We start from the raw sequence: 51,798 nt of genomic DNA on the forward strand, positions 1-51,798 counted from the left end.
CCAGTGAACATCAGAGGGACTCAGTCACACATATGCATATATCCATTCTCCCCCAAACTTCCCTCCCATTCAGGCTACCACATAACATTGAACAGAGTTCCATTGGCTATATAGCAGGTCCTTGTTGGTTATCAATTTTAAATATAGCAGTGTGCACATGTCCATCCCAAATGCTCTAACTGTTCCTTAGCCCCATCCTTCCCCTCAGCCAACCATAAGTTCATTCTAAGTCTGTGAGTCTCCTTCTGTTTTGTAAATTATTTCATTTGTATCATTTCTTTTTTAGATTCCACATTTAAGGGATGTCATATGATATTTCTCCTCCTCTGTCTGACTTATTTCACTCAGTATGACAATCTCTAGATCCATCTCTGTTACTACAAACGGTATTATTTCATTCTTTTTAATGGTTCAGTATCATTCTGTTGTATATATGTATCATATCTTCTATATTTATTCTTCTGTCAATAGATGTTTAGGAAGGTTCCATGTCTTGGCTATTGCAAACAGTGCTGCAATGAACATTGAGGTGCATGTATCCTTTCAAATCATGTTTTTCTCCAGATATATGCCCAGGAGTGGGATTACAGGGTCATATGTCAGAACTCAGAGCACATTCTTAATCACTGAATTCCAGGAGGTCACCAAATTCTACTGCCACTCAATAACGTGGTCCCTAAATATGGTAGATACCAAATACAACAGTCACTAAATATTGTGGACACTAAATGCCACGGGCACTAAATACTATAGGCACTAATACTATAGTAACTAGATCCCACACATCAGACTAGAAATTTTTCGTATTATTTTCCCAGTAAACTAGGCCTAAGGAAGACCAATGATGTTTGTTTAAAGAGTATTGTCTTGGGGCTTCTGAATTCATTTGTGAGCCCACTGTTTGGGAAGCCAGGGTAGAATGACAACAGCCTGGTGGCAGGTCAGGACTGGAGGGAGGGGAAAGGTGGAAAGGTATTCATTCATTTGCACATGAGTCCAGAAGCTGCTGGAGAAGGAAATGGTAACCCACTCCAGTACTCTTGCCTGGAAAATCCCATGGACAGAGGAGCCTGGTAGGCTACGGTCCATGGGATCATGAAGAGTTGGACACAACTGAGCAACTTCACTTTCACTTTTCCCTTTCATGCATTGGAGAAGGAAATGGCAACCCACTCCAGTATTCTTGCCTGGAGAATCCCAGAGACAGAGGAGCCTGGTGGGCTGCCATCTATGGGGTCGCATAGAGTCGGACACGACTGAAATGACTTAGCAGCAGCAGCAGCCAGCAGCTGCTCTCTCTTTCCTGGGGGCAAGTGAAATTTCTTTGCCATTTGGTTGCCCCTTTGGTGCAGAAAGGGCTTCCCTGGTGGCTCGGAGGTTAAAGCGTCTGCCCGCAATGCAGGAGACCTGCGTTCGATCCCTGGGTTGGAAGATCCCCTGGAGAAGGAAATGGCAACCCACTCCAGTATTCTTGGCTGGAGAATCCCATGGACGGAGGAGCCTGGTGGGCTACGGTCCATGGGGTCGCAAAGAGTCGAACACGACTGAGTGACTTCACGTCACTTTGGTGCAGAAAACCATTTCTACTCTTACTCATCTGAGACTGGGAACCAGGTAACTCTAAAGTTGCCCGTGGGGACTTCCCTGGTGGTCCAGTGGCTAAGACTCCACACTCCCAGTGCAGGGGTCCAGGTTAAATCCCTGGTCAGGGAACTAGATCCCACATGCCACAACTAAAAAAAAAAAGATCCCGCATATCACATATCACAACTAAAAAGAATCTGCGTGCTACAACGAACACTGAAGATCCCCATGTGCCTGTGGGCAACTAAGACCCAGCACAGCCAAATAAATAATCAATCAAATGAATATTTTTTAAAAATATGGGCTTCCCTGATAGCTCAACTGGTAAAGAATCCGCCTGCAATACAGGAGACCTGGGTTCGATCCCTTGGTTGGGAAGATCCCCTGGAGAAGGGAACGGCTACCCACTCCAGTATTCTGGCCTGGAGAATTCCATGAACTTTATAGTCATGGGGTCACAAAGAGTCGGACGCGACTGAGTGACTTTCCCTTTCATTTAAAAAAAAAGAAGAAATTATTCCATGGTGAATTAAAAATAAAGTTGTCCATGGATCATTTTTTGACAAGGTCGGCATTTGTCACCAAGAAGTGTTTGGTTTTTAATTGTGTTTGGGAATTTAGAAAGGAGAGGGTCTGGGGTTCTATCTGATTTAGATTTTAATCTGTGGCCTTTCTTCTGCGGCCTATGGTTCTCCCTGGCAGCTCTGCATCAGAGAGACGTAGGGAGGCAGAGGAAGTCCAGGTCTTGGTGTGGCGGCTGCAGGAACTCACCACAGACAAGGGCCTCCCCTGCCGCACAGGTTCCCCCACAGAGTCAGCATCCTCCCTGCACACACACATACACTCACACATGCACACACACACACACCATCTCCATGCCTCTCTCTGCTTCTCCCCCAGCTTGCACAGGAGCACAGGATGGAGCTGTGTCCCAGGTGTGTTCACAGAGTTGACCCGGCAGTTCGTGGCATCCCCCTCAGCTGTGTGAAGGGAGGTGGTGCAGAGGGAGCCGAGTCCCAGGCCTCCTGTGACTGCCCTTCCGTCCTGTGGTGGGTCACAGTAGGGGGAACCCTATAGGAGTCCCCAGCACCCCAGTCTGGTCCTGCAGCAGCTTGATTCTCCCGTTTGAGGGGGCTGCTCCACACAGAGGAGTGGGCTGCGGCTGATGGCCCAGCTGAGGGTCACCCAGGTGGTCATGGCTGGAGGCTCCCTGATGCCCCCTTACACTGACTTTTCTGGGGACCAAAGAGATGCCAGCACTGTCCAAGCCCTCAGAGTTTGCTTTCTGAAATCTTTTCCTTATCACGATACATGGTTATTGTAGAAAAGATGAAAAATTCAAAAAAATACAAAGACAAAAAACGATTGTGGAGTGTCCCTTACCTGGAAGTGACCACTAGTAAAACTTCAGCATATTGTCTTCCAAGCTTCTCGGTTGCTTCTTTTCCTTCACACGGTTGAGCTCATACTGTAGTCTTACTTTTGTGCCCTGCTTATTTCTCTTAACAGTAGATGATAAGACATTCTCTATGGTATTGAGCATTTCATAATGTTATTTTAAAGGCTGTGTGTGATGGTTAATTTACTTTCATGTGTCGGCTTGACTGGCCATGGGTGCCCAGATTAAACATTATGTCTGGATGTGTCCGTGAGGTGGTTTCTGGATGAGGTTAGCATTTGAATCAGTGGACTCAGTAAAGGACCTGAATAGAAAAAAAAGGGGAAGGAAGAAAGAGAAATTTGATGCTTTTTTTCTGCCTTACTACTGGAGCTGGAACATCTCATTTCATCTTCTCTTGCCCTCAGACTGGCTTTATCCCACTGGCTCCCCTGCTTCCTAGGCCTTTAGACTTGAACTAAATTGCACCACCGTCTTTCCTGGGTCTCCACCTTGCAGATTACAGACTGTGAGACTTCTCAGCCTCCATAATCACATGAGCCAATTATCCATAATACATCTTGGTGATCGATAGATCTCCGTCTCCAGTCTGAAGAACTCTGACTAATACAAAAGCTGTCACTGAGCCATCTCATATAGAAGAAATGAAAATACTTCCCACCCCTCAGTAGATGGAGCAGCAAAGAATTTGCAGCCTTCTTTTTTTTTTAATCCTTTTTTTTTTTTTACTGCACTGGGTCTTTGTTTCAGAGAGGAGGGTTTCTCTGCTTGTGGTCTGCAGGCTTCTCACTGTGGTCGTTTCTCTTGCTGCAAAGCACAGGCTCCAGAGCATGGGCTCAGTGGTTGTGGTGCAGGGGCTTAGTTGCCTGTAGCATGTGGGGTCTTACTGAATCAGGGATGGAACCCATGTCCCCTGCCTCAGCTACAGTGCACCACTGAGAAACAGAACCAACAGGAGATGTAGACACAGATATAGATATGAATACAGTCATAGTATCTATCTCATTTATAATTACTGTAAGAAATTGGTTCATGCAACTATGGAAGCTGAGAAGTCCAAGATCTGCATTTAACAAGCTAGAGACCAGTCAGTGGTGTAAGTTCCAGACCTGGACTGAATCTGAAGGCTGAAGACTGATACCCCAGCTCAAAGAAAAGTGGAGAAAGAATCCCTTACCACCCAGTCTTCTATTTTATTCCAACTTTCAACAGATTGGATGAGGCCCACCCACCCTGGGGAGGGAAATCTGCTTTACTTGGTCTCATTGTTGTCGTCACTCAGTCGTGTCCGACTCTTTGTGACCCCATGAACTGAAGCACGCCAGGCTTCCCTGTCTTTCACTATCTCCTGGAGCTTGCTCAAACTCATGTCCATTGAGTCATGAAGCCCTCAAACCATCTCATCCTCTGTAGGCCCCTTCTCCTTCTGCCCTCAATCTCCCCCAGCATCAGGGTCTTTTCCAATGATGTTAATTGGAAGTTAACATCCAATGATGTTTCTCATCCATAAACACCCTCACAGACACACCCAGAATAATACTTACCAAATAAATTTCTGGGCACCCTGTGACTGAGTCAAGTTGACTCATAAAATGAAGCATCCCAGCCATCCAGCGCCCTTCCAGATGAAGGCATTTGTTTCCCAGCTGGCAGAGTGACTGCTCACAGCTGGGTGTCTTTCCAGGAGCTGTCCTCCCCCAAAGATCCCCCCCCACTCAAGGCACAGCCCCCTCCCAATGACTGGTGCACGTGGGGGATGCCAGAGCCCCCTTCCCTCTACTTGGAACAACTCTGAAGGGCCCTCCCAGCTTTAGGTCTCCCCACGGGATTAGCTGGTGACTCTGTTGTAACTATATCACAGTTCAAGTCGCCTCCTGCCCCCTCCTCTTCCCTCACTCCCTGGCAGATGCTGCTCTCAAAGTCTCCCCAATAATCAGACACAGATCTCTGTCTCGAGAGTTTCCCACCAGCCTGACCTAGCCGGAGGAGGGAGAGGCTGAGTTCTGAGCGGGAACTGAACTCTGAGCAGGGCAAGTATCCCGGTAGACAGACTCTGAAATACAATCAGAGCTTTCTGTGGGATTGAAGAAGCTGCAGCTGAGCAAGAGGTGGAGTGGGTAGAATAAGAGGATTAGGAGACAGGTGGAAACAAAGTAAGCATTGACCTAACCAACCTGCAAATGTTAATCATTTAGTTGCCTCCCTGCTCACTGTGATAAATAAAAAACATTGCAATGCATGTCTTGATTCCTAAATTCTTTTTTTGATTCCTAAATTCTTTCGTTCATAGTTCTGATAACTTTAGGACAGATCTTGAGCAGTGAAATTATGAATGAAAGAATGTAAGTTTTCTAGAGACTACCAGAACTTTCTAAGACCCCTATTCCACTGAATTTAAACAGCATTCTCTTTCAGTCAAATTCCTAAATTTATAAGAGACCCAATTTAGGGAAGGTCATTGATTCAGCTACAGAGTTAATTATTCATCTGAATTGGTTTGTGCAAAAGACTCCAGAGAGCCTACAAGAATAAATGGAAAAGCTATTAGAACTAACAGGCGAATTTAATAAAGTGGCTGCATGCAAAATTCAATAGCTTCCTCATCAACTAGCCACAACCAATTAGAAAATACAATGAGGGTGGATGGATAGAGGGAGCAGAGAAATCAGTTGAAAAACAATAACAGTAATGAAAACACCCAAGATTGACCTTACCAACAAGTATGGGAAACAGGAAAACTAGATCTTAAAAATATATAACCTTTTCTAACACATATGAAATAGTTAGAAAAGGCATGACATGCTCCTAAGTGAGAAGAGTGACTGTACCGAAAACTTAACCTATAAATTAAACACAATCCAATTAAAAGTCCAAGGAGGTTTGTCATTTTCTTGTTAAACATGCCAGACTCATCCTAAAGTTTACTCAGAAGAAACACATGGGCAAGAATAGTTAAGAAAAAAATGTATAGAGGAATGAAAAGGAATTTCGTCCCACCAGCTAGTAAATACATAATGAAGCTAAAATAATGCAAGAATTGGCAGACAGGTCAAGGGGACTGCAATCCTGTCAGAAGAGGCAGCATCATTTGATAAACAGTATGGAGACAGCTGGTTAACTAACTATTCGGGAGGAAAAATTATACCTTCTTTCACACCACTCATCCAAATAAGTAAATTCCAGATGATGAAAGAATTCAATGTTATGGGTTGAACATATATATACCCTAACCCCCAGGTCTTGGAATGTGACCTTGTCTGAAAATAGGGTCATTGCATATGTAATTAATTAATATAAGGTCTATACTGGCGTAGGACGGGTCCCTAATTCAGTAGGACTGGTATCCTTACAAGAAGGTGGCATGTGAAGACAGAAGCAGAGATGGGAGTTATGCAAAGCTGCAAACCAAGAAACATCTGGGGCTACCAGAAGCAGGAAGAGGCAAGGAAGGACTCTTCCCTAGAGGTTTCAGAGGGTGTGTGGCCCAACCATCACCGGACTTCTAGCCTCCAAAACTGTGAAAGAGTTCTTGACACTTCCCTGGAGTCCAGTGGTTAAGACTCCGAGCTCCCAATGCAGGCGACATAGGTTCAATCCCTGGTTGGGGAACTAAGATCCTGCATGGTTCATGGCACCACGAACACCAAAAGATCAAACAAAAATAAACCACCTACTTCATGGTACTTAGTTACAGCAGCCCAAGGAAACTAACATCGTGTATAAACTAGAACTGTTTAAATTTTTAGAGGAAATACAGGTGAAAAATGCATGTGCTTCCAAAAGCAATAAGGACTTAATAAGCATAAAAGTGATGGAAAAAAATCCACAGAGAAAATCAATACTTGTTATACATTAAAAAAACTTACATAAAAAATAGCTCTACCAAAAACTAAAAGGTAAATCACAAACTAGGAGAAGATATAATTGCTACAACATGATAAGTGACCATTCTTTTTTTTTTAATTTTTATTGGAGTATAGTTGCTTTACAACGCTGCGTTCGTTTCTACCGTACAGCAAAGTGAATCAGTTTATGTACACGTATATCCCCTCCTTTTTAGATTTCCTTTCCATTTAAGTCACCACAGAGCATTGATTGGAATTCCCTGTGCTATGCAGTAGGTTCTCTTTAGTGATCTATTTTACGCACAGTAGTGTATACATGTCAATCTCCCAGTTTATCTCACCCACCCCTCTTCCCCACTTGGTATCATGTTTGTTCTCTACATCTGTGTCTCTATTTCTGCTTTGCAAATAAGTTCATCACTACCAATTTTCTTCCTTGTGGATCAGGCAATGAAGAATCTGCCCACAATGCAGGAGTCCTGGATTCAATCCTTAGGTTGGGAAGATCCCCTGGAGAAGGGAATTCCACTCCAGTATTCTTGCCTGGAGAATTCCATGGATAGAGAACCTGGCGGGCTACAGTCTGTGGGGTCACAAGGAGTCAGACATGACTGAGTGACAAACATTTTCACCACATATACCACATATAAGCAATATTATACTATATATGTTTTTCTCTTTCTGGCTAACTTCCCTCTATGACAATCTCTAGGTTTATCCATGTTGCTGCAAATGGCACTATTTTGTTCCTTTTTATGGCTGAGTAACATTCCACTGTACATATGTACCACATCTTCTTTGTTCCTCTGTTGATGGACATTTAAGTTGATTACATGTCCCAGATATTGTAAATAATGCTGCAATGAACATTGGGATGCAGGTTTATTTTTAAATTATGGTTTTCTCTGGGTATATGCCCGGTAGTGGGATTATTGGGTCATTGTAGCCCTATTTTTCATTTTTTGAGGAACCTCTATACTGTTCTACATAGTGACAGTACCAATTTACCTTGCCACCAGCATTGTAGGAGGGTTCCCTTTTCTCTTTATCCTCTACAGAATTTATTGTTTGTAGATTTTTTTTGATGATGGCCATTCTGATCAGTGTGAGGTTATACTTCACTGTAGTTTTGATTTATATTTCTCTAATAATTAGTGATGTTGATCATCTTTATGTGTTTTTTGGCCATCTGTGTCTCTTCTTTGGAGAAATGTCTAGTTAGATCTTCCACCCATTTCTTTCATTGTGCTGTTTGTTTTTTTTATATTGAGCTGCATGAGCTGTTTGTATATTTTGGAGATTAATCCCTTGTCAGTTGTTTCATATGCAAATATTTTCCCATTCTGAAGGTTGTCTTTTCGGTTTGTAAGTGGACATTATTCTTAATATATAAGAACTCTAAAACCCAGGAGAAAATCAGGTGAACACAAACAGAAAATTCACAGAATGCAAATGACTGTAAACATTAAAAATATTTAAACCTATTAGTAATCAAATTCATATAAATTAAAAGATGGCAAATTTTGCCTTTCAAATTAACCATGTGATACTACTTAATACAGATAAGGGTACAGTAAACTTGTATGCCCCCAATAATACTGTTCAAAGTTTAAATTACATTTTTAAGAATGCATTCTGGGGCTAGGTATAAATAGATATTTAAAATTCATACCCTTGATAAAGAAATTCTTCTAAAAGTCTAGCTTAAGGAAACAAATCAAATTTAGGCAAATATTTACCTATGAAGATGTTCATTCCTGCATAATTTATAATAATGACAAATTAGAAATATCCAACTCTTTGCGACCCTATGGACTGTAGCCTGCCAGGCTCCTCTGTCCATGGAATTTCCCAGGCAAGAATACTGGAGTGGGTTGCCATTTCCTACTCCAGGGGATCTTCCCTAACCCAGGGATCAAAGCCGGTGTATCTTGTATCTCCTACATTGGCAGGCAGATTCCTTACCACTGCACCACCACTGTCCAAAAACGGGAATCCTGCACAACTACGTAATGTTAAATTACGCAATCACTAAATGTGGTGATTTCAATTTAATTAATGAAATAGTCACAATAAAAATCTAAGACCAAAAAGCTCACTATTATATGTATATTATAAACTAATCTTTATAAAACACAGAACTGCAGGGGAAAAAATGGATTAAAATAAGCCAGAATATTTATCTTCTCTTCTGGGCAGCATGATTTATGGATGTTTTAATTTTTTATTGTGGCAAAATATATATTTAGCATAACATTTACCATGTAATCATCTTTAGGTGAATAACTTAGTGGCATTAAGTACATTCACAATGCTGTGTGATCATCACCACTATTTCCAGAATTTATACAGAGATTCATATCTTTTAAACAATAACTCCTTATGCTTCCATGCTCCCTTCTGCATAGTCCTTGGTAACCCCTATTCTATTTTCCGTCTCTATGAGTTTGCCTCTTCTAGGTACTTTATTATATACATGGAGTCAAACAGTATTTTCCTTTTGTGGCTTATTTTACTTAGTGCAGTGAATTGAATGTTTATATCCCTCCAAAATTCGTATATTGAAATATTAACGCTTGATGTTTAGAGATGGGAACTTTGGGAGGTGACTAGGTCATAAGGGTGGAGCACTCATGAAGGAGATTAGTGCACTTATACGAGACCCCAGAGAGCTCCCTCGCCCCTTCAGTCATGTGAAGTTACTGTGAGAAGGGGGCCATCAGTAGGAAATTGGACTCTCACTCAGGGTGTGTTAGTGGTACAGAATCCACCTGCCAATGCAGGAAAATCAGGAGACTTGTGTTTGATCCCTGGATTGGGAAGATTATCTGGAGGAGGGCATGGAAATCCACTCCAGGATTCTTGCCTGGAGAACCCTATGAATGGAGGAGCCTGGTGGGCTAGAGTCCATAAGGTTGCAAAGAGTTGGACGTGACTGAAGCAACTTAGCCTGCAGACACAGGATCTGCAGGTGCCATGATTTTGGACTTCCAGCCTCCAGGTCTGTAAGAAATAATTTTCTGTTGTTTATAAGCCACCCATTCAATGGTATTTTGTTTTAGCAGCCTGAATGGACTAAGACACTTGGCACAATGTTTTTAAGATTCATTCCTGTTATAGCATGCATCAGAATATCTTTCCTTTTTATAGCTGATATTCCATTATGTGTAACTTACATACAACATTTTGTTTAGCCATCTATCCTTTGGTGGACTTTTGAATTGCTTTCCCCTTTGGCTGTTATGAATAATGCTACTGTTAACATTAGTGTACAAGTATCTAAGTCTCTGGTTTCAATTTTTGGGGGGCATATACCTAGGAATAGAGTTGCTGGATTATGTGATAATTACATGTTTAACTTTTTGACGAATGGTTGGTTTTAATTTTTTAAGTTTTCTTCTGCATTTTTCAGATTTTTTCTACTGAGCATGTATTATTTTAGCATTAAAAAACATTTATTTTCAAATGCCTCTTCTTGCTTTTTTTTTTTCCTTTTCTCTATGCATAAGCACTCCTTCCTTGGAGTCAAACAAGTTGTTAGTTCCCCAGCCATGTCTGACTCTTTGCAAGCCCATGGACTGTAGCCCACCTCTGGGCAGGCTCCTCTGTCCATGGGGATTCTCCAGGCAAGAATACTGGAGTGGGTTGCCATTAAAGAATTGCTCAAATTTTCCCTTTAACTGACAGCAAGGGCTGCACATGCACAAAATGACTGTTTTTAAATGAACTTGGGATTTATTTTAATCAGACATGGTGAGATGATAGACATGGAGACAATTGCTTTTTTTCTTCTTCCAGTTTTAGTGAAATATGATTGACATGCAACATTGTATAAGCTTAAGGTATACAACATGATGATTTGATATATGTCTATATTGTGAAATGATTAACACACAATAAGGTTAGTTAACACATCCATCACTTCACGCATTTACCATGACAACTGTTTTTTTAAGAGACGAGTTTGTTACTTAACAATTCTCAAGGGGAGGCAGCATGCATGCTATGCCAGGTAGGGTCATGCAGAAAGCTCCAGGGTCAGTTAGAAGACAAGAATGAGGAGAAAGAATGGGCACAAGCTTTTTTTTTTTTTTTTTTTTTTTGGCACAAGCTTTTATTATGGTTTCCATGAGAAAGACAAGGCAAGCCAGAGCAGATAGATTTACGATTGGCTAGTCTGAATAATTTCTGCAGGTTCTAGGCTAAAAGGGTGGCCCCTAGTTATTAGGTACCTGGTCCTGGGTACCAGGGGCAGGGGGAATATTGACTTAGTGTGTGAGCTAGGCCAAGGAGGTGGTTGGCTTGGATTGACTGGTTTACATATGAAAGGCATGCTCTCCGTTGAGTTGTTCACTGTCTTTAGGAATCAGCTAACCCTGAAAAGGTCTGACACAACTGGGCGACTAAACAACAACAACCCTGAAAGGGGCAGGATGATCATGCCACATGTCAAGCCCCACGTCAAGCCAGATGATCAAGCCCTGCATGTCAAAGTGTCATGAAATTGAACCCAGGTCTCCCGCGTTGCGGGCAGATTCTTTACCAGCTGAGCCACAAGGGAAGCCCAAGAATACTGTAGCGGGCAGCTTATCCCTTCTCCAGTGGATCTTCCCAACTCAGAAATCAAACTGGGCTCTCCTGCATTACGGGTGGATTCTTTACCAACTGAGCTATCAGGGAAGCCCAGAGAAAATTAAAAACCTTATTAATACAGTGATGTACATGCAAGGTTTCTCTTTTTAGCAGTTTGTAATAGCAAAGATTAGAAACCAATGGAATTGCCACCAAATAAGGAGCAGGGTAAATAAGTGCTGGTAAAAAAAAATACAATCAAATGCTATGCAGCCATGAAAAAGAATGGAATGTCTCCAAGAGATGTCATAAAAAAGAAAAACCTTGGTGGAAATCACCAAGTGCAATGTTCTCCACTGTACTTACCTAGGTGCTTGTCAGTACAGAATCTCTCTAGAAGGACCCACAGGAAACCCTGATGGTGGTGCCTCTAGGGAAGGGAACTCAGTTGCTGAAGACCTAGATTAGGAGGGACAGAGGAGCAGTATCTTTTAAATTGGGGCTTGGTGTCTAGAATGTGAGCTCCATGGTGGTAGGAGCTCAGTTCTCTTCAGTGCCCTCTGCCACTCCTAGAGGTGATCAATTTACACTTGCTGAGTGAAAGAAGGTCTGACCTCTCTCAGGCCTCACAAGATCATTAAATAAGGATGCTAACAGCATCCACCTCCTGACCTTGTGGAGACTGAAGACACTCATGCTCATGAAACTCTACACAATGGCTGGAAAAAAACAGGAACTTAATAATGCTAGTTATTAGTTAACCCAATATTAATAACTAATATTGGGTTATGTTTTGACAAAGAAGACTGTTCCCTTACAGCAAAATTGGCAAGAGGGCATCCCCTCACATGCCAGCTTCAATTGTTGATATGGTTGCCTGGACTGTTTTGTTGAAAAGCATCTTGAGGCTGGATGGCAGGAGTGACATGATGAGTTAGCAATGATTGCCCCGAGCAAAAGAGGAAGTAGGGTGGCTTGGGTGCCCCATCTTTGCTGTCTCCTTACAGCACTCCTACCCACAGACCTCCTCAAATGGCATAGCCAGCTCCTTACAGAGATAAAACATCCAGACAAGACAGACTCATCCTCCTGGCAATTTTGGAGGCAGGACTGTCTCCAATGAGGGCAGGTTGCCCCAAGAGCAGAGCCTCACCCACGTATCTGGGTCTCCCTGCAGAAGTGAGGCCACCCCTCCCGTAAGGACAGGCAGTGGGCTCTGGGCTCTGGACTCCAGGCAGGAGAGAGGTGGAAATTAGCCAGTCCTCTGGAGGTGGGCAAAGTCCTTCTGGGACAATCATCCTTTCTCCTCTTCCCTGTGAATTCACTCAGGTCATTGAGGGCAAAAGACCTCCTGAGACCTTCTTCCCCAGATGCTGCAGGTCCCCACCGTCAACTTCCACACTCCCCTCCAATAGCACTTTCATTCACTTAGTGCTAACAATTTTGCAAAGTGGCTTTATTGCCTCTACTGGCTCAGATGGTAAAGCATCTGCCTGCAATGCAGGAGACCTGGGTTTGATCCCTGGGTTGGGAAGATCCCCTGGAGAAGGAAATGGCAACCCACTCCAGTACTCTTGCCTGGAAAATTCCATGGATGGAGGAGCCTGGTGGGCTACAGTCCATGAGGTCATAAAGAGTCGGACACAACTGAGTTCACTTTCACTTTCAAATAGAAGACTGGAGAGTCTGAATGATTTATCCAAGACCACCCCTTTGTCCCTTGGCCTTTTATTCTGGGAAGTGGGACTGTGAAGGTGGGCAGAGGGTGAGTTTTCCAGTGCTTCCTGTCCTCCAGAATTTGTGATCTCTGGGGAGGAGCCCTCGAATCTTTTCCCCTTTTGTCCCTCGCCTGCTTAGAACTGCTCAGATCTTTCACTGCTTCCTTGGGAAAGTAGAACATGGGTCCCTTGTTAAAGCCCTAAATTGCCTAAATCTCACCAGGGAGCTCAAACCCCAGAGGCCCTGCAGCGGGTCCCTGGGAGTTGTGTGGATGCTCCCCCAATACCATCCTAGCCCTAGAAAATTCATGCCTCCTGAAAAGACAGAGGACCTGTCGGGGGCCACCCCTGGAGGGCACCCTCAATGCATTCTCTTAAGTGCCTGCTAGCTACCAAGTATGCCTGGGGTTGGGCAGATGGAAGGAAAGTCACCCCACCGCACCCACCCTCCTGCAGCTCACACCCTAGCACGGAAGGCTGGCCCAGTAATAGATTTTCAAGGGCACCATGAAGGGCATCATAGGTGCCCTGGGTCCTCAGCTAATTAGTCAAGTGTGAACATGTATTCCAAGCTGTGTGACAATGCAAGGGGTGTTTGTGGCAGACACTGAGCTCCCCGTCCCAGAAGGTCTGCAAGTGGAGGGAAAGGGACCTCTAGCCTTCCTATACAGACTTAAGTCCCTTCTGTCCTCTTCTTCTGGTCTCTGGCCTTGTGGGTAGGGACAGGATATGCATTGTACTCAACAGGATAATCCTCAGTGCATGCCTGACACAGAGTACGTGCTCACCAACTGTCTGCTGCTGCTATGAACCATTATATATTTGAGCTTAGTGCATCCATCCTCTTGCAGAGAGAAAGAGAGGCAAAGGGTTCTTCCCCTTCGCCAGCTGCACCCGCGCACAGCTGGCCGCGGGCAGGAAAGCCCGGCTGGCAGCTGTCCCCACAGACGGGAGCAAGGGTCTGTGATTTCCTGCGCAGCCACTTCAATTCTAACGTCCCTTTAATAGCCCTCGTCAAATTGCCATGGTTCTCCCTAGAGGTTTTCATACGATGGAAAATAAATAGTCATTATCTGACCTCCAGGGGAATGGAGATGTTTGCAGAATTCCCGGAAAGGCAGTTATAAAACTGAGTAGTCAATCTGCCCTTTCGGTATTTACAGCCCCAGTGCAAAGAGAAGGTATGGAGCCCTGGCGACTGCTAAAGAAATCACAAAATAAGTGTAGGCGCTCAAGTTCTCTCTTCACCTGTTTTGATGTATATGAGTACATCTGGCTTCTGGTAGCCAAAGAAAGAGAGAGAAGAGGGGGAGAGAGAGGGAGGAAAACAATTACAGAAAGATGTGAAGACTGTTGTCTATTGCCCTGGGGTTGGGGGAAAGGAGCTGGGAAGCAAAGGACTTTAAACTGTTCACTGCTTCCAAAGAACGTGTGACGATGAAAAAGTCCTTCCTTCTCTTATCATGTAATTTGAAAAAGAGAAAACCATTTTTTTTTACCCTAAAAACACATGGTGTGCCCAGGAAAAAGTATTTTCAAATAAAAGTTCCTTTTAGAGTCCCCAGAGACAGAGTCCTGGGCCAGGTCAGAGACCTGCTCTGGTCCTGTCTCAGCTGCCAAGGGTTCCTAGACAGCGTCATTCTGTCTCCGTCAGCTGTGAGACGGGAATGGGAACAATCACCCCGGGAATCCAAGCCAGGATTGTTGTGAAGATCACCTGAGATGAGTGATACAAAAGCCCTGCCCAGCCAGTCTTCATGAGAGAGGAGCAATGCCCAAACCCAGCAGCCACCAAGGCGGCCATGATCACAATGCTGCAAACTGAATTAAATGCCTGTCACAGACAGACCACCTTCCCTCAGGCAAGCTTCATCTATTGTCAAATGACTGGGCTGTCCTCACCCTGCCTGGGAAGGGCCAGGAAGGGAAATGAGAAATGCAACGTGGACTTCCCTGGTGGTCTACTGGTTAAGACCCTGTGCATCCATTGCAGAGAGCGTGGATTCAGTCCCTGATGGGGGAACTAAGATCCTATGTGTCAAGTGGTGCAGGCAAAAAAGAAAAAAATGTTGTGATTGTTTTTGTTGGACTTCTCTGGCATTCCAGTGGTTTAGACTCTATGCTTCCACTGCAGCAGGGGGCACGGGTTGGATCCCAGGTCAGGGAACTAAGGTCCCACCTGCTGTTTGGCTTGGACCAAAAAACGAGATGTTTTTCTTCATGGCATCTTCCCCATTAGAAAAGCTTCAAGCCAAGAGGGGTGGAGGGGCCCACCATCACGCCCATTACTTCTCCCTAGGGTTTCATCTGCACACTCCCATGGGGTGGATGGCCCCAAGAAAGCCTGGAGCCCCAGGATGAAGTTGACTGGCCACCCCTCAGCCCTGCCTTTGCCTACACTCCACTATTTTGATCCAGAGGCCCGTGTGGCTGTGGCCCCGCCCCTCTCAACAGTCACGGGCTCTTCTGGGCCACATCCTCCCACAGCTGGTGACAGCCAAGACAAGGGAAGTCCTCGTTCCTTCAAGAAACTCTCTTTTATGCAAAGGGGGACATGGAGGCCCTGAGAGGGGGCGGAGCAGGTTGGGTGGCAGCAAAGATCAGAGGAGGACAGAGCACTGGCCTGGGTGTCAGATGATCTGGGCTCGCATCCCAGTTAGGGCCTCAATTTGCCATCTCTGAAAGAGACAGTGCTCTCTGGTCTGCCTAACACACAAGGTGGGTCTGGGGTCTGATGTAACAAGGGAGTTACACCAGAGTTGACCCTGCTGGCTTGAGAGGAGCCCGAGCACTCTGCCTCAGAGTTGTTCTTCCTTTCCTTTGTGGCATTGTTGTTGTTCAGTCGTGCCCAACTCTTTGCGACCCCATGGACTGCAGCACGCCAGGCCTCCCTGTCCTTCACCATCTCCCGGAGCTTGCTTTGTGGCGTTACCCACCTCTAAAGATACAGGCCTACTTTGCCCCCTAGGGCCCTGCAGCAGCGGTATCGTGAGGGCAGGACAAGTACACATACTCCAGCAATTGATGGCCACTGCACTCCTGGAGGAATGGTATTTGTTGGGGTACTTTTAAAAGAACATTGTCTATAATTCTAACTACAATTTTGCATCCAACTCCAAAGTGTGTGTTTTTCCCCACACTAAGCAATTCTCCAACACCAGCTGCGTGTCCTACATTCTAACCGAATTCTGACAGTATCTACTTGGAGATAGCATCAGATCCCGCAGGTTAAAGGCCCAGTCCCCTAAGACTGCTCCCCACCCCCAAATCCAGAAACCAATCACACATTCAGGATGTTACCTGTGCTTCTGACCAATCGGAGGTTCCAGTGACCCCCTCCTAATTTGCTAGAGTAGCTCACAGAACCCAGAGAAACTAGATTACCAGTTAATCATAAGAGGATGTAACTCAGGAACAGCCAGATGGAAGAGATGCACAGGACAAAGCGTTAAGAAGGGGCAGGGGGCTTCCATGCCCTCTCCAAGTGAGCCACCCTCCCCAGATCTCCTTTCACATGTTCATCAACCCAGAAGTCCTCAGAACCTTGTTCTTCCAGGTTTTTATGGAGGCTTCCTCAAAGAGGCGTGATTGACCGGCCATTGATGACTGAATCTTCAGCCCATTTCCCTTCATGGGAGATGGGAGGTGAGGCCTGAAAATTCCAACCCTCTGATCGCTGGGTTGGCTCCACTGGCATCTTTAGGGACTTTCCAAGTCACCTTATAACAAGACACCTCTACTGTTGCCTGCACAGGAAGCTCCAAGAATTTTAGGACCTCTGTTCCATGAACCGGGACGAAGACCAAATATATATTTCAAATTATAAATCACAATATTACACTATCTTATAAGAAGGGTACACTTAAATCCTCTCATTGCAGGTAATATAGGAACAATGTTCTAGACTTCTTCCTCCATTGGAGGTGCCAACTGCCACGATAGGGTCTTCCCCAACACAGGTTAAAATAGAAAGCATCTATCCTGCAGTAGCTTCCAAGGGGAAAACCTCATCAAAAGCCCGGCACCTGAGTATCTTTTGGTTGAAAAATGCATGCATACAATGGAGTGGCAGACCCAGGACAGAGGAAAATAAGAGGAGAAAATAGTGAGGTTGAGAGTGAGACGGTGACACTTGAGAATCAGCTTCTTAATAGGGTTTCTGCACATGGCCTTTAATGTACAGCCCTGTACACAAAGGCTGGGAGTCCCTCACACAGAGGGGGACAGGAATGGGATGGGCGCCGGCCACAAGGCAGATTAAGCAACATCTGAGGGAAGTTGCTGGTGGACTGAGGCTCAGACAGTAGTGCAGGGAAGATGAAAATGAGAGACAGGAACTGACATTAGCTGAGCACCTACTATGAGGAACAAGGCTGAACTAGAAAGAAGAAAGGAAATACTTTAAATGACAAGCTGGGGAGAGGTCACTCCAGCAGGTGACTGCTGTACCCCTTATCTTCATCATCCTTATTAGCAATCACTGAGGGCACCATCGGCCATGCCCTGGGGCTGGGATTGCCATCATGGGTTCAGTCTACTCAGGGAGGTCAGACCCAAAGAAATGACAAGTAAGCTAGTTGCATATACCGAAGAAAGAGTAGGACACCAACCAGAAAGTGGCAGGGACCAGGGAAGGGACTGCAGTGCCCTGCGCTGGATGAAGTTCCCAGGGAGAAATGGTGGATATGAGTAGAGAGGGACAAATTGGCATAGACAAGGGACAGCAAAGAGAACACAGGTGGCATGCTCAAGGGACTGTGACCAACAGTTTATTATTCTTTTTCTATCACTTTGTATTTTGGATCCCTTTCACATACATCACCCCAGGAAATGACTCTGCTGTCCTTCACAAACCCTGCTAAACCCTGGAACAGATGGCCTTCTGTTCCAGGGAGTTCAATGGAATTAAACGAATTCCTACTATGGGTAAATCATTGTTAAGTATTGCAGGGTATATAGAAAAGTGTAAAATATAGTCCCTGCCCTCAAGGACAAAAAGGATTTCCCTTCTGTCAAAAGGCCAGGAAGGAGATCCTGGGACAACTCTGCAGCAGTGAAGTCTTGTGTCTGACAAAAGGCAGCAGGCTCTGGGCGGCGTGGACAAGCCGGAAGAAAATTGGATTTACCATCCATCAAGATGCTCCATTTGGGGGTGGTCCAAAAGGTTATTCTGGTGACTCTGCAGTTTCCTTCTCAGAACTGGTTACCGAGCTCGAGTCAGTCTGTCCTTCACATTCCTCCCAGTATATTACTCCACAAACACAGAAGCCCGTCTGCAGCCAAACACCAGTTCAGAATCAAAAGCCAAAGTCACTGTAGATGTGCCTATAACTCATCCACCGCCGGGCCACTGAATAACATCCCAATCAATGAGCAGTCTTGGACTCCGCAATTAATCCTGGAGAGGAAGAGGCATCAGGACAAGAACAAAAGAACCAAAATAAGACAGTGCATCTGTGTAACTTCTAAATTAGTCAACCGTGGGCAAAGGGAGGTCTGGAACTTTTTACTCTGCCCAAAGGTAACAAAGCAACCTTATCCTGGTTGCTAAGCACCAGTGCGAACTGAGTGAGGGGAAGCACAGTTGAGCATCACCTGAGATAAACGGAAATGCAATCTTACCTTGGGATCCTCAGTCTGATGATGTGGCTACTGCCATGATGGAGCAGTCCATGGAAGAGTCTCAGGAACTTTCCAAGTTGGGTGGGCAGCGTCGCCAGATACACGACAAAATTGGCAGAAGCCTGTCAGTCACTTCTCAAAAAGCGGGTGACAGGAATATTAAGCAATGAACTAGCTATATGGGTCAGCCAGAGGGCCTGTGAACCGAAGATTCTGAGTGGTCAGCACTCACAGAGGCGTATGTGACCTCCTGCTTCCTCAGATGACTGAAGGTCAAACATGGTGAGAAGGAGCTCTCTGGAGCCTTGAGGTTCTGTACTCTGAATTTTTAGTTGAAAAACCTCTTTTCAAGACGAAAACACACCAGAGGACATTTGGAAGTATTTCCAAGAACAACGTCACATGCCCTGACTTTGTAACAGAGGGAGTTGCAAACCTCACTTCAAGACAGTGGAGGCAGAATCCTTGCCGCAGGCGAAGTCTAGAGGAAGGGACTTGTACATTGTGGATCAAAGCGGAGTCTTCACATCAACTGAGTCTCCCACTTACACCACCCCCTTATTAAAAAAAAAAAAAAGCAAAGAAACAGCCAGTACACAATCTTAAGACTCTTTATTTAAGAGAAGGATCTCTGAGTCAAGCTGCTGTATAATCGAGCCAGAAAATCTACTGACTCTTGACAGTCCTGACTGACAGCCTTTAGTCTTGGATGTTAAATGAAATGTTTGTCTTGATGTTGTTTTTGAACCAAGGAGTCCATACAAGTCCACTTTCATGTTTAATTCAGAAAATTCCATTTCATGAAACATCAGGCTCTGAAGTGAAGAAGTGGGCACAATCCTCCTTGCATTAAAATCCCCAAGGCAAGCATAAGATGCTGCCCAGATAACCAGTGGTAACGTGCCCCCGAGGAGGATGTCACACAAGGAATCTGGGTGTTGAGAAAGTGGATGATTCACCCTAGAACTTTTTAAAGAACTTTTTGGGCAACTGAATGATGTTTTTAAACATACTGGGTTGCTAAACCTGTCAGGAGAAACATCTGGATCTGAGAAAATCTGGCAAAGCTATCTGAATGAACACCAACTGTTCTCTATCCTAAATGTTAAGATTATTTTTAAAGGTTAATTTATAGATATTTGGACAACAGGGGAAAAACTGGTGGGCAGAGAGTTGGACAAGGGAAAACAGAGGAGAGGACAGACAGGCTGTGGATATTCTATGTATTAACACACCCTTAATAACAGGTCTAACTCCGCCCACAGAATACAGGCCATCCTAGGGCTGGTGGGCTGACAAGCTGCTGCCCGGACGTTTCAGATTCCCCGGTCACACAGTCTCAAGGTAACTCTGGAAACAGAGTTCTCTCCAAGAGCTTTCAGCACTTTCATGGTCTCTCTTTTATCCATCATTAAGCCAGTTACGAGCATTTCTGAGCATTCAGGGTTTCCCAAGATACTGCAATGAAATAGTGATATCCCTACGTCAGCAATGGTTCTGAAAAAAGCATCTCTTATAGCACAGGACTGGACTGGGGAACTAAGAACTCTGTGCTTTATTTCTAACTCTTTCTCTGGCCTCCTGCTCACTGCTCTCTTCACTACCCACTACGTCTCTGAGCCCTCAAGAGGTGGTGCTGGAAGACAGGAAATGCAGGCTAGCACCAGCCAGGCTGGTGTCTGTGGGCCACTGCAAACTGACTTCAAGTTAACTACCAGCTACTCCCCACTCACTTGGCAGACAATTATCAAGCGCTGCTCCTGGCCAGGCCCCATGCCCTCAGTTACTTTCCAAGTTTCTCCCACCCTCAGAGATTAGGTTGGAAATCATTTTTCTCTGCTCTTTCTTAATTCCTGCAGTATGTAAGCCTATATGACTGAATGAGAGCTGGGAATATTAAAGACATTTATAAATTATAATAAAGGAGTCACATATATTACAAATGAGAGTCTGTTATTTAAAAAGCCACAAATTGTCTCATTTAGATAAGACACTTAACAAAATATACATCTTAAAACTTTGGCAGTCAAGAATGCTTTTTATAATTGCTTCCATTTGAGAAACACAATTAAAATGGGTTAAGAATTAATAGACACAACTTCACTCAGAATATGTAAGAAGCGTCACATGTTTTTCTGATATTCCTCTTTGTGGTTAGCTAACCATGCACAGGAGGAACCAAAGTCCAAACGTTCACATCCCGAAGTGGCGGTGCTCTCAGGGGGCTTCTTCCCTCAGTAAGTGACAAGTGGCGGGGGGAGGAAGCATTACCAAGATGCACACAATCCAGTTCCTTACCCAGTCTTCTAGCATCATCAACTGTCAAACCATTTGCTCCGCTTTGCAAGAGGAGCTCCTTTAGAAGGTCCCAATAATTTCTGCTTATATTGTTCCACCAGCTGGTTGAAGCGAACTTCCGTCTTATTTCCTTTAGCTTTTTTTCTAGGTACCTACAAATGAAAGGAAAGGAAACATAAGATAATCAGTTTCAAGCATTAAGCATTACCTTACCCTCAGGCCAGCCAAGGGAGAAAGTTAGGTTCAGAGATCTTGTCCACCACATGAGGGACTTCTAGGGAGTGATCCCAAAACAATTGTCCATCGGTGAGAAAACAGACCAGGAATGCCTAAGAGAAGGGCCCCACTAAAACACCGCTCCCACTCCAACTCTCAAATGCTCACACAGATCTCCTCAAGGATGAGTCAGCCTCGAGTCCGGATGGTCTCGCTTGCCCTTTCCTTCACCAAGGATTACAGGGCTTCAAAGAGACCTCCATAAGATAGTCAGCTGGGTCAGAGGCTTCCCAAAGACACAGATTTCTTGAGTAGGATGAGAAAGCAAATGCATCTTGTACCCTTAAAATAAAGGGACTAGGCAAGGAAAAAAGAAAATTTGACCTCAAGTGATAAAGAACGTATGACCGCCACTTTCTACTAAAAAGAGCCAGGGCCCCTTGGAAGCTAATGCCAGGACTGATAAAGTAATAGATAAGTCGGGACATCCCAGTGTTAGAAGCAAGGACACCAGCACAGGCAAGGTTATGTCAGGACTCAGGAGTCAACCTGAAGGGGCTTCTGCTGGCCTCAGATGCGACAGAACAGTGACTGCATCTGGCTGAAACATTTCAAGTACACAGAAACTCAGGAATTCACAATGCTACAAAAACCTTACTTTCTCAGAGAGGGCTGGTAGGGCAACAACTCATTACTCTGGGAACTGATAAAAAGAAAAAAAAAAACTCAAGCAATTACCTTGCTTTCCCTACACAAATGGTATTCCATGGTAACCAAACAGTTGATAAAGGAAGGCTCTTTTTTCTAGAATTTTTCTTAAAAAACACATAAGGGTTGATAAAATTAAGAAACTACCATTCTGCAACTCACACTGAATACAGATCTAAATAAACAGCAATCATCAATGGGTGCTGAGACTTTACAAATGGAGGGGTGAAGCAGACAATCTCTAAGGCTACTGATGAATCAGAGCATCACTAGAAATGGGGGAACCAAGGGAGGAAGAAGGGGGCGATGGGGCAGTTAGGGAGTGTGGACTGACACGCACACTTTGTAGTATTGTTTAAAATGGATAACCAACAAGGTCCTACTGCATTGCACAGGGAACTCTGCTCAATGTTATGTGGCAGCCTGGATCCATGTATACAATGGATACATGTATATGTAGGGCCGAGTCCCTTTGCTGTCCACCTAAAACTATCACAACAGTGTTAATCGGCTATAATCCAATACAAAATAAAAAGTAAAAAAAAAAAAAAAAAATGAGGCAAGCAGACACTACGCACCTTATGGTACAACACAACAGAAAGCGCGCAGCACCACCTATGAGAGACTCTCACCAAGAAAACTGAACCCAACTCCAATCAAGGCTCTGGGTCTAACGTCGTTTGTAAGCAACATGGGGTATTACAGGAACAAGTTAAATGACAGCAACAAGGAAGAAAGCAGCTAAATTTAAAAGGTAATATATTCTAAAAGGCCAAGGACCTGGCTGATCCAGCAAATTAATGGCATGGAAAAAAGGGTGTAGTAAGGAAGACTGGATATTATATGGGAAAAAAGATTTAAGAGATTTAAAAACCAAGTACAGGCAAGTCCCTGGTGGTCCAGCAGTCAGGACTGGACACTTTCACTGCTGCGGCACTGCTTCAATCCCTGGCTGAGGAAGTAAGATCCCAGCTTTTTGTTTGGAACCCGATTTATACGAACCAACTTAAAAATATGTATTTTTGAGGTAACTGGGAATGTTTTAATATGGGCCATATATTAGCTAGTAAGGGTTTCTTATTAATTTCATTAGATGTGATGATGGCATAACATGTGTCTGTGTATATGTGTGTTTAAAGTGAAAGCAAGTGTTAAGTCGCTCAGTCGTGTCCCAATCTTTGTGACCCCATGGACTGCAGCCTGCCAGGCTTCTGCTGTCCGTGGAATTCTCCAGGCAAGAAGACTGGAGTGGATAGCCATTCCCTTCTCCAGGGGGATCTTCCCAACCCAGGGACCAAACCCGGGTCTCCCACCCTGCAGGCAGATTCTTTACCATCTGAGCCACCATATGTGTGTTTAAAGCCTGATCAGCTGGAGATGAATCCTGAGATATTTTTCTGTGCAATATACCTCACTTCTACATGGGATACATCTACAAGTGAGGTAGAGTTCACTGTAATATACTCATAGGATGGGGTGGGGGTGCGTAGGTAAAACAAGATAATTGTTGAAGCAGAGTGACAAATACATGGGGTTCATTGTATTCTTCTCCCTACTTTTAGGACTGTGTACCTCCACATCTGCAGCCCTGTACATAACTGCAATCTAGAAGAAGCCTTTTCCTTTGCTTAACTAATCAAGGCTCAAGTAGCTGCCGACCCTGGCAGAGCTGTGCCATACCAAAGCCTCAGGGCGTACAGAACTTACCTGCTTGGAAGATAATTTCTGCTTCTCTTGCTTCTGGTGGTTTGTCTGGGGCTTTGGCTTCTTGGGAGGGAGAGGCTTCATTTTGCCTTTGTCCCGCAACCTGAAACAACATGGTCAAGTGTCACCCTGAGTTCTTCCTCTAATTGGCACTCCTGAGGTTTTCTCAGCCCAAAAGATAAAATGTCTCCTCTTATACTGGCTCTTTCTAAGCCCCTGAGAAATCAAGGGATACTGCAACAAAATGTCCTAGGGCTCAACATTTGTATACTTGTCTTTTGCTTTGGCTTAAAAACCTCAAGGGACTTTCAAAAACCATTGTTTACTTAACAAAAATTTCATAAAGATTGATTTTTGTTGACAGCATTAATCTGTTGTTCCAGACAGAAACCTCAAGTAGGTGGGCCTCAGAGACAGCCATCAAGACAAGAGGAAGCACTTCAGAGGAGGAGAAAAACGGCATGAGAGCCCACCCTGGAAGGCTCTGCTGAGGCGCCCAAGGCCAGTCCTGTTCTGGCCTCCATTTGGTCCAAGAGTGACTCTGCCGGCACAGAGATACTGCTTGCGGGACTGGCGCAACCAGCACCCCCCTTTTATCCACACAAAAGCCTCAAAGAGGAAAAATGGTGAAGTAAGACAAACCTCTGAGAAGCCATCCCACTTCTCACCTGATTTTGGGGCCTCGGTGTGAAGGGAGCGCCAGGACCTTTCTTCTCTTCTTCCCATCAGGCAGCTCCACGTGCTCCACTTCGGCCTGGGTCTGGAACCCTGCCCACGAGACAGAGCCCGCCGGCCCCTTCCGCTGCATGGAGGCCTGGCTTTGCTCCTGCATGTGGCTCTGAGCTGCTTTCTGTTGCTGCTTTTTCCCAGGCTCTGGTGGTACCTGCTGGGGCTCACCAGTTCCCGGCTTGGATTTCACTTTTTGCTGCAGAAGACAAAAGAATGCTACTTGGTTACTAGGTGAGATTTATTCACTGGAAACACTCAGCAGAAGAGGACTGAATTTGTTGAGAGAAGGGGAATTCTTCCCCCAAATAGTTAGAGACTTTAAGAAAGTGAACACAAATAGTTCACAGGCCCTGACATCATAACAGAGTGGTACTGGGTAGGGGACACAAAACAACCATGCAGAAATGAGGGGAAAGTGTAGGTACGCCCCAAACTCAAAAGCCAGCAGAAAACAAACAAGAAAGGCCCAGCAGCATGGGGCAAAGGTGTAATGGGAATGAGAAGAAATATCTGAAGTAATGAGAGTTGAAGATTTTCAAACTTAACAGCAGACACTAAACCACAGATTCAGGAAGCTCAGACAAACACCAAACAGGATAAAAAAAAAAATGTACATCTAGGCATATCATATCAAATTGCAAGAAATCAAGGAGAAAATCTTTCCCCAGAGGTGGGGAAAACTCGTTACCCACAGAGGAACAAAGTTAAGATTACACTGGATTTCCCTTCAGAAACCATGTAAGCAAGAAGAAAACAGAATAAAGTGTTTAAAGTATGTGTGTGGGGCAGGGGAATCACCAACCTAGAGTTCAGTATCCATGTAATTATCCTTCAAAAGTAAAGGAAAAACAAAACTTTCCCAGACAAACAAAAATTAAAGAAATCTGGGGATTCCCTGGGGCCCAATAGTTAGAACTTGGTGCTCTCACCGCCAGGGCCCTAGGTTGATTCCTGATCAGGGAACTAGGATCCTGCAAGCCAGTTGGTGAGGCACCTACCCACCTCCAAAAAAAAATTAAGGATATGTATCACTGGTAGACCTGCATCACAAGAAATACTAAATGAATTTATTAAGAGAGATAAAATGATAGGTTAGAAACTCAAATTCACATTAAAAAAAAGGAAGAACCTTAGAGAAAAAAATAAATGAAATGAAGATAAGGAAAAGACATGAGAAGGAAGACATAAGTATGTTGCATATTTATTTTGCACAAGTGGGGGAAGACAAAGAAGATTCATGTGAAATCAATGCAGTAATAAGAATGTTATTCTGTCCTTTTCACCTCAGAAATCTAAATAGGCACAGTGGGAGAACAAAGATCTATTATTAATTTATGCCTCTTATGAGCCAGTCTCTAAGTGGTAAAGGTACAGATGAAAGAATGAAGTGTCTACTTTTTAGGACTCGCAGCCCAGTGGAGAAAAGATATATAAACCAAGTAAAAAACTAAAAAAGAGTCTAAGGAAGATCATGAAAGCACAAGTAATAAAGTCTGATCTCTTTTGAGAGAGGTGGGGAAATGCTACTTGGGGAATATGAGTATGGAAACTGAGTAGATGTATCCCTGAGTCAGGGGAAAGGGGCACAGAAAGATGGGTATGTACATAAGTGCAGATAACAAATAAGGCCACCTGAATTTTTTTTTAAAGCCAGAAGTTACAGAATCACCTCTGATTGAGGCATTAAATAATTCTATAACTACAATAACAAAGCTGCCTTGAATAATAAGCAGAACCCAGGTTTTTTCAACCTAGGGTCATGGGATGAATCACTGAAACTCCTCTTCTATGGGTCAAGCTCATGATATACACCATAAAGACCCAGAACACAGCAAATGTTTGGTATATATGCAAGTTAAGGTACAGTATCGACGCGATCTGTAAGAGTTATGATATCAAGAATAACCTGGCCTTCTATGTCCTGTGGCATGATGGACAAGAGAATGAGTACTGACTGTGTAGCCTGTGAGACAACTTACACATGTTAAACGCAGATGATATTACACCTATTTTTATAAACTAGAAGCTGAAGCTGAGAGGGGTCGTAACTTGCCAAGGAACTCAGAAAGGGGCAGAGCCTGAGTTTGAACAGGAGTCTTCCTGTTCCCAGAGCTCCTCTATATTACACTAGACTAGAAACAGTACTAAAACTACCAGGCATCACACTTCTGGAGCACACAAGATGAAAAAAAAAGACAGCTGAAATCTACAGGTAATGTACAACTTAACCTTGGCTGTTAATTTTGACATGTACCAGCACCAAGCACTGCTGACCGGTAACAGTATCGGGCTGGTTCTCCTGTCCCTTTCCTTCTGTGGAGCTATCCCCAGCCCGGCCAGCAGAAAAGAGACGGCCTGCAGAGTTCTAGGAAACTAAGAGGAAAGGGTAACCACGAACCTTGCAAGGCAGAGACCTAATTTAAGGGACTAGAACCACAACTGAACAAAACAAGAGCTTAAATATGGTCTGAAAAAAAAATTGAACTGTATGCTTACAAACAGTAGAGTTTATGTGATGCATATATTACCACAATTAAAAAAACAAAGAGAAAAGAAAAAAATTTCAATTCTGTACCTGGCTGCGCTGGATCCTTAGTTCCTTGACTTTAAGCTTCCTTCGATCTTCCAAAGAGAACTCCACTATTGGTCTCTGCAGCAGTAGGAGACAGATTGTCATTCATTTGATTTCTTAATCTCTGCAGGCAATGAGTTGAGATGCTCGTCACCCCCACCCCCACTACCCTCTTGCTTGCAAGTCAGAAGGTGATGCTCACTTCCCTCTACTTGAAGGGCAAGGGGCCGGTTCTGCAAGCAGACTACCCAATTTAGAGTTCCCTCCAATCATCTCATCACCTGAATCACCGCTCACTTCTCCAAGGCCTTGCCACTCTTACCCATCACACAAGTGTCAGAGGGCTTCCCATATGGCCCCCGGAGGACAGATTCCCCCCACAGGACAAGGCTCACTTTCTGAGGCCCGAAGATCTCCGGATTGTTGTTGATGTGGCGTAGGGCTGCCAGGGCATGCTCGTGCTCCTGGAACTCTGCAAAGGCGTAGCCCAAGGACTGACCCTTAACTTTCCCATAAGCTCCCTTCAGGTCTCGCATCACCCGACACTACCAGTAGAGTGAGGAAAAGAATCAGTAGTTAGAGGATAAAGATCTTTAACAGCTTCAACAAGAAATCAGGTTATTGAAACAGTCTTCATCTATATCACCATCACAAGAGTTTTACTGGAGTAACACTTATGAATGTCTGTTTTATTAGAATATACCTACTGAGAGCACAATACACATTAAATAGGTATTTTTTGCTTTCTAAGGGTTTACAGACATCCACACAGACCTCCGGAGAAGGCAATGGCAACCCGCTCCAGTACTCTTGCCTGGAGAATCCCATGGACGGAGGAGTCTGGTAGGCTGCGGTCCATGGGGTCGCTAAGAGTTGGACACGACTGAGCGACTTCACCTTCACTTTTCACTTTCATGCATTGGAGAAGGAAATGGCAACCCACTCCAGTGTTCTTGCCTGGAGAATCCCAGGGATGGGGGAGCCTGGTGGGCTGCCATCTATGGGGTTGCACAGAGTTGGACACAACTGATGCGACTTAGCAGCAGCAGCAGCACACACACCTCCAAATAAGCAAGTAGATAAACTTCCCAAGGAAGAATTTTAACGGCTAACTGCTGACATGACAGCACATATGAGCTGAGAGATACACGGTACTTGGGATTGTATAAGTCAGCACCAAGCCTGAAGTGCTGTCTGCAAGTCTCCTACTGAAGAAACCACTCAGAAGAGATATTACTGAAGAAGGGAAGGATGAAGCCCTGATAGATAAGAAAGTTCAGGCATGAGGAAGACCCTGACCAACAGCCTCAGAAATACAGGGAGAAGCTTCAGCTGTATTTGCTCAGAGCTCAGATCTCCTCTGGCATGATTTTCTCCTAAAACTTTAAGCTGTACCAGGCATCTTGGGGCACCGAGGAATGGTAGGGTATTTTGGGAAAACTGATCATTTACTCCCAGGTTTTACTCCCAGGAAGCCGTGGTTGTCAGGAAATGGAGAAGTCTAGGTATCGGGGACATGTGGTATGTGTCCAGTATCTACTGTGTGCCTAGAACGGTGCCATGTACTGCAGGGAAATCGAGAAAAGCCTACAGGCAGCCGGACAGGCTGCACAGCGCTCGTCTCCTCAGCTGCCTCGCCCAGGCCCGGCCAGGGCTTCGCCTCGATGCAGCATGGCACAGCACCCTCCACTTCAAGCTCAGAGCCAAGGTGGGTGGTGAGACCATTCCAAAGGCCTCTAGTCCATTTTCTGGGAGCAGGTGATGACGGAGTCAGTGCACACCCGGCAGGACCATGGCTATTTAGCAACCTACATAAAAATAGCAGCTTTTGCCAATTTGAGAATTTACCCACCTGGATCTGGATTTATTCTGGACCTTCAGAGTTGTGACTGTGATGCCCAAGGCAAAGAAGCTGACAGTCTTTTGAACAAAGCAGAAGAATGAAAGAACTGAGTCAGGACAGTACTGAGCAGGTGAAGTGATTACCACCCATAGCCAGAGGAGGAGCCATCAAGAGATACTGGCCCACCGCAGACGGCAGACTGGCTGAGCACAGCGTCAATGAAGTGGCATGTGATGAAGACACACCTTAGCGAAACATTAAAACTCTACACTCAAAACAATGTGGAAATATCCTCCGTGGGGATGTTACTAAATATTCCATCTCTTGGCACTACTGGTAGGTTGTTTTTATTTTTGAGATGAATATTTACATTGTATTAACCTGTGGCTCATCTGGCATGTTTTATAACAGAGCCATAGAAACTGTGTCTTGATACTCTTTTTTTCCTTAGTTTTCTTAGTGATTAAGAAATTTGGATTGTATTTCAAAAGAAATATAACTGATTTTTCTTGCTTTTTAAAAAATTTTTATTGAAGTATAGTTGATTTACAATGTTGTTAGCTTTCAGTGTATAGTAAAATGATTAGGTATTCATTTAAAACAAGAAAAGCATAAAATGAGGCTCTTATCTCCAAAAAGCTTACTATCTTAGCTGAAACACTATACTTACACATACCAAAGATTTAAAGAGAAAATTCAATATAATGCAAATCCTGTTAAACACACATACATGTCCCTAAGCGATGACAGGTGTTAGATATGCAGACTCTTACTAAGCACTGCAGATGCTGATGAGAAATTACACAACTGACTCCCATGACAGTAACTCTTTGAATGGTTTTACCAAGAGTGGCGTCAGCTATGTTCACATTCTCTCCTATAATTCTCCGAATGGCAATATCATACGTTTTGAAGAGGATTTCCAGGAGTAGGAAAATAGTTTACGGTGATGAATCAGAGCAAAGCAGATTCATCATACTGGCTATGCTACTTATTCAATAAACACTGACCAAGAGATGACTATGTGCCAGGTACTACGCCAACCACTGGGAACAATGAGATGACACCTGCTCTCAGAGAGCTCAGTGTGGTTGGGAGAAATGACTGACGAACGACTGACGAACAATCACAGGACAGTGTGGTAATAAATGCCACAACAGGAGTGCGGGGGTGCCGTGGGGGCAGGACAGAGGTTTCTGTAGTCACACAGAGCCTGAGGAAGTCCTGGTGTGAATTCAGAGTTTGTCTAACACAGCTGCTGAAGACCCGAGTGATTCCCCGTGCTCACCACAGGGCACCGAGAACTTCCTACAGTGCAAGAGCCTAAATGGCAGTGAAACGCTCCTCTAAAGAGCAGAGGACATGGATTATTTTCTCTGCAAGAAAACTAACATTACAGCACCTGGTATAATGCTGAGAATGCAGCGGGTGTCCAATAAATGCTTGCTAAATTAAGTCATGAGCACAGATACTTCTGCACATTCTGCTGCAATTTGGTCAGATGTGAAAAACAGTTCTTACAAGAGGAAAAAAAGTTTTTTAAACCCCCACAAACCATAAAAATCACCAAACTCAGTCTTGTCTGCTGACAATGAGCCCAAAAGAAAACCTGTCAATCTACTAGCACGATGGGCGTGCATGCTCAGTCATGTCCGTTGTGTCCAACTCTTTGCGACGCCCTGGACTGTAGCCCGCCAAGCTCCCCCACCCATGGGATATCCCAGGCAAGAATAAGAGTGGATTGCCATGTCCTCCTCCAGGGGATCTTCCTGATCCAGGGATTGAACCTGCGTCTCCCATGTCTCCTGCAACGCAGGTGGATTCTTTACTGCTGAGCCACCAGGGAAACCCACTAGGACCACAGCCTGAACTAAACATGCGCTCTGACCCAGGATGAGCGCCGAAGTCCTGAGTGGGAAGGGCCAACTCTCACCTCCTTGATGCGCACCGCCTTCTCCCCTCTGGTGGCATTCAGCAGCAGCTTTCTGAGCTGCTTGTCATCCACGGCCTTTGGGAGATTGTGCAAGCACAGCCTGGTCCGGGAGACAAAGATATTTTGGTCCTTGAGTTTCTGATGCTTCAGCAGCTCGAACTGAAAGAACAACGAATTGTTAACAGTACAATCCACCCTTTAAAGATACAGACACATAATTCTCCAACAGGAAAAGAACCATGACCCCAATCCAGTAACCACACATCTAGAAAAAATATGGGAAATCACCCACGCTGCAGCCTTTTGATGATGCCCAGCACACAGGGAAAGAAAGGTTCGAGGAGGCAAGAGGGTGGGTGGGTGATAAGATCATGGGCTCTGGAGTCGGGCTGAATTCGAGAAGTTACGTAACACTTTTTAAGCCTCAATAATTTCACCTACAGGGTAGAACTGCAGATCAAAATATAATACCGATTTTTCAGTACTGATGTGAGGCTGAAATAAGGCAATATGCATAAAATCCCAAGCTCAAATCTGGCCCAGAGCAAATAATAAATAATACTGTAGTTAACATCTATGCCAAGTCCTTACCTATCCATCAATTCAAACATTATTTAGTCCTTCCAAAAGGAAATGGATTTACTTAAAGAATATGTGACAGAATACTGTCTTGTCTCAACTCTGCCACCTTGAGGCAAAGAAACGTCAATAGAAATAGTTTCCAGAGCCTCACCCATGTTGCAAAAAGCACTGGCCCCAGGACAACCTATCTCTAAAGTGAAAGGGTGACCTTCTTCTCCTGACTTGTTTCTTAAAAGCAGCTCAGTAGAAAAAAGGTTTTTTTTGTTTTGTTTTTTTTAAGGTTTTTATATATCTTGATTTTTATTGACATATAGTTGATAGAAAAAAGTTAAACTTTTATCAAGTTTCATTTTTGCCACTTCTTATTTGGTAAAGGTACCATTACAGCAACTCACAAAATAAATACCCTGGAAACGAATATTAAAAGGGCTATTTGAAGGGTTATCATGTTAAATTCAACAGTGCAATTTTACTCCCAGGAAAAGCTGTGTCTGCTGTTTAACTATAATGCATATAATCTAGTGAGCCTTTTGCTAGGAAAATCACCTTAAGGAGAATTAAATGTGTCACTATCGCATTGTGATCAGAAAAGGGCATCCAATGCCCCCCACATACCATGATCTCCAGATGTTCACTACCAAAAACTGTCGAGGACACTAGTCTAGGACCTGCACACAGAAAAGACACGCTGCCTCCGGCTGTCACTATATTCTCATCTCTGTCCATCAGCTTTTGCACTTCCAGGTTCCAGAGCTAATGCTATTAGTGATCATGCATCTTTACCCTTCTAGGCTGGCTTAGTTTTGTGAAAGTAAGCAACAAGGGCAAAAGTAAAAATTATTGGAACAAAGATGGCCAAGCAGCAAAGGAACTCAACAGTATCAGTTATCACTAGAAATCCCATAATATGGGGTTTTCCTAAAATGATTTCACAATCTGGAGGTACCACCCTCCCTCCACCAAAATACATCTTATCTCTCCCTTCCAAGACTCACATCCACACTTCCCTCCCTGTTTACTCTAGCCCACAATGACCTTCCTTTCTCATGTTATTCTGCATTTATACTGCCACCTAACTATATATAGCCTGAGCCTCTAAGTGTCTACTTCATGATCTAGAAGCATACTATCTGGCAAACACATACTGTTGGGCATTACGAAAACAAAGAATAAGACCCAGTACGTGTGTTGACAAGATATTATGTGTAACGTCGGGTTAGTGGCTGTTCCACCCGTACACCTGTTTTCTAACAACAGTGTAAGTAGCGCCTGTGACGGATACTTGCTTGGCTCTTCGATGAGCACCTTTAGTATTATTATTTATCGATTTATATTAAGTCCTGCAGAACCTGAAGCTGGTGCCTAATCTACTCACTCGTTCTCTCTTGGCCATATCAGCAGCACTCACACCCTCTGCAGCCTTCGTCCCAGCACGAATCACTGCAGAAAGAGGGAAAAAGGCCAAGACATCAGCAAGGGAATTTTCACTGAGCAATAAGAGGAATGTGATGTGAATGATGCAAGCTCTCTGAAGAGGGCCCAGAGGACTATGCTGGCCAGGACACAGTGGTATCTGGGTAGGTCCAGAAATAGGCTACAGGGCTAAGTTCTTGTCTATGAGCTGCTCTCAAGGACTAAAACTCTGAACATTTTGTGATTTTGTTCCTCTTCTTCCTTCCCTTCAAAAAATTTCATGCTGTGCCCAAAGTCAGATGGGAAGGCCTAAAGGAAGTTCTGGAAATAAGTACATTTTAGGCATCTGGAATGCCAATATGCTCTACCTATGACCTGTCCTTGGAAATCTCCCTGCTCATGTATTTGGGAGCCATTGCTAAGCGGCGAGATAGGCCAACCAAGAGAACAGCCACACTGTAACACAGGGCCCAGTCTCAAAGGTTAAAGGCCTCCCATTTGCTAGTTTGGGCGGTAAGGTGCAGCAGGTGGCAATACTGTGTGACCCAAAGGAAGGAATTCTCTCTTTTGTCTTAATTAAAGCTAATTTCTGATTATCTTTCTGACACTAAGGGAAAGGTACTCAGTGCATATTTAAAATCCATGAGTAGTCCAAAAGAGTTATTTTAGTCATAATTTTTAACTCCTTCAGAAAAGCCATCAGAAATTATGACAAGGGACAAAGGTAATTTGGGTTTTTCCTCCCTCTTTGCCCTGATAATCTTCTGATGAAAAGGTCTAAAGGCAGTCAGTCAGTCAGAAAGGAGAATGGGGACTGGCTACTCCGTGAACTGAGTGAAGGCTTTCTAACAGAAAGCTACATCTGCTAAAGTGGAAAAATAATAATATACCACAGTTAAAGAGGATGCAGGATTTTTAATTTGAAACATGCTCCAAACATACTACTGTCCGGTCGCTCTCATGGCAAGTGGCCAGCTACTCCAAATCCTGGTTCCCCTCTCCCTGCCACTACTCACAGCCTTCTCGGGCCAGATAGAGGTTACGGGTCCCAGTCGGCTTCTTCACCTTCTTTGTCCGGAGTTTTGCAGCCTCATCACGGGTCACTGCCAAGTCAACCTTAAGCTGCCGGCCATCCAGTTTAAGTCCACCACCCTGAAACAGATTGCGACCTCTCTCTTAAAATTCATGATGAGTAGAAACTAAGCACCTGAGAAGGAGCACCAAGGAAAGGGAAAACAGCAAACCCCCACTATGGTGTGGACCCCCGCCACTAGGATGTCTCAGGCCAGCTGCATACAAGTGGATCACTGAGCCGAACAGTATTTAGCACAGCTGTTCAAAGGCCACATGTTCATTTGTTTTCAAGGAGTTGATTAGTCCCAAAGTAGGACCAAATTAAGAAAAACGATCTGTAAATAGGCAAATTTTTAGTATGCTAAAGAAAGCTAATGAAATGGTAGTTATAACTCTACTCATGAGAATTTAAGAGACAATGGCAATACACGATAACTTAGCTCAAAACAATTTATACTTGGTTATAGAATACACAGAAAAATTCTCTATCACCTACACACTTTCTCTCTCAAACATTTACTCCACTTCACAGATGGCCTTAATCCCTTCTTGTCCCAGTCCTTCACGCCATCAGCCTAGGATACAGACTGACATACAGAAACTGATCCATAATATAGATTATTATACCTGCTTCCTCACCTATAAAGGATAATGATATCATTACTTACCTTACAAACAACTATAGGGCTGATGTGAGGATTAAACAAGGTCATGCATGTAACGTTCAGTGCCTCACACACACTGTGCTGTTCTCAGTCGCTCAGTCGTGTCCGACTCTCTGAGACCCCATGGACAGTAGCCCACCAGGCTCCTCTGTCCATGGGGTTCTCCAGGCAAGAGTACTGCACTGGGTTGCCATGCCCTCATCCAGGGGCTTTTCCCCACCCACGGATCGAACCCAGGTTTCCCACATTGTAGGCAGATTCTTTACCATCTGAGACACCAGCGAAGTCCTAACACACGTTATATGTTCAATAAGTCATAGCTTTATTATTTTTATATCATTGACAATAATAATAATAAAGTTTTGTGGAAATATCAGCTGTTGCCCCTGGGAGCTACTATCACCTAAGTTACAGAGTAAAGGAAATGTCTTCCTTACCTCGGCCTCTGGAAAAGCAGCTTCAAGACATTTCTGGGCTGCTTCTTGAGTCATGAACTGGGCAAACGCACAGCCTGCACAGAGAGATAAAACTAAGTGAGATCCCAAACTCCCATGGCCCACCTGGAAGCCAAAGACAATACTATGCATGGCGGCAGCCGGACATGAAGTGGAAGGGGTGGTAGCATCCTTTTGTTAAGTACAATGAAACTTACTAAAAAGCACTGTGTCCAGCACCAGGGGTTCAAGACAGGCAAGACAGCACACCTGCTCATGATGAAATTTTATCATTACTTCCTTCATCTTTTCTAATGCTTCTTAGAAACTTTAGTCGCACCATCTCACGCAATGAGAAATAGCCACAAGAAATACTAGAGAAATTCCAGCCTAATGTTTCAGTATCACTTTCTACGTGCTTGTTAGAGGACAAAAAAAAAAAAAAAAGCAGCAGCAGCAGCAACCACTTAAGCCTCAAACTACAGATCTGTCATCAGAATCACTTAGGAGGCATCAGATGAGGGCAGGTCCAATTCCTGGATTAAAAGTCCCTGGCCTCTATCCCATGAATATACTGGTGAACTGCAAAGTCATGAGCTCAACTTTTGACTCCTGCTATAGAATTTCCATAGTCATACCTTTCACTGGTTAGAGGCAGGGCCTATCAACTATCCAAATCTTTTGCTTTTGATAAAAAGCAGCTTTTATAAGGAAAAAAAAAGTTCACTTTACAGTAAACTAAAAAAAAAAAAAGTTCCATAATACTTTGTTAGCATTCCTATAAACCTTAATTCTTCCCTCACAGAGGAAGGCAGTGCCCTATTTCCTAGAGCTACTGGGACACGGACCTTTAGCACCTCTAAGAATGAATGGCAGCCAACTAACTGCAAAGACACCCGTGGCAGGCCAACCCAAAGGCCACATCTAGTGAGGTCTTTCCTGCCTCCTGCAGGCAGAGCTAAGCACCCCCACATCCCTCCCCTGCCCCCGCACTCTACCCCAGCCATCTTCCACTCCCATTTCTATTATGAATGTCAGGGAGCATCTTCCCCAAAAGACTTGAACGTCTCAGGAAGAAAGCCCATGTTTGTTGGCTGTTTCTACATCCAAAGCACCTACCATAACGTCCACCATTAGTAGATACTCAATAGGAAGCAACAAGTAATACAGAAAGAAGTTTAATATGAAGAAAATAAGGTGGGTTCTTCTCTCTGAATGGGTAAGAATGTTATCATGAGAATTTCCAGGGTAACTACTGGGTCAGTTTTAACACTTCCCTAAAAGTCTTCAGATAATACTTAGCCCTTCCAGGCAGTAAAATAGCAGCTGACAGGAATGAGGGGTAGGAGGTGGCCAAGGCTGTGTGAGTAGGCAGAAAAAGTACCAGGAAAATCTAATATGAGCTAGGGAAAGACAATGTATCATGGGGGGAAAAAAAGCAAACTATGCTTATTAAAACCATTAACTCTCAGCTAACATTAACAGACCAAGAAAGAGACTGAGCAATTCAACCACAGACTCCATTCTAAAAATGTCAACCCAATACATCAGGGCACTCAGAAACAGATAAAAGAGATGATCAGAGTCAAGCAGTATCGGACAGTACTTGCAACATTCTATGCAATTCTAGTTGCCCATTTTCAGAAAAATAAAAATGGAGAAGGTCCAAGAAGTATGATTGAGTATCAGAGCTAAAGGCACCTTAAGTGATTACTGTAGTTGAACCCACTCATTTTACAGATAAGGAACGAAAGCCCACAGTAGTTAAACGGGTGCCAAAAAATCACCCAGCTGGTGATTTAGCTGGGATTAGACCCCTAACCTCCAGAAAGCAGTTTAGTCTTTTTTCCATTATAATACCTCATTTTACATCTTCTATAGCTATATAAAAACTAAAAATGATCAGGTTTCATCAAACTGGAAAATAAGAAGATTTAGAATGGAGGTAATTAATCCATAGATAGACTCCAGAGAGCTCCAAAACACTCAGAAATGGCATTTTTATGAGGATAGGGTTCAGAGTTCTTGCTAGATCTCAAAGGGATCAAGGACCAGAATGAATTAAAAAGTCACTGCTTTAACAGAACAACTGCACTTGATAAAATCAAAGATTATGAATGGGCTGAAAAGATGCTTATCTAACAACAGTATATCAGAATGAGGAGTGGTCAACCTTTAAGCTCAAAAGAAATAGCTTAGGGGAAAAAAAAACCAGCACCACCACTAAGGCAGCACTTCTGCTTTTCCTTTTGACTGCTGGCATTGCAACAAAGTTTCCATCAGCTTCCCTCACTAACAAAAGCAACTGAAAAATATCTCAGTAATTTCAAGCACTGTGGAATGATTAATACCCATGAGATGCTATCACATTTGAAATTCAAAGAACAACAAATGGAATTCATTACCCTAAAGTAAATAAGCAAGAGCTTAAAAAGCTTAGACAAAATTATGGCTGGCAGCACCATGACAGATGCTGAGTTTGACATCACTGGAAGACAACCTCAGAATGTCCTTGGAGCTTCTACGGATCACAGAAACCTGGAAGATGGTGGACCCCTCAGAGTGGCACACTTTATGCTCTCATGTAACCTAGTCAGTGCCCATGACAGTGGTCTCAATCCTTTTGGGCCTGACCAGATGACAGCAGATACCTTTAGAATGTTCTGTGTCTGGATGCAAGACGATACGGACATATTTAAGATCTCCAAATTGCTGCAGGAGCTCCCCAAGGTCTTCTTCCTCTGAATCGAAGGACAGGTTTCTATGGAGGACAATCAGGTCACAAGAGAGGTAATTACAAAAGTGAGACCCTGTGTTCCAGTACAAGGTGAGTGAGCCAGACATCATCTGAAGTGGTTCCTTGGAACTACCCTCCCGAAGGATAGCACCAAGGGATGACCCCCCACTAGCCAGGCCACCGATGTATGACTGTGCCCATCGGCCATTACCGACTGACCCTCCTCTGTTAATCAGATTCTCTCTCCCAGGAATATAAAACTTGAACACACATATACAAAGACCAGAAGTTGTAGATACAGATTCACCTCAAAACAGCAGTGTGGGGAGCTGAAAATGTTCTGTAACATATATATGTATCTCCACATATAAAGGTATATGTATATCTGTGGCTATATATATGAAAAATGTCACTGGGTTGTACACATACTTTACAGAATACATGTTATACCTTACAAGGGATAAAACAAGAATGAGTGTCTTCAGAGAAAGGATCACACAGTCTTCCACAACAAAGGTCCCTTCTTGAGGTTTGCTCTTTGACAACTCTGATTCTGTGAGCTACCCTAATGTTCATCCAACAAACCAGGTTTTTCACTTAAATTGGCCAAAATTAGTTTCCCTTACAACCAAAAGACTGACAGCAAATGAGAAGTCAAACGTCTCTCAATGTCTCCTCTGTACTCCTATGAAATCTAGGTTTCAGTTAAAATTTCACAAAAGTCAGAAAATCCTTCAAAATAGTAACTCAAAACCAAACATGGTAAAGTTTATTAGCTATGTACAAAAAAAAAAAAGAGAGAGAAAGAAAACTACTATTTCCCTTGATGGGATTAAAAAATGTTGGAAGGAGATTTTGTTCTACTAAATTTCAACACAGTGTAAAGATTCCTAACCAAGCTATGCACAGCCTTCCAGGGGCAAGAAAAAGAATCCCAAATAAATATCTATAATTTTACTTCTCTTTTGCTCAATTAACAGCTCCATAAACAGTTTTATCTTATTAAGCAACCAAGATAAAAAAGATTTTCTGCAATAAGACACATCCTAGCTACATTATTGCTTCTAATTTGCCTCATCGTGTTCATAGCCTTCTCTCTTCCATCCCTTTACTTACCTAAGTTCTCTTTAAATTAAAAAGATGTGTAAAGAAGGGAATCTTTGGTACTGAGGTCATAGGCTTCTAAGTGTGACATTCCTCATTCCTATTACACAGAATCCTCTACAAACATGAAATTATTTATATGGAAATTCCAAATAACACAGTAAAAAAAAAAAAATGGAGAGACGTGCTATAAAGGAAGAAAATGGGCTACAGCACAGCATGTATAAGCTGAAATCATCCTTGTTAAGTATTTATGATATGAACACATGCGTGGGTATTCCTTGAGTAGTGATGAAAGTTAATTTTGTGTGTATGTCTTTTTGCCTATTCATTTCCTAAATTTCCCACAATAAACGTAAATTACTTGCATAATGAAAACCATCTTTAAAAGACTGTACAAGAGAATAAAACAGAAATCTCTAAAGTAAGACCCAAATAGCCCTAGCAAAATGGTACTTAAGAAAGGACGAAAAGGCCGTTGAGGTGTGCCAAGGACATCCTGACTTCCTGAAAATGCCAACCTACAGCAGTCAGTACAATGGAAGCAGCAAAGGCAACATGATACAGTATCCCCCCTCTCGGTTTTCCAGGAAACAGACAGGATGCTTCACTTTATGGACGTGACTTTAGATCAGTCAGGCATGAGAAGAGAATTAACTTGGGACAAGAGGTACCATCCCTCCCCTGCACTCACCCTAAAACAAAGGCCAGAAGCAAGATGCTTCTATTAATAACAGTTGAATTCATTTGTTCCAATGCCGCCACCCCAATTACAAAGAATGAAATCTAAACAAGGACAAGATACAGACCCCTGCTGTTTACCTCCTGTGTATAGCTGATTCTCCTACACTTTTCTCATTGTGTGCTACACTCCTAGGCAGGTGTGCTGATGGTCTTACATGCATCTAACTTTTTGGCCTAGCTAACAGAATTAGTGAAAAAAGAAGAAGAAGAAAGGAAGGGAGGAAGGAAGGGAGGGAGGAAGAAGAGAAGAAAAACTCAGAAGGCAACAGGAACAGCAGTTCTCCAGATAGAAAGTCATACCTGATAAAGACAGTCTTCCCTTCATTCACATCAGAAGGTAATTTCCTCTTCTTCTTCTTCTTCTTTGAGACTTCTATATCCAAAGTAAAAAGAAGCAACAAACTGAACTTAAGACTAGTGCAAGCCTTACAACAAAGAGCTAAGTTGCTAAATATATAAAGATCTTACATAAATTAAGAAGAAATCCAATTAAAAATGAACAAAGGATACACAACTAAATATATGAAAATGCTCAAACTCACTCCTAATTGAAGAAAGACATATCATCAGAAGTGAGATACTATTTTTCACTGAAGATTGGCAAAAATCAGAAAAGATAGACGAAATCCATTGTGGAAAGGGTGTGGGGGGGAAAGAGAGTTTCCCATACACTGTCTGACGGTAAACCTTCTAGAAATGCAAAATGTAGGACATCCGAAGAGAAAAAAAAATACATTCACATAGACAAATATACATTACACTTTATGCCAGTGCATATACATTCATGTTTTAGCTTACAGAAGTATTATATTAACTATCCTCAGATACACAAGAAACACTGGCTGTCTGGTGATTTAGTCGCTAAAGTTGTGTCCAACTCTTGTGACTCCATGGATTATAGCCCGTCAGGTTGTTTCTGGGGAAGGGCCTTAAGTGGCTGTAGATTTGGGTTTAAGGGAGATTCATTGATTTTAAGAATTGACATATATGCTTATATATATGAAGAAAATTTCTGGAAGGATACAAAAGAAATAACAGAGGTTACTTTGGGGGACTACTGGGAGGATTGGTGAGGAACTTTTACTTTCTGTATTATACCCTTTTGCACTATACATATATTTTAAATTAATTTTCTCTCATTATTGTCTATCAGTCATTTTTTTCAAGTGAAAGAAGAGACAGCTGAATCTAGTTGTAGAACTGAGGTCTCTCAGTGTAAAAGCTTCTTTGCTTCTAAGGTGTCTACCATTCTCTCCTCACAGAAAAAGTTTATTTCCTCAGATTTCTCATATGGTCGAATCAACATGCCAGACTTAAAAAAAAGGGAGAAGGCAGATCTGATAAGTGAATAAAAACCTCCAAAGAAACTAAAGGACCACTTATTGACCACTCTTGATTCTGTAATGACCTGCCTCACTCAATAAATAAGTGGAGTTTAAACCCAACATTCTTGATGAAAGTAGTAATATGATTTGGTTACAGTTTTACAAAATGCCCCAGGAGGTCCTTTATCCCCATTTCAATTCAAAATTATTGTTTATACTCTATTACTGGCACAGAACAGTAACAGTGATAATACTGGTAGTCATTAGTAGTACAAATAATTTAATCTTCACAACCCTATGTGGTTATTAGAGCCATTTTATAGATGAAGAAACTGAGGTATAAAGAGGTTAAATAACTTGTTCCAAAGTCATACCTCAAGAAAGGAGCAAAGACAGGATTTGGAACTCTTTGCTAAACAAGCTACACCTGTGATCTCTAGGCAACATGGGGTTTTATTTTCTTAATTCACTCCTGTTCACCCAGTATCCAGCGCTGCAGGCATTCTGAATATCTATCTGCTGTCTGATTAAATCAAGGTGTGTATATCAGAAAAAATGTCAACAACCTCAGATATGCACATGATACCACTCTAACGGCAGAAACAGAAGAGCAACTAAAGAGCCCTTGAAGAGGGTGAAAAGGGGAGTGAAAAAGCAGGCCTAAAACTCAACAGTCAAAAAACTAAGATCATAAAAAAAAAAAAACAAACTAAGATCATGGCGTCTGGTCCCATCACTTCATGCCAAATAGATGGGGAAAAAGTCGAATCAGTGACATATTTTATTTTCTTGGGTTCCAAAATCACTGCAGATGGTGAATGCAGCCATCAAGATGCTTGCTCCCTGGGAAAAAAGCTATGACAAATCTGGACAGCGTATTAAAAAGCAGAGACATCACTTTCCTGACAAAGGTCTGTATAGTCAAAGCTATGGTTTTTCCAGTAGTCAGACGTATGGATGTGAGGAGTAGTAATGTTAGTCACTCAGTTGTGTCTGACTCTTTGTGACCCCACAGACTGTAGCTCGCCAGGCTCCTCTGTCCGTGGAATTCTCCAGGCAAGAATACTGGAGTGGGCTGCCATTCCCTTCTCCAGAGGGTCTTCCCGACCCAGGGATCGAACCTGAGTCTCCTGCATTGCAGGCAGATTCTTTACCATCTGAGCTACAGAGAAATCAGTTGGACCGTAAAGAAAGCTGAGCACTGAAGAATTGATGCTTTTGAACTGTGGTGTTGGAGAACACTCTTGAGAGTTTCTTGGACTGCAAGGAGATCAAACCAGTCAATCCTAAAGGAGATCAGTCCCGAATATTCATTGGAAGGACTGATGCTGAAGCTCCAACACTTTGGCCACCTGATGCAAAGAACTGACCCTGGAAAAGAGGCTGATGCTGCGAAAGATTGAAGGCGGGAGGAGAAGGGGACGACAGAGGATGAGACGGTTGGATGGCATCACCAATAGACATGAATCTGAGCAAACGCTGGGAGATGGTGAAGGACAGAGAAGCCTGGCGTGCTGCAGTCCATGGGGTTGCAAAGAGGCAAACACAACTGAGCGACTGAACAACAGTTAATAAAGAAAAGGTACATTTTTCTATCCTGACAGGTTCAAAAATCACTGTCACACGCAGCATCTATTGCAACAGTTTAAAGAGCAATGGGCATTTATTTACACACAATGTGGAAGGGTATGCACAGAATAACATTCATTCATCAGTTCCAAATTTTTTTATCTACATTAAAAAAAAAAAACAAAACCTCTGCAAATGCAGAAGTGTTTGTTGGTCTTTGCTTGTTTTCTTGCCAATTTGTGACTGAAAGTCATGGAGCCAGATCAAAAGTTCCAGGAGAACAAGGATTTTTTTTTTTTTTTTTTCAGTTTAAAGTTTAACATTAGTAGGTGTTCAATAAGTGTTTCTTTTAAGTGAATGAAGAGGAGAGGAGACTTGTTTTGCTGAACTGAACGGAGTAGTGGAATGCCAAGATTACATTCTAGTTAGCAGTATTCAAAAACTGCCTCTACATCCATCCTAGTTACAGCTAAAGCCAGAAGATTCTATCAGCAGCCATCTCACATCTAACTTGATGAGATTCACACATTTTTTAGAAAACTGTTGGAGGAGGAGGCCATAAAAAGAAGACAGCAGCAACAAAGGCAACTAATACCAGTGAGTGTCTACTGTAGGGAAGGTACTCTTCTAAATGTCAGGTGATGAGGACCTCTAATATCCAATCACAGATGAGGTAATGAGGACACTAGAGGCAAGGACTTGACCAGACCCATACAGCTGGAAATAAAAAGTCAGGACTTGAACCCACGTGATTTGACTCCTAAGCCCATGCAATAAAAGGCAGAGATGACTGCTAAAAGGAACTGAGCTTTTCCAGATAAAAAATTCTGAATTCAATAGTCTGTTGCTATAATAATGGATTATTTTATTGCTGTTGTTAGTCTCCATCTTGGAAGGTGTCAGTGATTCAAGTACCTCTGATGTTGAGTAGCATATACCAAGCTGAGTTTCTGGGGTTTGCTAACGTTGTTGTTTTAGTAACTGTGTTGTGTCTGACTCTTTTGCGACCTCAAGAGCAGCAGCCTGCCAGGCTCCTCTGTCTATGGGATTTCCCAGGCAAGAATACTGGAATGGGTTGCCATTTCCTTCTCCACTGCCAACACTGTAGTCACTTCAAATAATACCTCTTAATCACTGAGGAGAAAAAACACCCTCTTTGGGTTTTCAAGTCTACTTCATGTAGTTTGTTTTTTACAGACAACAGCAAGAATGGAAAAATACAGCAGGGATGGAGAAATTAGTTTGTCACATTTAACAGAATGTAATTTTAGTACAAAAACAAAATAATTAAATTAATGAGAGAGGACCTACTTTGGTGGCAGGATATAATATCCTGTTTATCCAGTTATTCAGTCAACATGGATAATTCAGAGAGAAAGAGAGGCAAGACCTCAGCAGTAAGCTAGAGTTTTAAATTCCCTAAGAATCTTAATCCTCAAAACCACTCCAAACTCATTTTAAAAACAAAAATATCTTTAGAAGAAAGGAATATAAAGGTTTCACTTTCAGCATTTAAACACAAGTTTGACAGGACATCTTAAGGTCCTATTTTAAAAGAGGCCTGAGTCGAACTGATGCCCATTTCTCAGTAAACTATTTTAAATTTAAAGGTGTTTACAAAAAGTCCAGGCAAACCTTCCTCCTCTTGCTCTTCACTGCTGGTATCACTCTGAGCCAGGTCCTCTCCACCATCAATGCTATCTCTTTCCTCCAGGTCGCTGTCGTCATCAGAATGCTCCTCGTCACTGCTTTCTACAGGTGCTGGCCTCTTGACTGCTCTGCAATGGCACAGATCAGAACTGAGGTTCTGGGCTGAGAGGGGGCCCTATCCAACTTCACCACTCATGCCAATTCTCCAATGTTGGGGCCAGGGAAAGATACCATCTTCCTCTTAGGGACAGTCCTAAATCTTCCTCTGTTGTCTCAGAACACACTGAGCCACTTACCTCTTGTGAATCTGTACAGGCTTGGGCAGCTTTGATTCTTTATCCTCCTCCTCCTCATCCTCCTCGTCATCATCATAATCACTCTCATTCTCCTCCTCCTCCATATCCTCTTCTTCCCTGCCATTCTCTTGACCCAATTTCTGATGTTCAGGTTCAGGCCTCTTCTCCTCACCTTCACAGTCGATAAAGAAAGTTAGGAATTCATCGAGTATCCAAAACAAGGTCATTTAAACAAGAGTACCTAACACCCCAAGTTACTGGTTCCTATGGTCTTACAGACGCTCATATATTTTTCTTATTCTACCCAACAAGAGAAAGTATGAGAAAAAAAAGCAACAAAAACCCCTCATCCCTGAGGTTTCCTTGGAGGCTGGTCCATTCATCAGAAGCCTTAAGGTTAATCTGGCTCAGCAACTGAGCCTCTGCAAACAGTCCACCGCTGTGTGCCAGGCCCACATGGGGAACACTCTCGAGCCCAGCCTTGAGCTTTAACCTCTGAGAGTTCTGTCCTCTGAGCTCTGGTGGCTTAAAAGCCAACTGTTTTCTAAATAAAACTCAAGTCTTAAGCTTCCCTATTTATAATGTTCCATCACTCCGTATTATGAAAGCTGAGAAAGGACAGCAAGTAGCAGGGACAATGAGCTTGGGCCCCACTACTCACATCCACATCAAGGAGTGAGCTTAGACTCAAAAGGTCCTGTTTGGGGACCAGATCACCAGATGGTACAATGCAGGCTGACACACAGTTAGGACACACAACCCCTCATACTCAACACCACTGCATCTTACCTGGGACAGAAGTAGACTGTGTGTTTTTATATTTATCCTTTGCCACGGCCCAATCCACAGCCACTGTCCGCCCTGTAAGACACAAAAGTAGCATCAGAAAGACGTTCTTCTCTTTAACATTCCTATTTCCTATAAACAACTTCCTAGTCATCAAAGACAGTAATGGAACCAAAGGAGGCAGGTAAACTGCAGACTCAGAGGCTGTTGGTCCTAAAACAAAACTCCTGGTAGGTGTCTATTCTTTTAACCCTTAACCTTTTTTAACAGAAGTTTTGTGTTTCTACAGTCACTACACTTGGGATAAGATAGACTAAAAAAAAATAAAGCGTTAGAACAGTGCTTCCAGTTAGATCAAGTTTCCAGTTATATTAGCAAGAGGGAAAACAAGACGTTCTGGAATAAACTGCACGTTACTCAGAAGTTAGGAAGTCTCCAAGCCAATCCCTTCTTAAGGCATAGTACCTGGTAAATCAATACCCAAAGTAACCTCAAGGTCAGTTTAGGAGCCCACATATGCTGAATAGGGATCATAATCAAGAGGGAAGAATGTGCTAATCCTACATCCCCTAGACAGCAATCTGCCTGTTTATCAATGATTATTTCAGTGACAGTTTTTCATTAAGAGATTTAAAGGACACTCATCACTGAAAAAAGAAAAAGAGAAGGCTGGCAAGGGTCCTGTTGAGTTTAACCCTAAGATCAAGTCCTAGGAACAGTTCACTAAAGCAGCTACTTTTTTTTTTTCCCACTAAAGCAGCTTCTATATTAGCAGTGAGACTCTCAACAAGGCAAACACCTCTCGGAAATGTACAAAGTGGGTTACTGTGTTAACCTGCATGAACACCAGAAATATCTGAGTCAATGGTATGGGCACAGAAAACTTACCTTTTATCTCTTTCATGTTCATGCCTTTGAGAGCCTTTCCTGCTTCTAGGAGGTTTTTAAACTGAACAAAAGCAAAACCACGCATCTTCCCATCTGTGTGCAAACATAACAAAGAAATTAGAGGTAGCTGGAGGAACCAACAGACACTAAGAAGGACTATACAGCAACCTGGACTGGCGAGAAGGCTCAAACCCTGCCAGCCAGTCAGCCCCCTGCCCAAAGCAAGAGGCTTTATCCTGCTACCATTAGCCTGACACAGGCTCGGGAGAGCAATGCATTAAACTCATCTTCTAAAAGGAGTTCTGATCTAACTAAAAACACCATCTGGGGAATAAACATTGTTCTGTGTCAGGCACTATACTTTATATATATCATATCATCTGGGGCTTGGAGAGTATGACCCGAACCTTATATTTCTATTTCAAATAGTGCTTAGTTGAAAGGTGACATGGAAAAACACCATTATGTAAAATAATCTAATCCACACAAAATAAAGGTTGGCAGGTACCTGGTTTCCTGGGGATGTTTACTTCCAGGATAGTTCCAAACTGAGAAAATACTGTCTTCAAGTCATCTTCTGAGCACTGAAGCGGAAAGCGAGAAAGAAAGAGATGTTATCATGGCAAATAAATATAAAACATCAACTATTAAATTAGTTCACTGGGAAGAGCTTGAGTATTTTTACTCCTTTTAAAATCTTGAGACTAGGACATCAAACATTCCCAAACAGAGGACATCTTGCTTTGTACCTAAAAGGTAAAAAGGACAGACATGAGAGTTTGTCCTCCTCTCCCAATCTCAGCAGTAGTTTCCACAAAAGGAAGACATCTTCATGCTTTCTGTCCTCAATAAATTCTTGTTTATACAGGCCCATTTTCTGAATTCAACACTGCTAAAGTTCATTCCCAGAAGGAATGAAGCCCAATTATACCACCCTGGTGGGGAGTTCAACCAACAAGCAAGCCTTGGCTCCAAGAGCTTTCAGAACACTCACTGTTAGTTTCCTCTCTCTTACCTTAAAGCTCAGGTTTCGAATAATTAATCTGGCTTTCTTATCTGCCACTTTGGCTTTTTTAGGCTTCAGCTCCTTCTTTGGGGACTCTGAATTTTCTGAAAAATAACAGGCAACGAAGTAAGTATGTGATCCTCTCAGCCCAGAATATCACAGGAAAGAAGTACTAGCAACAGAAAGCATTTATCACAGGGTTAAGTATGGCAATGCCCAGCAACACCAGGTTTTCCAAACTCGTAAGTAAACAAAAGGCTAAAATGAGTAACAAAACACACTGGATGATTGTGGACATCAAAAGAAAATTCAGGAAGCTTTTAAGTCTAGATGTTATCCCCAGCCAATCCACAGTCCCCTCAATCCTGGGGGAAAATTCCTTTCAGTTACTAGAAACTCACCAGTTTTCCCCTTTTCCTTGGACTTATTTCTCAGTTTTTTCTTGGCAATGGTCACGTTGATCTTGCAGCCTTCAAAGGTAGTAATCTCCTTGAGGGCCCTCTGAACATCCTCCAGCATAGAAAAGGTGACATAGCCGAAGCCGCGACATGCCTTACTCCCTGGAACAGTATGGGGGGGAAGGATTAACAGTAAGCCAAGATCTCTAAACCAATAAACTCTCACAGCCCTAAACTGGCAGATATACAACCAGGCCAGCCAGTTATCAGTCGGCCAAAGTTCTCAAGAGGGAAAGAGACAAGATTAACATGAGAGGCCCCCCCATCTCCTTTTTCCTCAGAAATTGTTAGGCTTCCTCTTCTAATGTGGTGTCTTGGCTGTTAGCTCCCTTTCTTCCATCTTTCCTGGTAATCTCAACAATATGGAGGACTTTATAATATGCATTACACCTCCAAAGAAGAACTCAACATCACACAGAACAAAACATCATCAGAGAAGGTAGGAAAGATAAGTATGGTAGTTTCAAAAACTACAATGAAATAATTCAGTTACCCCTCCTCAGAAGAGAGGACAGATCAGCAATGAATGCGGGGGGCCCTGAGAAAAAAAGCTCAAACAATAAACACTGCTTCAGGAGCCTGCAGATACTATTACCGTTATTACCAAGCCTTAGAAATCAATATCAAATTAAACCTTTCCAAAGCAGCTGTAAATCTCTTATCCCATTTTGTCAGAACATACCAAGAAGGGAAAAGCCAATATTGTCATCGCATTTTTCCAAAGGAATCGTTGAAGATGAACAGTTGCAAATGTCAACTGTAACCCACCTTTGCCCCTTCTGGTATGCTTTTTTAATTTTAGTTTAATATTTTTGTGTAGTAAAATTTTAAGTAATTTACTGCATCAAAGAAGAAAAAGACAGACCAAGCAGTCTGCCTACTACTCAAAAAAGAAACAAAACTCCACATGCTCTCCTTTACAACTATACCCTAACCTGCTTTAGGGTGCAAGCCTTCTAACACAGGACGCTGAGCCACATAAATTGGTTAAAGTTGCCACCTGGCACTAGGAGAGCATACTATATATCTTTATCCTTGAAACTCCTCCTCAAAAAAGCCTGCCCACTTACCTTTCAGAAAACAAGAACAAGAAAAATCAGGGCCCTCCCTGATCAGTACAACCAAAAATAAAAAGCAGCTAAAACGTGAAGGAGTTTGCTGACAAATTAAAAGCATGCACTCACAAAAACACTGTCCTTTATAAACAATTATAACAATCCTGTGAAATTATTCCCATCTTAAAGAGGGTACGTGGCAAGTTCAAGTCACCACTACTGGTAAGACCTCATCCGCCACCCCCTCCCTCCCATCCTTGGAAGTAGAGTACTCAATACATTCAACTGTCTAGACAGGAAAGCACAGTTTTTTTTGTTGTTGCTGTTTAAAGGGAATAGGAGCTTTTGTTAAAGATGCTGACTATGTACATAAGCTACAGGTAAGGTTACACGTAGCCTATATTCTGAGGACCCAAAGGAGAATTCCCATTCAAAGGCCTGCTCTTCCCTGGAATGCAACCGACCATCGTAGAGCAGTGTTTCTCAGACTGGTTTGACAACCCACAGTAACAAATGTAATTTATAGTGGACCCAGTTGTTTATATATTGGAAAAAAAAAAAGTCATATGAAAACTTCTCCTTTACCATACATATATAGATATACTACTTCATTAAAAAAAAAAACAAAAAAACTCCAGTCACGAACCACTCAAGACCCACAAACAGACAATGATCTGCCATTTAAGAAACACTGCTGACCAGCACTCTCATTTGCCCATATCTATACTTAAAATGATAAAGGCCCCAGCTGTGTGTATAGCAATCAGAGCCATGTCAATGATGTTAAATCTAATTTCTGTTACTAGCAAAACAGAAGATAATGATGGAGTGATTATTAGCACACTGTTAGCCTGCCTACTCACACACTCTGGTACCATGGGGGAAAAGAGAGGTACCCAAGATATTACTTCAAACCAGTTGCTAGCCTGAAAGGCAAGAAGGTAGCCACCTATAGCGACAGACTGATGACTTGAAAGGAAGCTAAATTTGTGTTCTGGGCAACATCAGGTGCCATGTAGTATAGTCTAGGTAAGAAGAAATGCTTCTACAATTAAAACCCTTACAATTCTTACTCATTCTAATACATGCTAACCCTCCTTCATAGTGATGCCATGAATATCAAATAGAATGAGAGGCATATGGCAGTACCCCACAAGTCAGTAAATACTTCCCGTGGCTCAAGTCAAAACCCTTAGAGTCAGACTTGACACTTTTCTTCTCAGACCCCAAATCTGATCCATATTCCAATCACGTTTTACTCTCTTCGCTGCTAGAGCACCTGGTCCAACCCCATGACCTTCCACCTGGATTACCACAAAAGCCTAATAACTGGTCTCCTGACTCCTGTCCTATTCTTAACAGCCTATTCTCAGCATGGCAGCCTCAGAGAATCTTTCAAAACGCAAGGCAGATCATATTCACTGCTCCCTGCTCAAAATCAGTGGTTTCCTATCTCAGAGTAAAAGTCAAAGTCCTTTTGATGGCCTGTAAGGTCCTACATGATCTGGAAGGACCAGGTGGCACCCGCTAATTCTTCCTTCACTCAGAGCACTCCAGTAACCCTGGTCTCGTCTATATTCCTCCAATATACTATACGCACTCCTCTTCAGTATCCTTGAGCTCCCTCTGCCTAAGCTGTTCCTTGCACTGAGAAACACAAGTTCATGCTCTCACATCAGTAAGGTTTCCCCTGTCTATTCTTCACTCCTCTACAGCTTCCCCACCACCACCACACACACCTACAGAGACTCCCTATCTTTCTTCCCTGACTTATTTTTCTCCTCAGTATTTATCACCATCATCACTATATATTTTGCTCACTGGCTGTCTTCCACATCCTGAACACAGAGCAAGACTTTTGGTCTGTGCACTGCTGTATCCCGAGGACCTACAACAGTTGCCTGGAACCTAGTAAACATTCAATTAATATTTACGGAATACATAAATGGGTGAATGAATAACATATTGGTTAAGAGCTCGGGGTCTGGTGATCAAATTCTGAATCCACTGCTTACTAGCAGTACGAACTTAAGCTGAAGTTACTAAATTTCCCTAAGCCCTAGATTTCTCATCTGTAAAATGGAGTTTACTCTCCACCCAAGAAGACTGATGGGGAAATTAAAAGAGGTAACAGATGAAACTCAAGCACCGCACCTGACAATCAGCTTCTTCTCAGTAAGTCTTAGTGGTGTTTTATTAAGTTGAGTTCAATCCAGTCGCCCAGTCGTGTCTGACTCTTTGCAACCCCATGAACTGCAGCACGCCAGGCCTCCCTCTCCATCACGCTGTCCATCCCATTTATTTATTTATTTTTGTCCATCCCATTTATTAAGTTATTCAATAATAAATGAGATCTTATATGTGAGCGCACATAATAAACAGGAAGCCTACATAGACTTAAGTGGCTAACTTGACTTTCAGAAACAGTTCCTATGGATTTCTCTAGAGTAGAGTCCGTTTGGAAAAGAAATTCAACTTCCAAGGCCTTTCATTTCAGGGCTCACTTAAGGCTGGGAGAATGTCCTCTGCCCCCATCCGGCTCCCAGGAACCCCAACTCTCTGTTCTCGATCGCCCCGCCCCCTACCTTTTTCAGTCACCACGAAGCACTGCTTGACCGGCCCCACCTGACTGAATAGCTCCTCCAGCTGCTCGCTGCGAGCCGAGGGCGGGAGGCGACCCACAAACAGGGTCAGTCCGGCCATGAGGCCGACTAGCAGGCACGCACCGTCGCGCACGCGAGTCAGGTAACTGGCTTTAGTCAGCGGACCACGCTTACTAAAGTTGCCGGGAGACTCCGGAAGTGCGCGTACTCAAAAGAGTCCGGAGGAAAACGTAGTAGAAAGGGAAAAACCATTCCGGAAGGGAAGAAAAAAAATCGCGCCGCCTGAGGGCGGAGCTTCTTGAGCGGGGCTCCACCCCGCTAACCCAAGTATCGCCCCCGTCTCTGTAGGGAAATTTGGCTTCGCTTAGTTTCTAGGCTTATTACAATCTAACCTGCTGGGGATCGATACCAAACTCAGCAAGGCAGGCCGGAGAAGCTGTTTTCGCTCTGGGTCTAACCCAGGATCTGACATATAGTGGATATTTAATAAATATTTTCTAAAGTGTCTGTGTTCCAGGATCCAGGAGCACCCAGACTAGGTGCATAAAACACAGCCATAATGCAACTCAACACAAGTAATCACATATATTATTCGAACAAATCTCCAGTTCTCAGAGAAGATGAGACATCTGTCACATTTTAACAGATAACTGTATCTGTGTCTTC

The 51,798-nt window shown here is 43.2% G+C and overlaps 1 protein-coding gene across 2 annotated transcripts; it reads right to left on the bottom strand.

Annotated features, from left to right (window-relative positions):
* Positions 1 to 19,335: 19,335 nt before the first annotated feature.
* On the bottom strand, positions 19,336 to 51,341 carry RBM28 (RNA binding motif protein 28). 2 transcript variants are annotated; one of them, XM_043463648.1, is made up of 20 exons: positions 51,115 to 51,341; positions 47,418 to 47,576; positions 47,026 to 47,120; positions 46,519 to 46,594; positions 46,011 to 46,103; positions 45,126 to 45,197; positions 44,337 to 44,508; positions 44,026 to 44,168; positions 39,797 to 39,869; positions 37,563 to 37,672; positions 34,915 to 34,988; positions 33,755 to 33,890; positions 32,701 to 32,765; positions 30,744 to 30,902; positions 27,363 to 27,512; positions 26,971 to 27,045; positions 24,335 to 24,591; positions 23,670 to 23,769; positions 21,039 to 21,190; positions 19,336 to 20,198 (listed from the first exon to the last, which is right to left on the bottom strand). In XM_043463648.1, the coding sequence occupies exons 1-19, from the start codon at positions 51,230 to 51,232 to the stop codon at positions 21,056 to 21,058; spliced, it is 2,262 nt and encodes a 753-aa protein (XP_043319583.1). In that variant the 5' UTR covers positions 51,233 to 51,341; the 3' UTR covers positions 19,336 to 20,198; positions 21,039 to 21,055. The 2 variants fall into 2 exon arrangements, with proteins under 2 accessions (XP_043319583.1, XP_043319582.1); XM_043463647.1 differs by having other exon boundaries at positions 19,336 to 21,190.
* Between the last annotated feature and the right edge of the window lie 457 nt (positions 51,342 to 51,798).

This window comes from Cervus canadensis, chromosome 3 (genome assembly GCF_019320065.1).
Source record: "Cervus canadensis isolate Bull #8, Minnesota chromosome 3, ASM1932006v1, whole genome shotgun sequence".
NCBI lineage: Eukaryota > Metazoa > Chordata > Mammalia > Artiodactyla > Cervidae > Cervus > Cervus canadensis.

Coding starts and splice junctions, on each gene's coding strand:
- RBM28 (XM_043463648.1), bottom strand. CDS start 51,232: ATGGCCGGACTGACCCTGTTTGTGGGTCGCCTCCCGCCCTCGGCTCGC. Junction 46,595..47,025: donor TTCGAAACCTGAGCTTTAAG/GTAAGAGAGAGG, acceptor TTTCCGCTTCAG/TGCTCAGAAGATGACTTGAA. Junction 37,673..39,796: donor GGGAAGACTGTCTTTATCAG/GTATGACTTTCT, acceptor TGTCCTCCATAG/AAACCTGTCCTTCGATTCAG.